Genomic DNA, 72,089 nt, shown 5'->3' with positions numbered 1-72,089 from the left:
GCAGCTTTGATTGTACGGTTATTATTCGAAGACTGCAGATGTGACCTTGACGCCGCTTCCCAGCCAATAGAGCACAGCCATTATCCATAGGCCAACCAATCACACACAGCACGCTCACCAGACCCTCTGACTCACACTCATGTACAAATCCGTGTATGTCTGGAATGAGTGTTGTTTAAAGCCTTCGACTCAATAGTGCATTCTGACCACTGTGTTGGGCAGTGACTCAGACCAGAGAGAGGAGAGACTGAAGGACAGAAGGGGAGGCCCACTGGGCACATACATCGGTTTAATGTCTTGTTTTGATTTACATTTGGTTGAGTTGTCAACTATTGTGAATGAAATCAACACAAAATTGCCATGTCATTTGATCTAGGTAAAATGTTAGGTAAAGAAAAGACAAAATGCCCTCCTTACGTTGGAAGCTTTTAGCAAATCCCATGAGTTTTCCACTTTGACTCAGTCATCACATAGAAATTACGTGGGGAAAACGTTGATTCAACCAGTTTTTGCCCAGGGGGTAGTGACATATAGAGAGACAGAGAGAGGAAGAGAGAGAGTGAGTCAGTTTATGCTGAACTGTAATCTGGCTCCACAGATCAGAGTTTTTCTTCAGAGTATCTGCTCACCAACCATAACATAACCTTCAATTATGTTATGGTTAGCTTGTTCCGTTCAAATTACATGAGCTAATTCTGTCGTGTTCTTTTTATCCCAATCCCTAACCCCGCTCTAGGTGAGCCGGCCACACCCCAGCGACCACGGCCTGCTTTTTCTCTTCCTGGTGGGAGGAGTCACTCCCTCTGAGCTCCGCCTGATCCGCGAGGTAGTCTCCGCCCACAAGCCGGGCACACAGGTGAGAGACCCCGGCCTGCTGCTCTTAACTTATCTGGGAGAGCTTGGGTCGAACAAACAACACAGAGAGAGAGGGGTTGGAGAGAGAGAGGGAGGGATTGGAGAGAGAGAGGAAGGGATTTGAGAGAGGGGGGAGGGATTGGAGAGAGAGAGGGAGGGATTTGAGAGAGGGGGGAGGGATTGGAGAGAGGGAGGGAGGGATTTGAGAGAGGGAGGGGGAGGGATTGGAGAGAGGGAGGGAGGGATTGGAGAGAGGGAGGGAGGGATTGGAGAGAGAGAGGAAGGGATTTGAGAGAGGGGGGAGGGATTGGAGAGAGGGAGGGAGGGATTGGAGAGAGGGAGGGGGAGGGATTGGAGAGAGGGAGGGAGGGATTGGAGAGAGGGAGGGAGGGATTGGAGAGAGGGGGGGGATTGGAGAGAGGGAGGGAGGGATTGGAGAGAGGGAGGGAGGGATTGGAGAGAGGGAGTGAGGGATTGGAGAGAGGGAGTGAGGGATTGGAGAGAGGGGGGAGGGATTGGAGAGAGGGAGTGAGGGATTGGAGAGAGGGGGGGGATTGGAGAGAGGGAGTGAGGGATTGGAGAGAGGGAGGGAGGGATTGGAGAGAGGGAGGGAGGGATTGGAGAGAGGGAGGGAGGGATTGGAGAGAGGGAGTGAGGGATTGGAGAGAGGGGGGAGGGATTGGAGAGAGGGAGTGAGGGATTGGAGAGAGGGGGGGATTGGAGAGAGGGAGTGGGGGATTGGAGAGAGGGAGGGAGGGATTGGAGAGAGGGAATGAGGGATTGGAGAGAGGGGGGGTGAATTGGAGAGAGGGAGGGAGGGATTGGAGAGAGTGAGCGAGGGATTGGAGAGAGAGGGAGGGATTGGAGTGAGGGATTGGAGAGGGGGGGGATTGGAGAGAGGGGGCTAGGGATTGGAGAGAGGGAGTGAGGGATTGGAGAGAGGGGGAGGGATTGGAGAGAGGGAGTGAGGGATTGGAGAGAGGGGGGAGGGATTGGAGAGAGGGAGGGAGGGATTGGAGAGAGGGAGTGAGGGATTGGAGAGAGGGAGTGAGGGATTGGAGAGAGGGGGGAGGGATTGGAGAGAGGGAGTGAGGGATTGGAGAGAGGGAGGAAGGGATTGGAGTGAGGGATTGGAGAGAGGGAGGGAGGAATTGGAGAGAGAGAGAGAGGGAGGGATTGGAGAGAGGGAGGGAGGGATTGGAGAGAGGGAGTGAGGGATTGGAGAGAGAGAGAGGGAGGGAATGGAGAGAGAGGGGGTGGGATTGGAGGGAGGGATTGGAGAGAGGGAGGGAGGGATTGGAGAGAGGGAGTGAGGGATTGGAGAGAGGGGGGAGGGATTGGAGAGAGGGAGTGAGGGATTGGAGAGAGGGGGGGGATTGGAGAGAGGGAGTGAGGGATTGGAGAGAGGGGGGGGATTGGAGAGAGGGAGGGAGGGATTGGAGAGAGGGAGTGAGGGATTGGAGAGAGGGAGTGAGGGTTTGGAGAGAGGGGGGAGGGATTGGAGAGAGGGAATGAGGGATTGGAGAGAGGGGGGGTGAATTGGAGAGAGGGAGGGAGGGATTGGAGAGAGTGAGCGAGGGATTGGAGAGAGAGGGAGGGATTGGAGTGAGGGATTGGAGAGGGGGGAGAGGGATTGGAGAGAGGGGGCTAGGGATTGGAGAGAGGGAGTGAGGGATTGGAGAGGGGGAGGGATTGGAGAGAGGGAGTGAGGGATTGGAGAGAGGGGGGGAGGGATTGGAGAGAGGGATTGGAGAGAGGGAGGGAGGATTGGAGAGAGGGAGGAAGGGATTGGAGTGAGGGATTGGAGAGAGGGAGGGAGGGATTGGAGAGAGAGAGAGAGGGAGGGATTGGAGAGAGGGAGGGAGGGATTGGAGAGAGGGAGTGAGGGATTGGAGAGAGAGAGGGAGGGATTGGAGAGAGAGGGGGTGGGATTGGAGGGAGGGATTGGAGAGAGGGAGGGAGGGAGGGATTGGAGAGAGGGAGTGAGGGATTGGAGAGAGGGAGTGAGGGATTGGAGGGAGGGAGGGATTGGAGAGAGAGAGGGAGGGATTGGAGAGAGGGAGGGAGGGATTGGAGAGAGGGAGTGAGGGATTGGAGAGAGGGAGTGAGGGATTGGAGAGAGGGAGTGAGGAATTGGAGAGAGGGGGGAGGGATTGGAGAGAGGGAGTGAGGGATTGGAGAGAGGGATGAAGGGATTGGAGTGAGGGATTGGAGAGAGAGAGAGGGAGGGATTGGAGAGAGGGAGGGAGGGATTGGAGAGAGGGAGTGAGGGATTGGAGAGAGAGAGGGAGGGATTGGAGAGAGAGAGGGAGGGATTGGAGAGAGAGGGGGTGGGATTGGAGGGAGGGATTGGAGAGAGGGAGGGAGGGAGGGATTGGAGAGAGGGAGTGAGGGATTGGAGAGAGGGAGGGAGGGATTGGAGAGAGAGAGGGAGGGATTGGAGAGAGGGAGGGAGGGATTGGAGAGAGGGAGCGAGGGATTGGAGAGAAAGAGGGAGAGGTTGGAGAGAGGGAGGGGAGGGGTTGGGGAGAGGGAGGGGTTGGAGGGGGGGTTGGAGAGAGAGAGGAAGGGATTGGAGAGAGGGAGGGAGGGAGGGAGGGATTGGAGAGAGAGAGGGAGAGGTTAGAGAGAGGGAGGGGGGAGGGGTTGGAGAGAGGGGAGGGGTTGAAGAAAGGGAGGGAGGGATTGGAGAGAGAGAGGGAGGGTGATGTAAATGGATCAAAGGAGAGGAGATGTGAGAGGCCAGGTGCAGACTACGCTGCTGTGGTATTGATGTGTTGTTTAGGCTACAGCTCTCCAGGTTGTGGCTCAGTGTCGTTACATAACACTCTGTGATGGGTTTGTCATCAGAGTCTGAGGGACATATCAAAAGAGGAACCTGAGCAGAAAATGCAGCGAGAAGCAGGGAGGAGGCGACCACAAAAATCTGGGTGCTGAGTTGACGATGTTCCTTCATCTGCCCTGGAAGAAAGTCAAGAGTAGCTAGATATTATATAACCTGACAAACACACACACACACACACACACACACACACACACACACACACACACACACACACACTGACCCATATCCTCAGGTGACAGACAATGGATAGTGCAGCGGTAAAAGGAACTCATGTTATATAGACACGTACAGTAAGTGCCAAGCCATTGTGTGTGTTTGGCTGTTCTGAGTGTGGTAATGCATCTCAACCACATGCTAAACATCAGTGTGTATTGTACATTGTGTGTACATGCTTAGTGAACTGTGTGCCAGTGTGGTGCAGTACAGTCTAATCCGTGGCTAGCTGTGCTAATGAAAGGGATGTATAATGGAGTTCAGAGGGGATGAAAGGCCTGAGCAGCATCAAAGCCTGATGAATAAATGAATACATCTCGAATCAGAACAACAGAAGAGACGCTCGTACTGTACTGTAGGACCCTCATCCTGAAGCCAGCAGCCCACACACAGTCTGACCTCAGCCCACATACTCTGACCCCAACCCATTCAGGCTGCTCCGTCTGTCTGCCTTTAGTAGTGTTCTGATCAAGGCTGGCTTCCAGGAACATAGAGGTCATCTAAGGACTTGGTCATGAAATAACCCAGATTTAAATGCAGTCAGACAATAGTTTTGTTTGGATTAACGATACAGATATCTTTTTTCAAATCCAGTTCAAAATGAATAGCCTGGATTTGCTTAGTGTCTAAACTGAGTCATTGGGTCATATACTGAATGTGGACAGAAGGTGCAATAAACGTAATCTCTATGTAAATCCATTTGCATTATTTTAATTGAGAGATTGTTGCGCCTTCCATGTACATTCAGCATCTGCTTATTTTAAGTAGGACGTTTTCTCCAGTTGTCTGAACCAATGGTCTGAACACACAGCAACTGTTGTTTTTCTCCTTTGCTGATGTAGCCACTGGCCAGTCTGACTCTCCCTGTCTGTCTGCGCTTGTTCCCAGGTGCTGGTCCTCTCCACCAGACTGTTGAGACCCACAGACGTCCCCGAGCTGCTCTTCACCACCCAAAGACTGGTGCCAGATATTGGTGTGTGAGCACGGAACAAGGATCACACACACACTCCACCAACACCTACCGCTCTTACGGTGTGGAGAGGAGAAATGAGAGGCTCCAGTGAGATTGTGTGGTTTGGTAATGGAGTCGTGGGTGTGGTGAGCAGAGGTGGAGGTTTATGAATTCGACTACAGGAAAAAACAGATGATCTACTTAGGCTTTTTTCAAAGGCATTCCCAAATGTTTACTTCAGTTGTGTTACGTTAGAGTCCTCTCCCTTCCCTTGTACTCCCCAAATCACGTTGTAAGGCAACACTTAGGTACTTATGGATTCTCTTATTCCAAACTGTACAGAATGTAAACGTGATCCAATCTGGTGTAATCTGGTCTCGAAGCTCAACGCCAAACAGACAGATGACATTCAAATCAAGTTACTTCAATACATGTTTTGTTTTACATTCCATCTGAATACGTTGAATAAATCTTGTATATTTGTGAAACTCATCCATGTGAAATGGAAAGTTCTTGAATGCTGGTTGGTTAGTGTATGTGTGTGTTGTAGGGTTGTTCTGGCTGTGGCACTAACTGAAGTGCGAACAGTCCTATAGTATGTGTGAGCTCATTAGAGGTGAGAGTGTGAAGTAACGTGAGGCGTCCTGGTGTTGGTGTGTCAACAACTAGCCGTTCAGAATGCAGAGAGGAGAGCAGCGAGAATTAGAGCCATGTCTCTATGCACATTACAACCCTGACACCACAAACATACATCACCCCCTCTGTGACATCACAATAATACTGTTGTGTGGTGGCTGTGATATTTGTTGCCCTGACAATGACATGATCAGTCATGTTGTAATCCTGACGTTCACACAACCATCTCAATGCTGTCCTGTCAGTCACACTGCCCACCTTCCTGTGACATCATAGTAAGACAATGGTGGTGCTCGGTTGTAGCAGTCATGTTAGAGGACAATTAGGCTACTTTTGAACCTTATATTCATTATCTGCAGCACCAAACCAGTGTATGTGTGTGACAACAGCTGGTTTCTATTAAAAAAACGCTTCTGACAGGAGGATTGAAAGTTGTGATTTTCAAAACCTGCAAAAAGTTTAGCCAGAGTGCTCCCCACAAATCGGTGTTTGAAAGTAATCCGTTAGAAAGAAATATATAGATTTAAAGTTCTACGAAATTTAGAAATGCGCTGTTTTCACTGAGATGGTGTAATTGCCCTTTAAAGATCTGTATCTATGGATGAGTCAAACAGCCGTCACACTGTTTTTGTGCATTCTACACCCACTGCTGTGGTAGAATAGAACATGTCATGGATTATACTTTAAAAGCCTTCCTCCCACTTAGATAGTATATGCTAATTTTGTGGAGCCAGTCATTGATCAACCAGTCTTCTCACAAGTTTCAGAATTCTCTGTGGAGTTAAGAGATGGGGCGTGATTGAGTCTTAGGCCAGGCTGTTCCTAAACCTGGGACATGTTATTGTTAAAAAATGGCTTCATTGTAAATAGTGTATGCACACAGACCCTCCCCTATAATCCAAGTCTGTGTGTACCTGGTTCAAACCTGGCCTGTATAAAAGTATGTCCGTGTATTTTACTCAAGAGGTTATAGTCAGAAGACAAGAGTCGTCATGAATTCTATCATTTTATTTTCAGAAGTATAACAAATAAATATAAGTAAGCCATTTGGCTTTCTTAAAGTGCATCACAGAAACCCAACACCCCAGTGTCCAATCTATGCTGCCCCGCAGTGATCCTGCCTTCCTCTCATAGTTCACGACCGTGATGTGCAAAATGATGGTTGCCTGCTGTACAAGCAATGCACTGGGGAACTGGAGATAATGACAGACGAGAAATGGACCAGTGGAAACAGCGCGCTGACTCAAGTGCTTGGCGTGTCTGACAATGAGTGTTCTCTCAGCATTGCCAAGCAGAGTGGCAGCCTGAACAAAAAAAAAGTCACAATAACAGCTTTAAAAAATAAAAACAATTCTGTGCAGTGTCCTTCATGGCTTTTGTTGCCAGGAGAAGATATGAGATAGTGTTCACGCGTGGAGTATCTGGGCTTCATTCAGCTCAAGGACAGCTTTCCTCTTTGTCCCTTCTGGTGGGCTGACATACCAACACCTCCCAGCTGCTGTCTCATAGCAGACGTCAGTGAACAGTCTCAGACAGGACAGGAGTGACGGTGGCAAACAGGCTGACACCTGTCCACCCCACTGGTCATTTCCGCTGTCAGAGTGAACATGGGTCAGAGTTGAGCCTCCATTTTGTCTCTGCTGCGCATCGCAAGTCAGGCTGCTCCAGCCATATTGAGAAGTCACAAACAAGGCACAGGAATCTTCTCTGCCCTCTTTTCTCCTCACTTTATTTCCAGTAGCCACTCTGGACCACGTTGTGTAGTAGACGAACCCAAGTCCTTCTCACACAGAGGTGACAGTCCTGACTTTAGCCGACAGGGCCTGCTTGAAGCGCCTCTTCAGGTCCTGCATGTTGGGGGACTTGGGCCTGGGGATAAGGGGTGAGCGTCCCTTCTTCTCAGCCGCGCCGCTGGAGGTGGTGTGGGAGGACAGAGAGGCTGTGGGCTGCTGTTTGGCCATGTGGCAGCACAGCCTGTGGAAGGCACCATGTACCTGGCTGTAGTCTTCGCTGGCTGACACCTCGTAGAAGGAGCAGCCCAGCGCTGCCGCCAGCAGAGGGCCCTGCTCGGCATCCACCCGCCTCATATGCAGCAGGTCCGCCTTATTGGCCAGAAGGATGACAGGTGGCACGTTGGCCCCACCCGCTCGGGTCACCAGCTGGTGCAACTGGCCAATCAGATCAAAGCTATGGCGGTCGGTCACAGAGTAGACCAGCACCACGGCATCGGCCCATTGGATAGAGCAGGTCACATGATCAGGGATGCTGAGGCCGTTACCCGTCAGCTGAGGAGACAAGAGGAGGAGATCATGGTTAGAGAACTGCTGCATTGGAACCCATTTGATGAACATTATATAATCCACCCTGGACAGCTATGGGATTTAAATTGAGACCAGATCAAATATTCCCATCATTATGCAACAGGTCTGTTCTACTGAATGGAGAGCTGTAGTCTAGTCAGCCAGTGGGAGTAACTTAACTCCTCTCCTGCCCCTGGCCTACTCTCTCCTGTGGCTGCTGAGTGAGTGAAGGGGAACTAGGTGAGGTTGATTGAGGAGCCAGGAGTGGGGTATCATTTACCCCTGGCTCAGACATCCACTGAATAGAAATGGGAAATTAGATGGCTAGACTACAAGTCTATGTACTTCAGTAATAAAAAACCTGCGGGTTTGGACCAAAGCCCAGACCAGGGAGGGAGGAACTCTACACAGAAATCTCAGAGACTTCTCATAGCCTACTATAGTAATAGAACGACTGTAGATACTGATTGATGGTAGGATTAAATAACGATCTATTCCTAAAACAACCCTATACTGATCAGAAGCTAGCCTAAATGAAAGACTAGCCTAAATGGTGTTGATTTGTAGGCACGCACAAGCAGACGTCTCGAGCGTTCAATTCAAGCTGAGTGAGCCGATTTTGGAAGAGTTTGTGTCGCAAAAGGCAGATGGTGAACTTACATCAACACCCGGCGTGTCCTGGACTTGGATGGCTACTTGCTCTCCTCCGTCCACCTGGACCTCTCTTGAATAAAGGTTTCCTGCGTTTCTCTCGTAGTCGCCGATGAAGCGCCTTGTTAGAAATCTTACTACCAGAGCTGGAAGAGAAGACGACCATAACATTAATCAAATGGTCTATGAATTTATAAATACATGTCTGAAATGCAGTTAACATAAACGAACAAGTTCAAACAGTAAAACAAAAAACTGTAGATAAGTCCAATTGATTTTTCAATGTACCTGTTTTTCCAACTCCGCTGCCCCCGATCACCGCTATTTTGATGTTCCCGTTGGACGGGCACTCTGGGGTCGCAAACTCCGCGATGGTTGACATGTTCTGGATCAGACGCATTTTTACTAAATCCTCGTTCAGTTTTCAAGATGATGCAAAAAATCTATTCAGCTCTGTCAAATTATGTTTCGTAAAATTGTTTGTAAATACCTAAAGTAAGCCCTTATAGCAGCTTCAGAAAACCACTCTCTTGTCCGCGGTTCCTTCCAAACTGGAGCTGACTTTGTGAATACTGCAAGATGTGAAAGCCCGTTGGATTTATAGTGCCAAAGAAATGGTCAATGCTGATTGGCTAGTGGCAACAGCAGGCTCTCTCGGCACCCTGCCTCCTTTCACGTGGATCCGGGAGCCAAACACAAGGAGAAAAAGACTGTAACTACCAATTGGATACCACGAAATTGTGGAGAAAAAGTGGCAAAATAAATAAATAAAAAGAATGCCCCGTGCAACAAACAGGTGGGTCAGTTCTTAACAAAACATAATTTCGTATACAGAATAAGCCTTAATAGCTACTGTAGAGGGACTGGGGCGCTGGGAATTGACCAGATATATGACATTTTATAATACCCAAAACACGTGAAAAAATGGTGAATGAGATTATAGTATAATTATTGATCCTCAATAGAAACCAAACCTATCGAAAAAGTTATTTGGGCCTAAGTATAAGAAAAAAATAAGAATATAATGACCACGTGCACACAGATGCACATTGCACATCTGCAAGGAGAATCTAAAACATCACAGGTAAAGTGTGATCAAACGCACATCCTATAGTGGGGTGCAGGGCCGGAAAAATTTGTTATAAAAGTAATACAGCCCGCACACTCGTAAACTCCACCACGTACCCTTATGAATAAACCCACAACATTTTGATCCTTCAAGCAGTGGCGGATTTAGGTATAGGCGACATGGGCAGTCAACCAAGGCGACATCTTTTGGGGGCTGCACGAGGCGCCGCACAAAAAAAAATCGGAATGGTGACATTGGCACTATCGGTTTTCTATCGCTCATTTGCACATCACGTCAATGATATCATGTCACCGTGTGGGACTGAAGGTCAATTAACCTTGTCGGAGTGGGCGCCCTGATTCTAGTTGCCTGGGAAGGTCTCCCACTCAGAAATACGAGATGGGGAGGGGGGCGGGAGTAGGTTGACCTCAGGGCTCCCCACTGGAAGCCCGAGGTAGGGGAAGCGGGGAATCTATCAAATAGCGCACCTCTAACGTTGTACAGTTCTAATGCAATTAGTACAATTAGTCACACTACGAAATGCTACCAAATAAACTACAATTCATTCATAATACTGTGAATATATAGTTTCACAGACACATTGTTGCATTTTTTTCTGGTTTGTTCGAAATCGGGTCGCCCAGGGAGCCATACAAGCTAGAACTGCCTGCAAGGATCTTCATGTTTATTAATAAAGGCGCGTGGTGGAGTTAATGAGTGTGCAGGCCTCTGTTTCTAAAATATCACAGTACATAGGCTACACAGGAAAGTAGAAAGGTATTTGTTTTACAGTTGTCCTATTTAGAGACTCATTGACTGTACTTGTCTGTATAAAACATGCACACAAACATCCCGGTCTTTTGTGTCTGACAGTGTGCTTGTGCAAAAGTACTGAGAAGATAGCTGTCGTTTCAGTGGCAGCCATCCCTAGTTGTGTGAATGGAATATAACCAGACCCTTTGTAGGCTACTCCATGGAGTATTGTTGTGAAATAGATCCATGCTGGTGGTGGTAGGTAATGGAAGCAGTCAGACATGCTCTTACATGTCCTCAGCCCTCTGCACAGGGGGTTGATGTTCTCTAAACGGAACCCCACACACGCCTATCAGACCCCATGCAAACACACAGAGGTGTGAAAGTTGTCTGGCTGACACCTAACTCGAAGTCTTCCTGACTTCAGAGTCTGGAAAGGCTCCGTGATGTTGTAGGCAAGATGCGTCTATAATGATGGGGGCTGTGGTTTTTAACTGATTGGTTCTTCGGTGTCTTTCTCACTCAAATACTAACCTAAGGTAGAAGGCTCAAACACCCACATGGACAGCCACACAAAGGCCCGAGCGCCGCCCCCTTCCAATACAACTGTTGGATTTTCAAATCCTAACAACGAGATGCCGCAATCCCCTAGGGAGAAAAAAAAAAGTTTGACAGAACCAATCAAAGCTCAAGCCGACTTCTGTGCGAATACTGCACTAACAACGGACTCCTGTCCAGACCAGTGTGTCACAGCTCTCCCTCACTGTGTACCACGTGAGTCGTGGCAGCCCCCTACCTCCTCCATTATTTACAACCCTCAATTCACAGCAGAGCACTTAAATATTTCCAGAAACAAAGTATACCGAACAAAAATATAAACGCAACATGTAAAGTGTTGGTCCTATGTTTCATGAGCTGAAATAAAAGATCCCAGAAATGTTCCATTTGCTTATGTCTGCAGCCTGTGCAGCAGCAGGAGTGTAGGTGCCTGTGGTGACAGAGCAGTGATTCAAAAGAAAGCATTTTGTCGGTCTTTATTGTTTCTACTACAATTACTGCTGTTGAATAACCTACTTCTCTTTTTTAACCTATTCCTTTTCTTTGCCCCACTTTAATATGTATCCCTCTCTCCCTTCACCCACAAGCCCCCCCCCCCCCCATCTTTCATCCGCTTTCATGCGTCTGCCTCTTGAGGTATGTTGGCAGCCGGTCGTAGACTGATTATGGCCTGGTATGTCTTTTTTATAAGAGCCCTGATGACAGGCGAGGGCACTCATATATAAAATGAATGCCTAGGATTCATCAGCAGACAGGTCCCTGCTAGCTGCACAGCACAGCATGTCACCAGCCCTCCCACAGCCCAGCTCACCACATCACAAACACCCAGCCCCCAGTGCCTCATAGGATGGGCGTGTGTTTACCATGCCCATAACCAGCTTGTTCAGGGGTGTCCTTTGTACTGGTGAGTGATCTGCAACTTAGCACTGTCACAATAACGGCTTCGTAATTGTAGCTGCAGTATTTATGCTGGTGATATAGAAATCTCTGCACCCAGAACCAAATTGTTTAAGAACGCTGGCCACTGGTCAGCTAATGTTAAGGCAGTCACGAGAGACAGAGGTTGATTGTACTTTTGTACTTTTATGACTGTGCCATGGCTACAGCTACTTTATTATGCCATGATGGTGACACACTCCTCAGCTTCTATCCCCCTCTAACCTCCCCCCATACCGAGCTCATTCTACAAATGAGCTTGGTGTTCACCGCCATGTCCAAGGTGTTGCGTTAGCAGCTCTAGGTGCCTGTTAGCCTATTGAAGGGCCGGTGATATTCACTCTTTAGCTCCATAAAGACAGATGTCCGATACGCTGTGAGCTTGTCATTCACATAGAAGTTTTAAGGTGTCGGGTCATCCATCCATATAACATCTCACTGACGGCGTACAGCACGTGTCCTATTATGATATTCTGTGCATTGTTGATTGACAAAGGTAATTGATTGTGTTTTTCTGAATGTGGGTCATAAACCTTCCCATTATTGAGTGTAGGATATTGTGATACATACAACCTGGCAGTAAATCAATTGCTCCTCATTCTGATAGTTGTTGTTACTGCGACAATGCATTTCAGTTTATGGTATTGTGTTAAGATCATGCGTGTGAATGAGCTCCCTCAGGTACATAGTGCTGCGTAGTTGTGCATTGGGTTGAAAGTTCCTTTTCACTGAGAGAGTGAAAGAGAAACACATACAAATAAATGTGAATATAAAGAGCAGACAATTAGCCAGAGAGAATAAACAAAGCGTGAGTAGAACAAGGAATCAACTAGGGATAGGGGTGTCACTCACACAGTGGTGACAACGGAAGGCTAGAGGGGACAGAATGGGGGTGGTCTCTAGTTGGGGTGTGGACCCTCGAGGGGACAGGGGGCTTCCATGGAGCAGCAGGGGAGTGGCAGGGTAATTGGGCTTGTGGAGGGGACAGGGGGAGGGAGTGATGTGGGGGGTATTCTCAGAAGGATGTTTGTTGACACAGAGGTGAAGACTGATTTCCCGTGGTGGGGAATGGAAGTAGCCCGCCTTTTACACTCTCCCCAAAGAGGAGAGGCATTCATTAAGGCCATAGACTGGGTCTCAGTACACAAATGCAGTGATCTGGTGGACGGGGACAGTCTGACATGATGTCATGCTTTGGGTCACACCTGTTAAATCGCTCCGCCATTTCCTGGTTCCTAAAATTCTAATAGTTTGCCTAATTTCTGTTTAAAACAAGCAAGTACAGTGTAGATAATCATTGTACCATGTACACTGCTGTGAAATATATTTTCCATAACCAAAAATATTGTATTTTCAGCTGTTTGAAGCTGGTGTACAAAACCGAAAGTAAAATACGCAAAAAAAAACGTAAGAACAGGAAGCGTAGAAATGGCGCACATAGAACAGGTATACCGCTTCTTAGACCTGCTTTCAATGAGAATGACAGATCTATAACTTACATTGCTATATTAATTTGGTCGGGTCGCACAAAACGTTACATATTGCAGCTTTAAGTCTGGGTTAGGTATGATTTGTGTATCACAATATGGATGTTGGTGATATGCAAATCATCCGATTTCATCCCTCTCATGACAAAACAGAACATTTTCAAAATGGAAGCTGTGCCACATAAACTTAGCACTAGCAACACTCATATAGTAATTTTGTTAATTGTTGAAACTATTGAAGTATACGAAATGCTTCAGTCTGGTTTTAGACCCCATCATAGCACTGAGACTGCACGTAAGCTGGTAAATTACCTTTTAATGGCATCAGACCAAGGCTCTGCATCTGTCCTCGTGCTCCTAGACCTTAGTGCTGCTTTTGATACTATCGATCACCACACTCTTTTGGAGAGATTGGAAACCCAAATTGGTCTACACGGACAAGTTCTGGCCTGGTTTAGATCTTATCTGTCGGAAAGATATCAGTTTGTCTCTGTGGATGGTTTGTCCTCTGACAAATCAACTGTAAATTTCGGTGTTCCTCAAGGTTCCGTTTTAGGACCACTATTGTTTTCACTATTTATTTTACCTCTTGGTGATGTCATTCGGAAATATAATGTTAACTTTCACTGCTATACGGATGACACACAGCTGTACATTTCGATGAAACATGGTGAAGCCTCAAAATTTCCCTCCCTGGAAGCTTGTGTTTCACACATAAGGAAGTGGATGGCTGCAAATGTTGTACTTTTAAACTTTTAAACAGAGATGCTTGTTCAAGGTCCCAAGAAACAAAGAAATCTTCTTTTGAATCTGACAATTAATCTTACAGTCGTCTCAAATAAAACTGTGAAGGACCTCGGCATTACTATGGACCCGGATCTCTCTTTTGGCGAACATATCAAGACTGATTCAAGGACAGCTTTTTTCCATCTACGTAACATTGCAAAAATCTGAAACTTTCTGTCCGAAAATGATGCAGAAAAATGTATCCATGCTTTTGTCACTTCTAGGTTAGACTACTGCAATGCTCTACTTTCCGACTACCCGGATAAAGCACTAAATAAACTTCAGTTAGTGCTAAACATGGCTTCTAGAATGTTGACTAGAACCCCCAAAAATTATTATATTACTCCAGTGCTAGCCTCCCTACACTGGCTTCCTGTTAAGTCAAAGGCTGATTTCAAGGTTTTACTGCTCACTTACAAAGCATTACATGGGCTCACTCCCACCTATCTTTCCGATTTGGTCCTGCCGTACATACCTACACGTACGCTACGATCACAAAACGCAGGCCTCCTTACTGTCCCTAGAATTTCTAAGTCAACAGCTGGAGGCAGGGATTTCTCCTATAGAGCTCCATTTTTATGGAATGGTCTGCCTACCCATGTGAGAGACGCAGACTCGGTCTCAACCTTTAAGTCTTTATTGAAGACTCATCTCTTCAGTAGGTCCTATGATTGAGTGTAGTCTGGCCCAGGAGTGTGAAGGTGAACAGAAAGGCACTGGAGCAATGAACCGCCCTTGCTGTCTCTGCCTGGCCGGTTCCCATCTCTCCACTGAGATTCTCTGCCTCTAACCCAATTACAGGGGCTGAGTCACTGGCTTACTGGTGCTCTTCCATGCCGTCCCTAGGAAGTGTGTTGAGTGTGTTGAGTCAATGACGTGATCTTCCTGTCCGGGTTGGCGCACCCCCCCCCCCCCCCCCCCCCCTTGGATTGTGCCGTGGCGGAGATCTTTGTGGGCTATACTCGCCCTTGTCCCAGGATGGTAAGTTGGTGGTTGAAGACATCCCTCTAGTGGTGTGGGGGCTGTGCTTTGGCAAAGTGGTTGAGGTAATATCCTGCCTGTTTGGCCCTGTCCGGGGGTATCGTCGGATGGGGCCACAGTGTCCCCGACCCCTCCTGTCTCAGCCTCCAGTATTTATGCTGCAGTAGTTTATGTGTCGGGGGGCTAGGGTCAGTCTGTTATATCTGGAGTATTTCTCCTGTCTTATCCGGTGTCCAGTGTGAATTTAAGCATGCTCTCTCTAATTCTCTCTCTCTTTCTCTCTCTTTCTTTCTCTCTCTTTCTTTCTCTCTCTCTCTCTTTCTTTCTTTCTTTCTCTCGGGGGACCTGAGCCCTAGGACCATGCCTCAGGACTAACTGGCCTGATGACTCCTTGCTGTCCCCAGTCCACCTGGCCGTGCTGCTGCTCCAATTTCAACTGTTCTGCCTGCGGCTATGGAACCCTGACCTGTTCACCGGACGTGCTACCTGTCCCAGACCTGCTGTTTTCAACTCTCTAGAGACAGCAGGATCGGTAGAGATACTCTGAATGATCGGCTATGAAAAGCCAATTGACATTTACTCCTGAGGTGCTGACGTGTTGCACCCTCGACAACCACTGTGATTATTATTATTTGACCCTGCTGGTCATCTATGAACATCTTGACCACGTTCTGCTATAATCTCCACCCGGCACAGCCAGAAGAGGACTGGCCACCCCGCATAGCCTGGTTCCTCTCTAGGTTTCTTCCTAGGTTCTGGCCTTTCTAGGGGGTTTTTCCTAGCCATCGTGCTTCTACACCTGCATTGCTTGCTGTTTGCGGTTCTAGGCTGGGTTTCTATACGGCACTTTGTGGCATCAGCTGATGTAAGAAGGGCTTTATAAATACATTTGATTTGATTTGATATTGTGATATGGATGCCTATACTTCCCAGGCCCTAGACCTAATACATGTAACACGGTCAGTGCCAATGTTTAGGGTAATACCTGTAACCCTGCCAACGCCTGATATCTGATATCAGTAGGATGTGTGCCATCCTTAATGTTTTTCCCACAAGATTCCTAAGCAAATGCAAAAAGCGGGGGGTATTTGGAAAACAGAAAAAGAAGGGGTAGCTCTATTCACTTATTTGTTTATATCTCTCACAAGTGTGTTAGCATTTGCAATGACCAATAGAAATTCTATTGAGCTATTTGTCACAGCAGCTCTTCGCCCGGACAAAGGAAGAGAGGTTGTTTATTCTTATTGAAATGTGAAGATTCTAACATGTTGACAATTTGCATAGTCCTGCATGTCAACAAAGAGGCTGGGGGGGATGAGGGTGGTGGTGGGGGGATGTGTGCTGCTATGCTGCTAGTCTGAATTACAATAGCCCCCTACTCTCAGGAATGTGCCCAAGGCTCTTACAGTGTAAAGTCTTTTTATATATATGTTTTTTTTGTTTGTTTTATTTGCCCACCTCTTTGGAGGACAATAAATATCTTTGTTTTTACAGCTTTTCAGTTTTTGTTACATTTAGATTCTACACATATTTTACATACATGCCACTTTTTTTACACAGTAGTTGACAAAATATAGTTATTTGATATACAGTGCACTCCGTAATGATAGGGACAGGGAAGCATATGTGTATTAAAGTAGTCAAATGTTAAGTATTTGGTCCCATATTCATAGCATTCAATGACTACATCAAGCTTGTGACTCTACACATTTTTTGGATGCATTTGCTGTTCGTTTTGGTTGTGTTTCAGATGATTTTGTGCCCAATAGAAATGAATGATAAATAATGTATTGTGTCATTTTGGAGCCACTTTTATTGTAAATAAGAATATAATATGTTTCTAAACACTTCTATATTAATGTGGATGCTACCATGATTATTGATAATCCTGAATGAATCGTGAATAATAATGAGTGAGAAAGTTAGAGGCACAGATGTCATTCCCCCCCCCCCCCAAATGCTAACCTCCCCATTATTGTAATGGTGAGAGGTTAGCATGTCTTGGTGAAGAAAAAAAAATATATATATATATATATGATATTTGTGGGTCTGTAACTTTCTCACTCATCATTACTCACGATTAATTCAGGATTATCCGTAATCATAGTAGCATCCACATTCATGTAGAAATGTCAAACTCTATTGGAGAGATGCGACACCATTCTTCCATGAGAAATTCCATAATTTGATGTTTTGTTGATGGAAAACGCTGACTCATTCACCACTCGAGAATCTCCCATAAGTGTTCAATTGGGTTGAGATCTGGTGATTTAGACACACACGAACACACACACACTTTAAACCCCCTATGCTCCTTTGAGACGTGGCATTTATTCATGGATGCCAGGGGAAACCAGGCTTCCCCTAAAAATACACCAAGAAAATAAGAAAAAGGCGTATTGTTTTTTCAAATCTTTTGTCTTTCTTGTTTTTCAGTTTCCTTCAATTTGGAAGTGGCTGAATGTACAGTTGAAGTCGGAAGTTTGCATACACTTAGGTTGGAGTCATTAAAACTTGTTTTTCAACCACTCCACAAATTTCTTGCGAGCATTTGGCCTTATTTGATTTAAAAAAGATAAAACAATGGCCAATCAGCATTGAGCTAAACTGAGTGTGCTCAACTGTGAATGGTCCTGGGTCACCAAAAAAAGTGTCATGGGATGCCAGTTTGTATTTGGCTTCACACCATACACATCACATCAAAAGCAGAATGTCAATGACAGAAAAAACGTGAATTGTTTCATGTCGTTGTCCTCCGGTGGCTAGCTAGCTAAAATCATCCCTTTCCTAAATTAGAGTCATAGACCGTTTCATCAACATGAAAGAGAGGAGGATGGCCTTGGCTTTCCTCTAAAACATGTTTTTGCACACACACACACACACACACACACACACACACACACACACACACACACACACACATACACACAAATCATATTTTGCTTACATTGATTGGACTAAATCATTTTTGGTACCTTTTATAGTCACTATTAGACTAAGCATAGGTGATTTGATGATGTTGAAATAGAAGTTGGTACTGGAATAGTGGAGGCAGCTCCTGTTTTTTTTGCAACTTGTGGTAACTCTCTGTGGTTCTAAATAAATAGTTGTTTAGTAGTCCATGACAATGCTCTTTCCATGACATAGACTGACCAGGTGAATGCAGGTGGAAGCTATGAAAGTCACTTGTTAAATCCCCTTCAATCAGTGTAGATGAATGGGAGAAGACAGGTTAAACGATTTTTAAACCTTGAGACAATTAAGACATGGATTGTCTGTGTGCCATTCAGATGGTGAATGGGCAAGACAAAAGATTTAAGTGCCTTTGAACGGGGTATGGTAGTAGGTGCCAGGCACACCATTTTGTGTCAAGAACTATAACGCTCAACAGTTTCCAATTGTGTACCATGGTCCACCAATCAAAGGACATCCAGCCAACTTTACACAACTGTGGGAAGCATTGGAGTCAACATGGGCCATCCTCCCTGTGGAAGGCTTTCGACACCATGCAGAGTCCATACCCCAACGAATTGAGGCTGTTCTGAGGGCAAGGGGGGGGGGGGGATTATGACGTTGAACTGAGCAGACATGTTTTTAGTGCTCTCCTGACAATTTCGGCTAAACTTCTTTTTAATTATTTTAATAATTATAGGCGTATCTACATCCATTATGAATCAACTTAAACATAGTCCTCCTAAAACAAGAAGAACATCTCACACTGACAACGTGGTCCAGGCTAGGCCTGTTAGCCCTGCTAATTCAGCCAGCTCTACTAACCCAGTTAGCCCTGCAAGCTCCTCACACCACAAGTCCGACATGACTACCATCGATGTCGATGTTCTAAACCAGAACTAAGGGGTTTTGGAAGCAATCTCTGCCATGAGGGCGGACTTTTCCATCAAACCCGAAAGTGTCCTAACAGGGATTAGTGAGGTTAAACTTGACCTTAAAGCCTAATCCAAGCGCTTGGACGAAGCAGAGGAATGCATTAGCATGGTGGAAGATACTGTCATCACTATCAAAACAAGTTGGAAAAACAGGTGGCGGACCTTACTTCAAACCTAACTCGCTCGAGAACCACCACAGGAGGACACATTTCAGACTGGTTAATCTACACGAACAAGTAGAAAATGGTGACCCATTTGCATTAATCGATAGATTGCTTTCCGAGGCATTGGTCCCAGACAACTTTCCGGATCCCCTGCGCATTGAAAGAGCCCATCGGCTTCCGGCTCCTACAAGCCCAAGAAATCACCCCTCCCCTCGAGCCCTTATCATGAAGTTTCTCAACTTTCAAGACAAAATCCGAGTGATGTGGAAAGCCAGGGCTAAGGTGGAGGTGATATACGGGGACAAAAAAAACATGTTCTTCCTTGACCTATCCGCGGAATGGCACCGAAAAAGAAAAGTCTACGACAGGGTCAAACGCCAGCTCAGGTCCCTCGACATTGCCTATGGAATAGCCTTCCCAGCTAAACTACATCTGACTTAAAATGGACGGTCACACAAGTTTAAATCTCCCTCTCAAGCTGAGGCGTTCATCTGTGGCATACAACGTAAATCTTCTTCCTAGTCATGTTGCTGCTGTGAGTTTACCACCACTCTGGACTGCAGAGAACTAAACCACCTTGGATTATATGACTTTTGGAAAGCTAACTAACATTAGCTAATTTATTAGCTGCTACTGTAGTACTGTAGCTAGCATAACAGTTAAGTGAATAACATGGCAAGCTATCCCACTCAAAGTTTCCTTACATTATTTGTAGCCTGTATGTGCTCATCAGTTAGCTCAGTTTCTTCTATATGACAGGTGAGATAGCTGTCCATTGAATGTTGGACGTCATGTTTAAGTTTATTTTGCTATGTTGATAATTCTCTTCCATTGGATTACATAAAACACTGTCAACGGACTCTAAATGGCTAACGTTACCTCACTTATTTAGCCAGTGAGCCAGCCTTAACACAGCGGGTGTCACGATCGTATGGGAGTGAGACGGACCAAAACGCAGCATGTGGAAAATAAGCCATCTTCTTTTATTATAGAGAAGGCAAAACGAAAAAAAACACTTACAAACTAACAAAACAACAAACGACCGTGAAGCTATAAACATAGTACACACATGCTACAAACGTTCAACATAGACAATTCCCCACAACAAACTAAAACCTATGGCTACCCTAAATATGGCTCCCAATCAGAGACAACAGAAACCAGCTGTCTCTAATTGGGAACCCATTCAGGCACCCATAGACTTTCCTAGACAACTACACACAACATAGACACAGCTAGACAACTATACTAAACATAAACCCAACTACTCTAAATAAACCCCCTAAACCTTACAATCACCCTGGACACTACAAAACCCACATAAATACCCATGTCACACCCTGACCTAACTAAAATAATAAAGAAAACAAAGAATACTAAGGCCAGGGCGTGACAGCGGGACTTTATTAATTCATCCTGCACCACCGAGAAGCATCAGGACTACTTTATATGAAGACTTAAGTTTCGATCATATCCTTAGACTAAAATGATTGACACTCTCGTGCAAGCCTGACATCAACATCATGTGCAAAGGGCCTTTGCGTAACGACGTAGCACATATTCAATGGTATCTCTTTTTCTCACAAAGCCTGTTCATTTATGATCATTGATACTTTTTTTGGTTTATAAACTTACCATGGTATACTACGTTAGCGCTATATGTATGAGCCATTTTGTTACTTGGTAGCTACTAGCAGCAGACCCTATGTTGTGGATCATCTACAATTATTTTGGACTGTCCATACTGTAACGTTAGCCAGGCTTCACTAACTAGCGTTACTGTTTTAGGTGGAGCTATTCTTTGCTACTTTTCAAATGAATACTGTGTGATATTTCACATATCATCTTGCTAGATATGCCTTTTGTTGTGATATTTCACATAACATCTTGCAAGATAAGCCTTTTGTTTTTTTCGTGAGGAGTAATGGCCGAGAGAAGGCAGGAGACACTTTGTTTTGTTTAGCATCACTTAGGTTAGACTGCTCCCTCTTTGGGATCGGTGTTCCTTCCACGGGATAGTTGAGCTAACGTAGGCTAATGCGATTAGCATGAGGTTGTAAGTCACAAGAACATTTCCCAGGACATAGACATATCTGATATTGGCAGAAAGCTTAAATTCTTGTTAATCTAACTGCACTGTCCAATTTACAGTAGCTATTACAGTGAAAGAATACCATGCTATTGTTTGAGGAGAGTGCACAATTTTGAACATGAAACATTATTAATAAACAAATTAGGCACATTTGGCCAGCCTTGATACAACATTTTGAACAGAAATGCAAGGGTTCATTGGATCAGTCTAAAACTTTTAAAATACACTGCTGCCATCTAGAGGCCAAAATCTAAATTGCACCTGGGCTGGAATAATACATTATGGCCTTTCTCTTGCATTTCAAAGATGATGGTACAAAAAATACAAAGAACTTTTTTTTTTTTCTTTGTATTATCTTTTACCAGATCTATTGTGTTATATTTTCATACATTCGTTTCACAATTCCATAAACTTCAAAGTGTTTCCATTCAAATGGTACCAAGAATATGCATATCCTTGCTTCAGGGCCTGAGTTACAGGCAGTTAGATTTGGGTATGTCATTTTAGGCGAAAATTTAAAAAAGGGGGCAGATCCTTAAAAAGGTGCGAATCCTTAATGGATCAGTCGTCCACGCGGCTACACTCTACGATTAAGGGGAGGTGGGAGAGGAAGCGCTGGGTGTCTCGGATAGGGAGACAAGGGAATGGGGTTCAGTGTTTTACTGTTAGGATAGATTTATGTTTGTTTGTTCCAACAGATCTTTATATATTTTCCTCACTACAAAATATTAATGCGGTCCTTGTGGTTACTAAACATATTTTAGATATGCCTTTATGATATAGCTTATTCCATGTTTCAATCTTTGTTTAAATTACTTAAAATGTAAAACTGAAATTTACTTTGTGGAATGTCCGTGGAGTTTGTAAACTATCCAAGCTTAAACAGGTTATTACTAGGGTTAAACAACTTCATTAATCTATTGTGTTCCTACAAGAAACTTACTTGTTGAAGGATGAGCTACTTAAAGTATGCAGGAGATGGCAATGGCAAGTAATAGCATCCAGTTTCTCCTCTCATTCTCGTGGTGTTATGGTTCGAATTGACAAATCTGTTCTGTTTGAAGTGGATAATATTATAACTGATACAGCTGGTAGATACATTTTGATACAGGGAACTCTTTTGAATTAGTGTATTAATCTGGTTAATGTTTATGGTCCTAATGATGATAATCCCAAAATCTTTGAGAATTTATTTTAATTGATAGCCTCCCTTCCTGGTAAAGTCTTAATGGCAGGGGATTTTAATTGCACTCTTGATCCTCATCTAGATCGCTCCTCTGGTATAGACACTTTACACTCACAGAGTAGAATGAAATTACAGCATTTTATTAAGGACTTAAATCGATGTGAACCTTGGAGGACTCAGAACCCGAGTAAAAGGGAGTATTCATGTTAGTCGTCAACATTTAAATCATATTCTCGTATAGACTGCTTTTTAGTTTCTTGCTCATTGCTTCCCAATGTAGCAGGACGTGTAAATGATAGTATTGTTCTAAGTGACCATTCCCTTGTCATTATTCTATTAGGATACAAAACTAGTAAAAGGATCCTCTAGATGGTGTTTGCATCCCAGATGGTTACAGGACCCAGACTTCTTACATTACTTTGGAGTCCATTTAGATGTTGATTTCACATTGAACACTGACCAAACGTCAGCGAGTACCCAAATTATACGTTTTACCAGTTTCAAATCAAATCAATTAAATCTGAAAATGAGAGAGATGGGCAGAAAAATCTGAGAATTGGAGAGGGAAGCTTTTTTGGAAAACTCAGTAGAAGTAAACAAAGAATCATTTGTTCTTAAAGCTCAGTATGAAGAACTTTCCACCTCAAAGGCTGCAAACAGCTTAACGAGGCTGAAACAGTCCTTCTATGATCAAGGTGAAAACCTGGTAAATTGCTGGCCTGGCGCATTAAGAAGTTCAATTCAGACAGAGCCATTAATGCTCTTCATAATTTACAAGAACAATTATCAGAGGATCCTGTAGAAATAAACCAAACATTTGCTTCCTACAACACGCTTTCTCTCATGAGAACTTAACTAATCAGACATCATTTTGGGATAGTCTGGATTTCCCCTCTATTTCAGAAGACACAACGTTTGATCTGGAAAAGGAATTGGATGGTATTGAAAGCGGCAGATCCAGATGGGCTCCCAATAGATATTTCTAAGATATTTAAGGACAAACTTCTAGGTCCACTTTTGGATGTGTATTCTGAATCCTTTCAGCAAGGTTATTTCACCCCTCTCTAAGGAATTCTTTAGTCACTCTTATTCTGAAGCCTTTTAAATCCCCACAAAAATGTGAAAGTTACAGACCAATTTCTCTTCTGAACTCTGACTCAAAAATTATTACAAAAGCTTTAGCCAGGAGATTGGATCGAGTGCTCCCAAATCTAATACACAAAGACCAAATAGGCTTCGTGAAAAACCGTCAAGGTTTTCACAATGTGAGGAGAGTACTAAACATAGTGCACATTTGTGGAGGGTCCCCTGATAGTGCCATACTCTCACTTGATGCAGTGAAGGCATTCGATAGAGTTAAGTGGTCTTATTTATTTTTATATTTGAAGCGCTAAAGAGATTTGGGTTTGGGAACTACTTCTGTAAATGGATTAAGATATTATATACCGACCCCACTGCAGAAGTTGCCCCTAACAACTTGATTTCACAACCGTTTAAGCTTTTTCGGGGCACGAGACAAGGATGTCCGGGCAGTCCAGGACTCTTTCTTTTAGCGATAGAACCCTTTTCTATTGCAGTAAGGGCCCACCCATCAATTAGTGGAATTAAACCATGAGATTTTGAACATTGAGTGGCCCTGTATGCCAATGACACCCTCTTATTACTAACAGATCTAAAGAATTCTAGCTCTTCCCTCTCCAATTGAATTAATAACTTTGATCCGTTTTCTGGATTTAAAGTTAATAAAACCAAATATTCTACCCTTTTCCTGAAAACAAGCAAGAGAGACTGAATCCATTGGTACAATCCATTGGTTTTTTCCAGTCTAAAACAATCTGCCCTACAACCTCCCTTGACCACTTTAGAAAGGCTGTCTGTTAATATGTGCTATGGGAGAGGTCATATTACGTCATTATATGGGAAAATGGTAGCTACTCATAAAGACAACTCTGATAGTAAGAGACTTCAGTGGATACAAGTTATGCAGGAAGATATTTCAGCAGAGGACTGGGGTATGATATGCTCTAGAGCTCAGATACAGACAAGAAACACCCGCCTGAGATTGTTGCAATACAGTTGGATAATGAGAACATAAATCACCCCTGTTAAACTCCACAAATTTGACCCTAATATCCCAGACCTGTGTGTTAAATGTAACATGCATTTAGGCACCTTGTATCATTGCCGGTCGAATGTGCTGAGACAAGCTAGACGTTCAATTGCTCTCCACTGGAAGTATGTCAGTTCCCCCTCACTTGGTCATTGGTTAAAATAATGAACATTAAGCCTGGCTCTTGAAAAATGTACTTGTATAGTGAAATAGAAAGCCCCAGAGTTTCATGATATTTGGAATCTGTTTTGTGAGTTTTTGCAAACCAATACTGTAGAAACATTGGATTTGTAAATCTGTATATTCTCTATTCTTTCGGTGAATATTGGCTATAGTTGATGCATATCTGCATTATCTGTGGCTGCATATTCTACTTTTTATGTATTATAATTATTGGAAGTATGAGGACTTTATTTTTTTTTAATTCTGTGAATGTTTGGTTGTTATGTTTTTGTCTCTTTGAGTTGGGGAGGTATGTGTTATTTTGAATGTTTTATGTATTTCTGTAATGTTGATTGTCCTATTTGGAACAAATAAAATTATGTGTAAAAAAAAGGGGGTGCAGCTTAATATTATGAAGGTGTTCCTAATGTTTTGTACACTCAGTGTAGGTTGTAATTTGGCTTTTTTTTCCTTGCTTGACTCCCCCAGTGATTTTACCCACGTATCGCTCACTGAGATCTCTTCTAGCCATGGTAGCCAAAATAATGGTTAACTGTTTATTTTTATATATGACCCTAAGCATGATAGGATGTTAATTACTTCATTAACTCAGGAACCACACGTGTGTAAGCATCTTGGCGCCGTACTATATGGCTGCCGCTTTGCCAGCTCTGAGCCTACTTTGCTATTTTGTGATTATTTTGGCATTGAGTTTTACTTTATCTTCACAAGGTATAATTTCTTATAACCGACAATAACTTTTGGACATCAGATCGACAGTTACTAATCTCAATTCCGGCTTAAACTTCGACTTCGACTCGTCTGCCCTGGGCTCTTTATGTAATTCTGATCCAATTTTCAGGGTATTCAAGAGGAAATGCTGGCGTTACAGAGACAAGAGAGGGGGAATCCTGGCGAGATTAAGGTGAAGGGAAAACGGCCCACCTTTTCTGTTCATTCTATTGGCCAGTCACTTTATAATAAGATAGATAACCAAAGCATGCGCAGAACAGCTGGTAGGCATATTCACGGTCATTTTCAACCTCTCCTTGTCCCAGTCTGTAATCTCCACATTTCTTAGGCTGACCACCATCATTGCTGTTCCTAAGAACACTAAGGCTTCATGCCACAATGACTACCACCCTGTAGCACTCACATCTGTAATCATGGAGTGCTTTGAAAGGCTGGTTATGGCACACATTATCTCCATCATCCCAGACCCACTCCAATTTGCATACCTCCCCAACAGATCCATTAACAGATCCACTCCACACTGCCCTCACCCACCTAGATAAGAGGAATACCTATGTGAGAATGCTGTTCATTGACTACAGCTCAGTGTTCAACACCATAGTGCCCACAAAGCTCATCACTAAGCTAAGGACCCTGGGACTAAACACCTCCCCCTGCAGCTGGATCCTGGACTTCGTGGCGGGCTGCCCCCAGGTGGTAAGGGTAGGTAACAACACATCTGCCACGCTGATCCTCAACACCGGGGCCCCTCAGGGGTGCGTGTTTAGTCTTCTCCTGTACACCCTGTTCACCCACAACTGTGTAGCCAGGCACGACTCCAACACCATCATCAAGTTTGCTGACAACACGACAGTGGTATGTCTGATCACTGGCGACGATGAGACAGCCTACAGGGAGGAGGTTAGTGACCTGGCCGTGTGGTGCCGGGACAAAAAGAAGCACGATCGAGAGCTTCAAGTTCCTCAGTGTCTAAATCACTAAGGACTTAAAATGATCCACACGCACGCACACAGCCTAGAAGAAGGCGCGACAGTGCTTCTTCCCCCTCAGGAGGTTGAAAAGTTTTGGCATGGTTAATTACTTACTTACTGACTTTATTGTCCCCATGGGGAAATGTTGCTGCAGTGTCATGTACACGTTTAAAGTGACGGTTAAATACCATCGAATCCTCAAAAAGTTCTACAGCTGCATGACTGAGAGCATCTTAACTGTCTGCATCACTGTTGGTATGGCAACAGCACCTCCCTCGATTGCATGGCACTACAGAGGGGGGTGCTGACAGCCCAGTACATCACTAAGGCCCGAGTTCCCTACCATCCAGGACCTCTACATCACAATTCCTGACATTTAAATCACAATTCCTGACATTTAATCCTAGTACAAAGTCCCTATCTTAGGTCAGTAAGGATCACCACTTTATTTTAAGAATGTGAAATGTCAGAATAATAGTAGAGTGATTTTCTTTCATATTTTCTTTCTTTCATCACATTCCCAGTGGGTCAGAAGTGTACCAACACTCAATTAGTATTTGGTAGCATTGCCTTTAAATTGTTTAACTTGGGTCAAACGTTTTGGGTAGCCTTCCACAAGCTTCCCACAATAAGTTGGGTGAATTTTGGCCCGTTCCTCCTGACAGAGCTGGTGTAACTGAGTCAGGTTTGTAGGCCTCCTTGCTCGCACACACTTTTTCACTTCTGCCCACAAATTTTCTATAGGATTGAGGTCAGGGCTTTGTGATGGCCACTCCAATACCTTGACATTGTTGTCCTTAAGCCATTTTGCCACAACTTTGGAAGTATGCTTGGGGTCATTGTCCATTTGGAAGACCCGTTTGTGACCAAGCTTTAACTTCCTGACTGATGTCTTGAGATGTTGCTTCAATATATCCACATAATTTTCCTTTCCTCATGATGCCATCTATTTGTGAAGTGCACCAGTCCCTCCTGCAGCAAAGCACCCCCACAACATGATGCTGCCACACCCGCGCTTCATGTTGGGATGGTGTTCTTCGGCTTGCAAGCCTCCCCCTTTTTCCTCCAAACATAACGATGGTCATTATGGCCAAACTGTTCTAATTTTGTTTCATCAAACCAGAGGACATTTCTCCAAAAAATACGATCTTTGTCCCCATGTGCAGTTGAAAACCGTAGTCTGGCTTTTTTATGGTGGTTTTGGAGCAGTGGCTTCTTCCTTGCTGAGCGGCCTTTCAGGTTATGTCGATATAGGACTTGTTTTGCTGTGGATATAGATACTTTTGTACCTGTTTCCTCCAGCATCTACACAAGGTCCTTTGCTGTTGTTCTGGGATTGATTTGCACTTTTCGCACCAAAGTATGCTCATCTCTAGGAGACAGAACGCGTCTCCTTCCTGAGTGGTATGACGGCAGTGTGGTCCCATGGTGTTTATACTTGTGTACTATTGTTTGTACATGTGAACGTGGTACCTTCAGGCATTTGGAAATTGTTCCCAAGGATTAACCACAATTTATTTCTGAGGTCTTGGTAGATTTCTTTTGATTTTCCCATGATGTCAAGCAAAGAAGTACTGAGTTTGAAGGTAGGCTTTGAAATACATGCACAGGTACACCTCCAATTGACTCAAATTATGTCAATTAGCCTATCAGAAGCTTCTAAAGCCATGACATCATTTTCTGGAATTTTCCAAGCTGTTTAAGGCATAGTCAACTTAGTATATGTAAACTTCTGACCCACTGGAATTGTGACACATAAGTGAAATAATCTGTCTGTAAACAATTGTTGGATTCTGTTGGAGTATGACAGTTAAACTAAGCTCATGAGGCATTTATAAGTGATATTCTTCAAGAATCAATAGATATATAGAATAAATATATACGTTTTTTAAAAATTAAGAAAGCTGTAATTCATTTTGAGGCGTCTGCATACTACGTTTGGTTTGCTCCTAGCCGAACTCAGCTAAGCAAAGTGAATGTCTGTCCCTCGGTTACTCCCTTAAAAGACCCTAGCTTGAAAAATGAGAATAAAAAGCGGCAATAGTACTGTTTCTCCATCTTGAGACGCCATAGCCAGTATGCACTTCCTCAAAATAGTCTGAATTAATCTAAGATAAGTCAAGAAATCTATCACTAATTTTGACGATTTTGCAGAAGAGATCTTAGTCGCATAATTTAAATCTAGCGAAGACGTTTGATGCAGTATTTCTCAAGTGAATAAATGTGCATGAAAATGAGTCGTCTCTTGTTGAATGACAACAAACACTTCATTGAAGAATCCCTACTGTTGACCAATCACCGACGAAGGGTCGTAGACTTCAGCTACTGAACTTCGGCTTGCCTCAAGAAATGTTTTTGTACGTACAAACAGCCGAAAAAACCCATGCCAAAGACCAAAATGAACAAAACCGTCACAAAATGTCGCCATAATATATGCACTAACTGTTTCAGATGGGAAGTATCCAGACGCCTTTAGTTGCACAATTTTACATCTAGTTAATGTGTTTGGTGCAGTATTTCTCAAGTTGGCTGTGTTTATGACTCCTTCACACAGACACCAGAATCTACAGTAGCTATATCAAACATAGGAGTTGGAAAGTGATTACAGCTGCACAGGGAATGTAAGGAAACACAGACAACAGTAGATACTCTCTATACACACATAGTCCTACAGATCATGTCGGGACGCAGGGGTAAGGGACTGAGATTTATGGGTTTAGGCGACTGTCGAAGGACCTCGTTTAGCTGGTAATTTAGCTGTGCCCCTGGGGCCATGTCCGTCTAGCCTGCTTTACATCCGTGGCCTGGCCTGGTCTGCTTCTGGAGGGGTACAACAAGGACTTCTGTTTTCAGACACAGAGCTTCCCTATGGGCTGCCTCTGGGCCAGCTCTTCTCTGTTCTGTAGAGGATGGTGTTTACAGTCCGGAGAAGAGAGGGTGGAAGCAGACCCTGGACCAGCACTTTTTTGGCAGATCTTCCTTTGGGCTCCAGTTTAGGCTTTATGCATTATATTCATATGGGTTATACATCTCCATCACACAGACAGACAGGCAGAGTGGGTTATAAATCTCCATCACACAGACAGACAGGCAGAGTGGGTTATACATCTCCATCACACAGACAGACAGGCAGAGTGGGTTATACATCTCCATTACACAGACAGACAGGCAGAGTGGGTTATAAATCTCCATCAGACAGACAGACAGGCAGAGTGGGTTATAAATCTCCATCAGACAGACAGGCAGAGTGGGTTATACATCTCCATCACACAGACAGACAGGCAGAGTGGGTTATAAATCTCCATCAGACAGACAGGCAGAGTGGGTTATAAATATCCATCAGACAGACAGACAGGCAGAGTGGGTTGTAAATCTCCATCAGACAGACAGGCAGAGTGGGTTATACATCTCCATCAGACAGACAGGCAGAGTGGGTTATAAATCTCCATCAGACAGACAGGCAGAGTGGGTTATAAATCTCCATTAGACAGACAGACAGGCAGAGTGGGGTATGAATCTCCATTAGACAGACAGGCAGGCAGAGTGGGTTATAACTCTCCATCAGACAGACAGGCAGAGTGGGTTATAAATCTCCATCAGACAGACAGGCAGAGTGGGTTATAAATCTCCATTAGACAGACAGACAGGCAAAGTGGGTTATAAATCTCCATCAGACAGACAGGCAGAGTGGGTTATACATCTCCATCAGACAGACAGACAGGCAGAGTGGGGTGTAAATATCCATCAGACAGACAGGCAGAGTGGGTTAGAAATGTCCATCAGACAGGCAAAGTGGGTTATACACTTCAATCAGACAGACAGGCAGAGTGAGTTATAAATCTCCATCAGACAGACAGGCAGGCAGAGTGGGTTATAAATCTCCACCAGACAGGCAGAGTGGGTAAAACATTTGAGTCAGACAGACAGGCAGGCAGAGTGGGTTATAAATCTCCATCAGACAGGCAGAGTGGGTAAAACATTTGAGTCAGACAGACAGGCAGGCAGAGTGGGTAAAACATTTGAGTCAGACAGACAGGCAGGCAGAGTGGGTAAAACACTTGAGTCAGACAGACAGGCAGGCAGAGTGGGTAAAACATTTGAGTCAGACAGACAGGCAGGCAGAGTGGGTTATAAATCTCCACCAGACAGGCAGAGTGGGTAAAACATTTGAGTCAGACAGACATGCAGGCAGAGTGGGTTATAAATCTCCATCAGACAGGCAGAGTGGGTAAAACATTTGAGTCAGACAGACAGGCAGGCAGAGTGGGTAAAACATTTGAGTCAGACAGACAGGCAGGCAGAGTGGGTTATAAATCTCCACCAGACAGGCAGAGTGGGTAAAACATTTGAGTCAGACAGACAGGCAGGCAGAGTGGGTAAAACATTTCAGTCAGACAGACAGGCAGGCAGAGTGGGTTATAAATCTCCATCAGACAGACAGGCAGGCAGAGTGGGTTATAAATCTCCATCAGACAGGCAGAGTGGGTAAAACATTTGAGTCAGACAGACAGGCAGGCAGAGTGGGTTATAAATCTCCACCAGACAGGCAGAGTGGGTAAAACATTTGAGTCAGACAGACAGGCAGGCAGAGTGGGTTATAAATCTCCATCAGACAGGCAGAGTGGGTAAAACATTTGAGTCAGACAGACAGGCAGGCAGAGTGGGTAAAACATTTGAGTCAGACAGACAGGCAGGCAGAGTGGGTAAAACACTTGAGTCAGACAGACAGGCAGGCAGAGTGGGTAAAACATTTGAGTCAGACAGACAGGCAGGCAGAGTGGGTTATAAATCTCCATCAGACCGGCAGAGTGGGTTATAAATCTCCATCAGACAGACAGAGTGGGTTATAAATCTCCATCAGACAGACAGAGTGGGTAATACATCTCCATCAGACAGACAGAGTGGGGTATAAATCTCCATCAGACAGACAGAGGGACAGAGTGGGTTATAAATCTCCATCAGACAGGCAGAGTGGGTTATAAATCTCCATCACACAGACAGACAGGCAGAGTGGGTTATAAATCTCCATCAGACAGACAGGCAGGCAGAGTGGGTTATAAATCTCCATCAGACAGGCAGAGTGGGTAAAACATTTGAGTCAGACAGACAGGCAGGCAGAGTGGGTTATAAATCTCCATCAGACAGGCAGGCAGAGTGGGTAAAACATTTCAGTCAGACAGACAGGCAGGCAGAGTGGGTTTTAAATCTCCATCAGACAGACAGAGTGGGTTTTAAATCTCCATCAGACAGACAGAGTGGGTTATAAATCTCCATCAGACAGGCAGAGTGGGTAATACATCTCCATCAGACAGACAGAGTGGGTTATAAATCTCCATCAGACAGGCAGAGTGGGTTATAAATCTCCATCAGACAGGCAGAGTGGGTTTTAAATCTCCATCAGACAGACAGAGTGGGTTATAAATCTCCATCAGACAGGCAGAGTGGGTAATACATCTCCATCAGACAGACAGAGTGGGTTATAAATCTCCATCAGACAGGCAGAGTGGGTAATACATCTCCATCAGACAGACAGAGTGGGTAATACATCTCCATCAGACAGACAGAGTGGGTAATACATCTCCATCAGACAGACAGAGTGGGTAATACATCTCCATCAGACAGACAGAGTGGGTAATACATCTCCATCAGACAGACAGAGTGGGTAATACATCTCCATCAGACAGACAGAGTGGGTAATACATCTCCATCAGACAGAAAGAGTGGGTAATACATCTCCATCAGACAGACAGAGTGGGTAATACATCTCCATCAGACAGACAGAGTGGGTAATACATCTCCATCAGACAGACAGAGTGGGTAATACATCTCCATCAGACAGAAAGAGTGGGTAATACATCTCCATCAGACAGACAGAGTGGGTAATACATCTCCATTAGACAGACAGAGTGGGTAATACATCTCCATCAGACAGAAAGAGTGGGTTACACATTTCAGTCAGACAGACAGGCAGGCAGAGTGTGTTATAATCTCTGTCAGACAGGCAGAGTGGGTAATACATCTCCATCAGACAGACAGACAGAGTGGGTTATAAATCTCCATCAGACAGACAGAGTGGGTTATAAATGTCCATCAGACAGACAGACAGGCAAAGTGGGTTATAAATCTCCATCAGACAGACAGACAGGCAGAGTGGGTTATAAATCTGCATCAGACAGACAGGCAGAGTGGGGTATAAATCTCCATCAGACATACAGACAGAGTGGGGTATAAATCTCCATCAGACAGACAGAGGGACAGACTGGGTTATAAATCTCCATCAGACAGACAGACAGGCAGAGTGGGTTATAAATCTCCATCAGACAGACAGGCAAAGTGGGTTATAGATCTCCATCAGACAGACAGACAGGCAGAGTGAGTTATACATCTCCATCAGACAGACAGACAGGCAGAGTGGGTTATAAATGTCCATCAGACTGGCAGAGTGGGTTATAAATGTCCATCAGACTGGCACAGTGGGAGAATCAGACAGACAGGCAGGCAGAGGAGAAATCGGACATTCTGTTATAAGAGGCATCAGGGAATAACGTTATTTTGGGTAACTTTGCTGCATGTCTTTTTTGTCTGATTAAACCAGAGTTGCATCACCCAACCTCTGGTCATCTCTCTGTGTGTAACTCTATGTAGTACTGTGTCATTACTCTGTCACATCAGCCCCCCTCCCACCCCCATCACTGTCCTACTCACAGGAAACAGGTGACCTAGCTAAACAGCACACTGCTGCTACGAGCCAAAATATCCCCATCACCAGTCCTTTTCTATATCCTATTTGGACAAGTTCTCATTTCTATTTATTTACGTCATTATTTAGTCGCAGCATTTACATGCTCACTGTTGTTACAAGCAGATGCCACAGTTTATAGCCAAGAACGGCTAAGGCAGGTTTGTCTGTCCAGTGTCTAATCACAGGCTAAAGGTTAATGTGTTAACACACAGACAGAGGCTCACCCTTGGGTCCTGTCAGTACCTTCTGTTACTTAATGAATGGAGCAGATTTACGATGGATTTCACGCCTCTTGAACAGAGGACTGATCTCACATGAACTTGCACCAACACATATGCCAAAACATTTCTAGTTAAGTATGGATTTAACTCATGTTCGAGAAAATATGAACTTGTCTTGAGGGCTCTACATCAACGTTTCCCAGACATGAAAGCGGGACGTTTAAGGACACAGAGCAGTAGATCGTGCTATGAGGTGACTGACACGTTTTAAACAAGAGTGGGTTGAAAAATGAAATGGGAAAAGTTTGTTTATCGCATCGGTCTGTTGAGCTCACTGAATCGAGACCAGACACAAACAATGGTACTCATGAACGTGGTGCAGCATGCTGCGGGGCTCTGCAGGTTTTCCGTTTAGTTTTGGTTAAGTTTTATTGAGTTCAGCACGGTCAATAGTCATGTTAGTTTTCCGATATCTGCAGCCCAACTACGAAATCAATAATATTGTTTGCTACATTGTGTGATCATTTTTCCCCTCTGTCCCTCCCCTGTCCTGTGTTTGCTTAGCTGTAGAACCAGAGCTCAGTGAATAGGGTTGATGAATCTCCTTTGGGAAGGAAGGCCGTGTGGTTCCACTTCACAGGTCAGGCCACGGTGCTCGTCTCCTCTTAAAGTGATGAGTTACTTCTCATTTCTCTTCTTTATCCTGGGCGAGGTCTCTGAGTCCTCAACTTGCACCAATCATTGTGTGGAGAAGAGAAAAGAGAATAATTGCCTGTGAAGTGAAGCTTTAGTCTCAGTCAGCCTTCACCCAGAGGAAAGGAGAGGCGTCATGTGGAGCAAATTCTTTCTAATTCACTGATAGATAGTTTCATCTGTGCCTCTGGCCTAGTTTTAATGGAATCCATTTAGGAATTATATATTTTTTTTGGGGGGGGGGGTATATTTATACAAATACTGACACATCCAATAAACACACATACGCACAGAAGGTGTAAACCAGGGGTGTCAAACTCATTCCACGGAGGGCCTAGTGTCTGCAGGTTTTTGGTTTTTCCTTTCAATAAAGCCCTAGACAACCAGGTGTGGGGAGTTCCTAACTAATTAGTGATGTTAATTCATCAATCAAGTACAAGGGAGGAGCGAAAACCCGCAGACACTCGGCCCCCCGTGGAATGAGTTTGACACCTGTGGTGTAAACACTCAGTCAAACGGATACTGTGTAGGCTACACACACCCCCCTACACCTCCCCCTAGTCTGTGTGTAGTGTTGGCGAGGCTGATTCAGAGAGAGACTCATCTCTCTGTGTAGATTCCCAAGGTCATTCTCTGACGCTTCCTGTGTGCGTTTGTGTGCGTGTGCACATGCGCGTGTGTGTGTGTGTCAGTAGAAGCACACCACTCGTAGGAGGTCAATGAAAATCTCTACGTCTGAGTTTCAAATGCTCACCTACAACGGTTGCTTCTGCGTAAATTGATATACATGACATTTTGGTCTGCTTTAGAGGAATTGTAAAGTAGAAATAAAGTATTTTTCCTTACAAAAAAAAGTATATGGGTGTTGCTCACAGTCAGCTTTTACGAATAAGCCCAAATGACATGTACAGTGGGGCAAAAAAGTATTTAGTCAGCCACCAATTGTGCAAGTTCTCCCACTTAAAAAGATGAGAGAGGCCTGTAATTTTCATCATAGGTACACTTCAACTATGACAGACAAAATGAGAAGAAAAACCCCCAGAAAATCACATTGTAGGATTTTTAATGAATTTATTTGCAAATTATAGTGGAAAATAAGTATTTGATCAATAACAAAAGTTTATCTCAATACTTTGTTATATACCCTTTGTTGGCAATGACAGAGGTCAAACGTTTTCTGTAAGTCTTCACAAGGTTTTCACACACTGTTGCTGGTATTTTGGCCCCTTCCTCCATGCAGATCTCCTCTAGAGCAGTGATGTTTTGGGGCTGTTGCTGGGCAACACGGACTTTCATCTCCCTCCAAAGATTTTCTATGGGGTTGAGATCTGGAGACTGGCTAGGCCACTCCAGGACCTTGAAATGCTTCTTACGAAGCCACTCCTTCATTGCCCGAGCGGTGTGTTTGGGATCATTGTCATGCTGAAAGACCCAGCCACGTTTCATCTTCAATGCCCTTGCTGATGGAAGGAGGTTTTCACTCAAAATCTCACGATACATGGCCCCATTCATTCTTTCCTTTACACGGATCAGTCGTCCTGGTCCCTTTGCAGAAAAACAGCCCCAAGCATGTTTCCACCCCCATGCTTCACAGTAGGTATGGTGTTCTTTGGATGCAACTCAGCATTCTTTGTCCTCCAAACACGACGAGTTGAGTTTTTACCAAAAAGTTCTATTTTCGTTTCATCTGACCATATGACATTCTCCCAATCTTCTTCTGGATCATCCAAATGCTCTCTAGCAAGCTTTAGACGGGCCTGGACATGTACTGGCTTAAGCAGGGGGACACGTCTGGCACTGCAGGATTTGAGTCCCTGGCGGCGTAGTGTGTTACTGATGGTAGGCTTTGTTACTTTGGTCCCAGCTCTCTGCAGGTCATTCACTAGGTCCCCCCGTGTGGTTCTGGGATTTTTGCTCACCGTTCTTGTGATCATTTTGACCCCACGGTGTGAGATCTTGCGTGGAGCCCCAGATCAAGGGAGAATATCAGTGGTCTTGTTTGTCTTCCATTTCCTAATAATTGCTCCCACAGTTTATTTCTTCAAACCAAGCTGCTTACCTATTGCAGATTCAGTCTTCCCAGCCTGGTGCAGGTCTACAATTTTGTTTCTGGTGTCCTTTGACAGCTCTTTGGTCTTGGCCATAGTGGAGTTTGGAGTGTGACTGTTTGAGGTTGTGGACAGGTGTCTTTTATACTGATAACAAGTTCAAACAGGTGCCATTAATACAGGCAACGAGTGGAGGACAGAGGAGCCTCTTAAAGAAGAAGTTACAGGTCTGTGAGAGCCAGAAATCTTGCTTGTTTGTAGGTGACCAAATACTTATTTTCCACCATAATTTGCAAATAAATTCATTAAAAATCCTACAATGTGATTTTCTGGGGTTTTTTCTTCTCATTTTGTCTGTCATAGTTGTAGTGTATGAAAATTACAGGCCTCTCTCATCTTTTTAAGTGGGAGAACTTGCACAATTGGTGGCTGACTAAATACTTTTTTGCCCCACTGTATATGCAGTTGTTTCCAAGAATGTGTGTGGTTGTGTGTGTGGTTGTGTGTCTTGTTGTGTGTGTGGTTGTGTGTCTTGATGTGTGTGTGGTTGTGTGTCTTGATGTGTACGGTTGCGTGTCTTGATGTGTGTGGTTGTGTGTCTTGATGTGTGTGTGGTTGTGTGTCTTGATGTGTGTGTAGTTGTGTGTCTTGATGTGTGCGGTTGTGTGTCTTGATGTGTGTGCGGTTGCGTGTCTTGATGTGTGTGCGGTTGTGTGTCTTGTTGTGTGTGTGGTTGTGTGTGTGGTTGTGTGTCTTGTTGTGTGTGTGGTTGTGTGTCTTGATGTGTGTGTAGTTGTGTGTCTTGATGTGTGTGCGGTTGTGTGTCTTGATGTGTGTGCGGTTGCGTGTCTTGATGTGTGTGCGGTTGTGTGTCTTGATGTGTGTGCGGTTGCGTGTCTTGATGTGTGTGTAGTTGTGTGTCTTGATGTGTGTGTGGTTGTGTGTCTTGATGTGTGTGCGGTTGCGTGTCTTGATGTGTGTGCGGTTGTGTGTCTTGATGTGTGTGCGGTTGCGTGTCTTGATGTGTGTGCGGTTGTGTGTCTTGATGTGTGTGGTTGTGTGACTTGATGTGTGTTTAGTTGTGTGTTTGGTTATTTGGCTGTTCCACTTCCACTTTGCTGAGTGGACAGCGGGTAACACCGCAGGTTCATGCCTCTGCTTCTCTTTAGCCTCTTAAGCCCACCACAGGCGGTACCTGGAGGCCAGTAAGTGGGCCCTCTTTCTCCTGACCTGGCCGGGCCCAGCTCTCACTAACACATTCTCAGCAGCACCAATTTCATCTGAGGCGGAGACGAGGTGCGGCCAGGCCAATAACACACCGCAGAGCGAGAGTAGGAAAATAGCATGTTGCGAGGCGCCTCAGGTAGTAAAGGGTGGACTGGATTCAATGTTCTGGGTGGATACACCATGTAGAATTGGCAGCTGGTACCAGCGGAGAGAAGATGAGATGTGCGTCAGATATGCCCCTCAGAGTTGAACCACTCAGCACATGACATTTAATTTCCCCTCGTCCTTACCAAAACACGCCTGGCATCTGAGAGGGACGCGCTGTGCCTGCAAAATGGATTCACATGTTGCTGCATTTTACCCCTGGGGAGAGAGAGCAGGACCAGACATTTGATTATCCTAACTTTAGTGTGTAAGACAAGAAATCATGGATTTTGGGTGTCGACTCGGGTCACTGAGGACAAAAGGAAGCAGACAGACAGACTTATTAACAAGATGAACAAGGTAATAGAGTATTTGAGAACCCTGAAATCATATTCCCTCTGCCACACAGAACTATCTATGAAATGGAAGGCTCACCCAGAGAAACCTTTCCCCAAACCTCTATATTCCTCTAGATTACATTAGAGCCATTTAAGAATAATGTTAATGGGGGACGTCCTCTCCACCTGGCACAGTAACAGAATTAAGGCAGTTCAAGGCGGTAGAAATTGGGTCAGAGCTGCCATGTGCACTGTAAACTGACGCATCCTGATCTGTTGGACTCATGACAATAGAGGAGAGGAAACACCGTAGATGTCCAAGCTTTATGCAGCTGATCAGTCTCTCTCCCTCAGTACTACTCCATGGAAACTCTGCTTCAGGTGCTTTTGGCACTGTGTCACTCTCTCACAATACCTCCTGAAAGGTGAGTCACCCACTGCTCCCTGCAGGGCTCTCTTAAGAGTGGATCCCCAGGCACACACAGACTATGAGTATGCCTGTCTCAGATAGAATATGACTGAAGAATATTTTCACTGTCATTGTCCTTGGTGGCTGTGGTATTCTGGGGGGAACTTGGGAAGTGCTCTATTTAGTCTGGCACCCAGTGATGGAAGGCTTCTAGAGTGATAGAGAGAACATGGAGGTAAGGGACAAACAGTGATGGAAGGCTTCTAGAGTGATGGAGAGAACACAGAGGTAAGAGACAAACAGTGATGGAAGGCTTCTAGAGTGATGGAGAGAACACAGAGGTAAGGGACAAACAGTGATGGAAGGCTTCTAGAGTGATAGAGAGAACACGGAGGTAAGGGACAAACAGTGATGGAAGGCTTCTAGAGTGATAGAGAGAACACGGAGGTAAGGGACAAACAGTGATGGAAGGCTTCTAGAGTGATGGAGAGAACACGGAGGTAAGGGACAAACAGTGATGGAAGGCTTCTAGAGTGATAGAGAGAACACGGAGGTAAGAGACAAACAGTGATGGAAGGCTTCTAGAGTGATAGAGAGAACACGGAGGTAAGGGACAAACAGTGATGGAAGGCTTCTAGAGTGATAGAGAGAACACGGAGGTAAGGGACAAACAGTGATGGAAGGCTTCTAGAGTGATAGAGAGAACACGGAGGTAAGGGACAAACAGTGATGGAAGGCTTCTAGAGTGATAGAGAGAACACGGAGGTAAGAGACAAACAGTGATGGAAGGCTTCTAGAGTGATAGAGAGAACACGGAGGTAAGAGACAAACAGTGATGGAAGGCTTCTAGAGTGATAGAGAGAACACGGAGGTAAGGGACAAACAGTGATGGAAGGCTTCTAGAGTGATTGAGAGAACACGGAGGCAAGAGACAAACAGTGATGGAAGGCTTCTAGAGTGATGGAGAGAACACGGAGGTAAGGGACAAACAGTGATGGAAGGCTTCTAGAGTGATAGAGAGAACACGGAGGTAAGGGACAAACAGTGATGGAAGGCTTCTAGAGTGATTGAGAGAACACGGAGGTAAGGGACAAACAGTGATGGAAGGCTTCTAGAGTGATAGAGAGAACACGGAGGTAAGGGACAAACAGTGATGGAAGGCTTCTAGAGTGATAGAGAGAACACGGAGGTAAGGGACAAACAGTGATGGAAGGCTTCTAGAGTGATAGAGAGAACACGGAGGTAAGGGACAAACAGTGATGGAAGGCTTCTAGAGTGATAGAGAGAACACGGAGGTAAGGGACAAACAGTGATGGAAGGCTTCTAGAGTGATAGAGAGAACATGGAGGTAAGGGACAAACACTACTCTCTCCTTCTGATATCCCCACCAACACACTCGGCTGTTTTTGCACGACAGAGAAAGAATGACTAGGTATCCCCCCCCTCGGTCACATATGTGTGCATACACTGTACATGTCATGCGCACACATGCACTCACACATCATCACACTGAACTCTGCTGCTCCCAGCTGCTCTCTGTTATAACGAGCACAGAGTGTCTATTGTTCTGCTGTTGCTATGGCAGCGCTGTTGGTCTCTCAGGTGACTGGGGCTGAATATGTGGCAGCAGCACAGGTGCATTGTGGAGGAGTTCTGACTGACTACGAAGGCATCTGTGGAGGAGGCTGTAACAATGGGCCTTACCCTTGCTTTCCTGTGTGTGCCCATGTGCGTGTGCATGTCACTGGATTACATATCGTTCTGTAACTTTACTGCGGTTTGGCTTGATACCAGTTCAGTATGTCCCCTGATCTCTCCTAAATGATAACTCAGGATGGTAACACAGAGACACATTTTACAGTACATACCAAGAGGAGGGTCGGCCCCACAGTGTCAGTAGCTCTGGGTCTATAAACACACAGCTGGTCCAGGGTCTTCCACCACCACCACACTGCCTGCCCTGCTCTGCTCTGTTTATAGAATCAGCTGGGAAGTACATGTTTGGAATAGATTCCAGATGGGGCTGGTGGAACACTGTACCCAAGGCAATAAATCCCACATAGAGTTTGTTTGGAACATACACCTCTCTGCCTCGTCGTTCCATTCTCTCCGTACTATCACTTCCCATATTTTTTCTTCCCCTCTTCCTCTCTTCCCTCTCTCTCTCTCTCGCTCGCTCTCTCTCTCTCTCTCTCTATATAAGTGTACTGTTCATCCATTTACTGGCATCAGGCTGATGTTTTCTGAGCCCCCCCATAAGTAGGCTACAACTTGGGTGCCAGAGAGAGGACTAGACAATGATCTTGCTCATGACTGGAAAACAGTCTGTCTGCCTCTGAGCTAGTCTGAGTGGAGTGGAATGGGTGACCTATGAGAGAGACTCTTAACTAGTCGATCCGTCTGAACAACGGTCCTCTGTGAGAAGGGTACAGGACATATTATCAAAACCATATGGAGATCAGACACAGGGAAAACACACATACTATCCCTTTGGAATTTCCTGTGGTTAAGGAGAGAGACCAACCTGCTGTATTCCACTGTAATACAGAAGAACTGTCACAACTTCCGCCGAAGTCGGTTCCTCTCCTTGTTCGGGCGGCGGTCGGCGTCGCCAGTCTTCTAGCCATCATCGATCCACTTTTCATTTTACATTTGTTTTGTCTTGTCTTCTCACACACAACATGACATGTTTTGTATTTAACCCTCTGTTCCCCCCATGTCTTTGTGCGGAATTGTTTCTTGTAAGTGCATGTGCACGTTTCCTCTGGTACGCGACGGGTTTTGTACCCATTTGTTTGTGGTTTTGGTTACCGGTGGTTTTATGAATAAAACTGCTCCGTTGTTTACCAAGATTTGCTCTCCTGCGATTGACTTCATTGCCGCCAGTTACGCACTCCCTTACAAGAACACTATTGAACACCAGGCAGACAGAGGCACTATTGACATTCCAGCCACAACATATCAAACAAGATGCATTGCTATTACTGTAACCAATACATCCCATCAATTACCAGAAACGCACACCAGCTTTCAAAGGAAAAATAGTTGTTTCCCTTGTTCACATTAAACAAAACCCAACCACTGTTAAAGAGTTTCCGCTCCATAATACTGTCTCAGTGAAGAGGCCGGTGCCAAGGATAAACAGTCTGCACTGCATCACTGTTTCTAATGAATTTCTCATAAGGGGGGTGGGGAGGTTATGTCTCAACTTTTAGGAAATGATACATAACTCAGCTCCTTTTTATGTCTGTAGCAGCCCACAACAGCAAAGTCCTCACCGAAAGTCTCAGCTGACTGAAACCCTTTAAAGACCTGGAGGATGTGTGTGTGTGTGTTGTGCATGCTTGCAATATGTGCATGCTTGCTTCCTTCTGTGCGCGTGCATGTGTGTATCTGTGACCCAAACATGTGGGCCTGCCTGTCCCAGTAATGAGCAGACAAAAAAAAGTCCAGCAGCGGGTATAACAGTCCTGTCAAATGGCAGAGCCACATCTGAGACAGATTAAAGCCCTGAAAACAAAGGCAGCAAACAGCTGTAATAACATTATGCGTTTTCAGGACTATTGTTGGTATAGCAGAGTGAAAATGAATTTCGACTGATCTTTTGTGGATAATAATGTTCTTTTTTCTAAGCAGGCAGCCAGACATGAGTAAAGGACACAGTCTACTGCCCTTTGAGAGGCATTTTACAGCCTTTCTGAGATTAAACTATTCAACACATTTCTCTACGGGCTATTCCAAAGATGTTATTCCATTGCAATATCGTTTATTTGACTAACCTTTCAGTCAGTAGTGACTGGAAATAGTAATAACTGTAATAACCATGTCAATAAAGCTTTCAAACACTCTATCAATGTATTGAGTGCCAGGGAAATCAAAACATGTGTGATGCTAAGATTCAAAGTCCATTAAGAGTGACTTGACTAAAATCTGTCCAAATGAAAAAGAACCAGTCAAGTCCCCTGATTGAAAAAGTAGCTGTGGAATTTAGCAGCCTGTTTTAACATTGGACAATAAAAACAGCTAAACTGTTGTGAGAACATTCTGTTCAGACACAGTGGGGTTAAGAGAACCCAGCAGCTATCCATTCTTAATTGTTCCCCTAATTCATAAATAAACCTTGGTACGTACAAGAACCTATCAATCAACATGTTCTCAAATAAACCCCTGGAACATTCCAGAGCTCAGGCCAACAATGAGGCTTGACGACTTCATCTAATCTTGGTCATTCCCAGCTCCTCATACCACGCAAACTGACAGCACACAATGGTGTTGTGTCATTCAATTATTTTCTATTATTTTCAATTTTTTCCCCCAGATTTCTCTTGAAGTCTGTTATTTATCAAATTAAATTAAATCAAGCTTTATTTACACAGCACATTTCAGACATGGAAAGCAACACAATGTGCTTTACAGGAAAAAACAAATGAATAAAAACTTAAATATTTACTAAACCAAAAGGATAAAAAAACTAAAGAATAACAATAAAAACTGAATGATTAAAAAGTACCCTAAGGAAAAGCAAAACTCAAAAGGTGTTTTAAGATCTCTTTTAATGTTCACAGTTTCGGCCCATCTCAGGTTCTCTGGCAGGCTATTCCAGAGGCTGGGGGCATAATAACAAAAGGCTGCCTCTCCATGCCTCTTGGTCCTAGGCTTTAGGATAGTTAAAAGGCCAGTGCCAGAGGACCTGAGGGTCCTACTGGGTACATAAGTTAAAAGCATGTCTGACATTTGTTCTTAGCTGTTCTTGTTCCTTATTTTTGTTCACATGTAAATGGTATGGAGATAATTGCTGTCAGTGTTGTGAAAGCCCAGAAAAAGCCCATGTTAAAGAAGAGAGACCTAGGGGCCTGGGGCCCTGTGGAGCCTCAGAGAGAACAGTCACTCCTTCCCTCCTCTTTATTATTGACATATAATTGGTGTTTAGGGTGCATGCTAAAGACCCATTACCCTTACTCCCTCCGAAGATACAGATACTGTGCCACAAGGCATGGCTGTCCTGTGAGAATACTGAAAATACTGAATATTTTCTTTTTCAGTCAGTCTTCAAAGTGAAACTAGGTGAGATCATATCCACCCTGCGTCAAACACTAGTTTTTCTAATTAGGCCGTCCCTCTATGACAGGCCATCCCTCTATGACCCTACTCTGCCAGTGCTGTTCAGTGTAACTTTGATAATCTTCCATGATTCTATGTGTAGCCTGTTCACATCCTTCCCCAAAATGCATGCGTTTACACAGGCAGCCCATGTCTGATCTTTTGACCAATTATTGGCAAAAGAACTGATCTGATTAGTCAAAAGACTAATTTCTGGAAATGATCAGAATTAAGCTGCCTGTGCAAATGCAGCCTTAGTGTCATGTAGTTTTCTACGCAATTAAGGGGTTTTCGCAATACCGCTCAGAAGTGAAAATTACTTAATTGGTAATGAATGGACTGAGGTCATGGGATAATGAAAGTGCCACACATCTCAATGGAGCTCAGATTTTTATTTTTAACTAGGCAAGTCAGTTAAGAACAAATTCCTATTTACAATGACGGCCTCCGAGGAACAATGGGTTAACTGCCTTGTTCAGGGGCAGAACGACAGATTTTGACCTTGTCAGCTCGGGGATTCAATCCAGCAACCATTCGGTTACTGGCACAAAACTCTAACCACTAGCCTACCTGCCGCCCCAGATAGGGAGAGGATATCAGATCTTCATATCAGGTGATTAGACAGGCCTGATTAAGTGTAAAGCCTCAGCCTCTGTGTTGTAATGCACCAGAAATAATCACTGAAGTCACAACAGATATTTCAAGTGTACAGTACAGTATGTGACAGATAGCCTTTTGTTGTGCAGTGCTTGAGAGGACCTGGGCAATCACAGTGGGTGAAGCTCTTGTCTGTGTTGACAATAAACAGCAGTGGCTGTCAGCCTTTGAAGGGTGATTGTTGTGTCCACACTGATTTCACCACTAGGCGAGGCTGGTACTGTTCAAATACCTTTGCAATGCATCCTTTACTTCCCTACAACGTTATCACTGATCTTAAATAGGCAAAGGAACAATCTACCCTTTCACTTCATACATGATTACACGAGAAGAAGGAAAGAGTGATGCATTAAATAGTATTCATCCTCTAGTCTAGTTAGTGGTTTTCAGTATGACTGATAACTGGCTCCGTAAAGCAGTCACATGCGCCGAATACAACAGGTGAATTTTATTTATTTATTTATTTATTTTATTTTACCGTTATTTTACCAGGTAAGTTGACTGAGAACACGTTCTCATTTGCAGCAACGACCTGGGGAATAGTTACAGGGGAGAGGAGGGGGATGAATGAGCCAATTGTAAACTGAATACAACACCTCACAGTGAAATGCTTACTTACGAGCCCCTAACCAACAGTGCAGTTTCAAAAAAATAAGGATAAGAATAAGAGATAAAACTAATAAGTCATTAAAGAGCAGCACTAAAAAATTATAATATATACAGGGGGGTGCCGGTACAGAGTCAATGTGTGGGGGCACCGGTTAGTTGAGGTAATATGTACATGTAGGTAGAGTTATTAAAGTGACTATGGATAGATGACAACAGAGAGTGGCAGTGGTGTGGAGAGGGGAGGGGGGGCAATGCAAATAGTCTGGGTAGCCATTTGACTAGATGTTCAGGAGTCTTATGGCTTGGGGGTAAAAACTGTTGAGAAGCCTTTTTGTCCTAGACATGGCACTCCGGTACCACTTGCCGTGTGGTAGCAAAGAGAACAGTCTATGACTAGGGTGGCTGGAGTCTTTGACTATTTTTAGGGCCTTCCTCTGTCACCGCCTGGTATAGAGGTCCTGGATGGCAGAAGGCTTGGCCCCAGTGAAGTACTGGGCTGTACGCACTACCCTCTGTAGTGCCTTGCGGTCAGAGGCCGAGCAGTTGCCATACCAGGCTGTAGAACCTTTTGAGGATCTGAAGACCCATGCCAAATCTTTTCAGTCTCCTGAGGGGGAATAGGTTTTGTCGTGCCCGCTTCACGACTGTCTTGGTGTGCTTGGACCACGTTAGTTTGTTGGTGATGTGGACACCAAGGAACTTGAAGCTCTCAACCTGCTCCACTGCAGCCCCGTCGATGAGAATGTGGGCGTGCTCGGTCCTCTTTTTCCTGTAGTACACAATGATCTCCTTTGTCTTGATCATGAGGAGCCGTGAAAGCTGTTAGAACACATCTTGAACTTTTAAACACCCCACAGGAGCCTGTCAAAGTTTAGTTTCCCCTTCCATCATCTGCAAACTTGTCCTGTCAAACCCGTCCAAACATGAGGACTGAGACATAAAGCACTGAAAAAAGGCATAAAACAGCCGACTGGCCTTCATTAACAGCCTTTCTGTTAATCTGGCATACTGTTACTGGTCAGGCTTGATGCCAGTTAATGTTAATGTACTTTGGTGCAAAAAGTGCAAATCAATCCCAGAACAACAGCAAAGGGCCTTGTGAAGATGCTGGAGGAAACAGGTACAAAAGTATCTATATCCACAGTAAAACGAGTCTTATATCGACATAACCTGAAAGGCTGCTCAGCAAGGAAGAAGCCACTGCTCCAAAACCACCATAAAAAGCCAGACTACGGTTTGCAACTGCACATAGGGACAAAGATCATACTTTTCGGAGAAATGTCCTCTGGTCTGATGAAACAAAAATAGAACTGCTTGGCCATAATGACCATTGTTATGTTTGGAGGAAAAAGGGGGATGCTTGCAAGCCGAAGAACACCATCCCAACCGTGAAGCACGGGTTTGGCAGCATTATGTTGTGGGGGTGCTTTGCTGCAGGAGGGACTGGTGCACTTCACAAAATAGATGGTACCATGAGGAAAGAAAATTATGTGGATATTTTGAAGCAACATCTCAAGACATCAGTCAGTTAAAGTTAAAGTTAAAGCTTGGTTGCAAATGGGTCTTCCAAATGGACATTGACCCCAAGTATACTTCCAAAGTTGTGGCAAAATGGCTTAAGGACAACAAAGTCAAGGTATTGGAGTGGCCATCACAAATTCTGACCTCAATCCTATAGAACATTTGTAGGAAGAACTGAAAAAGCACGTGCGAGCAAGGAGGCCTACAAACCTGACTCAGTTATACCAGCTCTGTCAGGAGGAATGGGCCAAAATACACCCAACTTATTGTGGGAATTTTGTAGAAGGCTACCTGGAACGTTTGACCCAAGTTAAACAATTTAAAGGCAATGCTGACAAATACTAATTGAGTGTATGTAAACTTCTGACCCACTGGGAATGTGATGAAAGAAATAAAAGCTGAAATAAATCATTGTCTCGACTATTATTCTGACAATTCACATTCTTAAAATAAAGTGGTGATCCTAACTGACCTAAAACAGGGAGTTTTTACTAGGATTAAATGTCAGGAATTGTGAAAAACTGAGATTAAATGTATTTGGCTAAGGTGTATGTAAACTTCCGACTTCCATTGAACATCTGTGAGTAGAGACAGAAAGCTGTTAGAACACATCTTGAACTTTTAAACACCCCTAATGAAGATGTCCAGCTGCATGGCAGAGATCCAGGTGTGTTTCTCCCGACAGGATCCACAGAGGAAGTGGCTTCACTACAGGTTTATGAGAGAACTGCTCCACCCCCGTGTTCATCACTTAGAGAATTCATTTTTTACAACCAAATCTCGCTTTTTTTAAAAATGTAAATGGCATGTTATAAAAGGGTCCAGAAACTTTTTTTGGTTATTTAATTTGTTTTTGAAAAACGCACCTCAACTTCATCCACAACATTATATTCCATTTTGTGCGACTCGAGCTGTTTCCCTTATCCAGCTGTTCCATTCTCCACGTAGCCTGCTACTAGAATGGACAGAGAGTTATCGCTCGAGTCTGTAAGGACCGACGCTGGAGATGAGAAGCAGGTAGGGGGAGTTGACATTTAATACGGAACAGACAGGTAATAAAACAGGAACAGCGTCAGCACACAGATAAACATGAACATATGACAATTAATGCTGCAGTAGGGAATGGAGCGGGGAACCAGAAAGATATAGGGCAGGTAATGACAGAGGTGATTGAGTCCAGGCGAGTCCAATAGTCGCTGATGCGTGTGACAGGGAAGGCAGGTGTGCGTACTGATGGTGACAGGAGTGCGTAATGCTGGAAAGCGGGAGCAGGTGTGACAGTACCCCCTGGTGAGCCGGCTGAGGCATAGGAGCCTGAAGATCCCGACGAGCCTTCTGGGCATAAAAATCTGACCGGCTGAGGCCCGAAGTGGGATGGGCGCCTTCCGAGCCAACTGGGGCAAGAACCTCTCGAGCCAGCTAGGGCGTGACAGCCTCATGAGCTGGCTTAGGCACCCCTGGTTCCATCAACCGGAATGCCAGCACTCCCCGATGCTTCATTAGATGGCTGCAGCATTCTGTAAGGACCGACACTGGAGATGAGAAGCAAGTACGGGGAGTTGACATTTAATACAAAACAGGAACAGCGTCAGCACACAGATAAACATGAACATATGACAATTAATGCTGCAGCAGGGAATAGAGCGGGGAACCAGACAGATATAGAGAAGGTAATGACAGAGGTGATTGAGTCCAGGTGAGTCCAATAATCGCTGATGCGCATGACAGGGAAAGGCAGGTGGGTGTACTGATGGTGGCAGGAGTGCGTAATGCTGGGGAGCCTGGCACCTTCACACGCCAGGGAGGGAGAGCGGGAGCAGGCGCAACAAAAGTCAATGGTACCTATATTATCATTTTCCAAACCATGTCCAAATTCTCTATAAGTAACTTAATTGAGTTACACAATCGATTTTGAGATACTTTGGGATATTAATAGTGAAATGTACAATGTAATTTTGTTTTGATATTTGATTTGTTTAATTAAAATAAGATACCTCGAGCTTTTAAGAGTCAACTGCTCAAAAATGTCAAAATAAAATGTATAAAATATATTTTAACACACTAATCTTCAAGAGGCATTTTGCCACATAGAGGGCAAAATGTCCCCTTTCTAGCAGCTTTTTTGTTTAAAAACATTTTCCTTAAAGCTGGAATCCTTCATTGTGAAACTGCCACGTCCGTTTGCGATATTACAACTACAAAGAAGTTACTCCAAATAACAAACCGATTTTTTCTCCTCGGATATCTTAGTACGGTAGAATATGTAATCTTTTTACAAACTCCTCGCTTATACTTTGTCAACAAAACAAAAACCATAACAAAGTCCGTGGGTCGGACAGTGGCACTGTTGCCCCTACAGGGGATTCTATCTTTGTGGGTGTGGGTGCGTTTTCACCAAACGTACCCTACTGTCTATTGAATGGGCTGGTTTTGATGGCAAAGGACGATGGAAACATTTGCTATGCAAATATGTCTATAAATTAAGTTTCAAACCAATATAACGCGAGCAGCATGACACTTGAGTATCACCATACGTCTGCAAGTTGGTGTGAAATGTGATGTGATTATTCGATGTATGTAAATTATGATCAGTGACAATCCACTAGTACTACTAGCCAAATTCACCACAACTCCCAAAATCCATTGCATCATTCAAACCCTGATCCTAGGCTCTGATTAGTCTGTCTGCTCTGTCAATCAAACATCAGAGCGCTGATTCGACACAAATGCGGTAGCTTTTTGTGGTGGGCGGGATGTACATTTCCTTACGTAGCTTGTTGTCCGTTGCTATCAACCTGCCGCAACTTCATGTGTGTTTAGTCACTCATGCATATGTCATTTTTAGATAAATTATACGTTAGCAGTCTGCGACAATTAAGTAATCAAAGCGTTAAAATTAAGCTGCATTTTTTTTTGTGTGTGTTAACTGCATGCGGGTTGGTCTCTAGTCGAGACAGTCATTGCCCGTTTTTTACCCCTGTGGTTGCGGTCTGGCCTTAGCCGCTGCTGCGAATCAGCTTAATCTTTTCTCAATATCGTCCTGCATTGAAACATGTTTATTTTATAAATATGACGGTGAGAGGGACCCTGTAAACTAAATGACTGTCAGAAATATCGCCTCCATTTGTAATATGGTAAGTAGCCATAGCGCCTTCGAGTGTCTGCTGCAGTCACCGTTGGCCACCTTGTCTGTGTAATGATGATGAGAGAGGTTCATGGTCGAATTGCTCCTGGGAGCTCGAGCTGATCGGCTGTAGTATCAAGCCACCAGTCCTTGTTTGACAGGGATGCATGGTGGGGTCCATCATTTCGGAAGGGTAGCTTGATCTTGAATGATGAGTATGAGCCCTACATGTTTAGCACTCTAGCCAAATAAACACATGCAATGTCAATTGGCGACGTCAGGAAAATTGGTATCAGACAGCAACGTTGTCACACAAAGCTTGCTGTGCACACTTTACAAACACCTCTTAGTACGGTGAGTGACGTTGTTTGACACCTTTTGACAGGTTGATTTCTAGTGTCAGGCTCGTGTAAATTTAAAGATTTCTAAGCTTAACTTGGAAGTGAAGAACGGGAATATGACAGATCCTCTCATATGTCCATGAAACTATGCCAATCTATATTTAAAGGACCCATGTGCTGTGTGAAAGTGGTTTTCAGGTCAGCTTCCTCAAGTACATGTTTAGTGACAGTCAGAGAGTATCCTGTCTCATGACATGGTTCCATCCCCACTGCTGCACCTGTATACACATGTGTGCACCTGCTGCAGAGCCACGGCAGTGTAATAAGCTGTTAGTGGTGGGAGACTTCATGAAATTTCAATTATTCTATGATTGCAATGCTATTTATTATTTTAAATGTTTTGGGTTCATTGTCTCACATGGAGGTGATGACTTGCCAAGGGCATTACTGATGGGCATGATGAGCATCTGACTGACTCAACGTGTAGAGGAGGTCCTTCGGTGTAACATTTTACATTGCAGTGTCCTTATGACTGTGTAATTACTCCAAACAGGAATAAGTACACTAGGCTAATGTAGGGTTACCTTTCTTTACCAGAACAGTGTTTAGGCTACTGAATCCTGCTGTTGATAAGGATTCAAAAGTTCAGGAAGATGTCAAGTTTGGAAGTACAAAATGTTATGTGACACAGAGCATTTGATTGGTGTTGAATGGGACTGTTATCATCATCTGGTCTTTGTTTACTTTCCTTTGTGCCATTGTTCGTAAGCTTTGATGGGACATTATTGTTTAGATGAGACAAGAAAGTGTGCGTTGTCTAGTTTGATTAAACACTTCATGTGTGTTTGGCACACGAGCGCAGGCTCAGCGGTGTGTGCATGCGTCTGTATGAGAAATTCAACATTGAGAACTCTGTCAAAACGGAAATCAGAGACAACAAAGCAATGTGTTCTGCTTTGAATGAGAGAAAATTACCGCAATTTGAAGACTTAAGCAACGCTAGCAGAAATCTCTATGTTCTGTCAACAAAGACATGGCTTCATCTAGAAGCTTTCTGAGCTCTGGTTAGTCAATGGGCTCTGTCAAGAGATAAGTGCCCTGTCACTACATTACGGAATGTTAAATGCTCTTGAATATTTACATTGTGATGCTTATCCCCCTGAGGGAAGAGGTTGGTAGTGAGTTTGTCAGATGATGAAACCAAAGGATTACTGATTTCCAGTAGCATGAATAAGCAGGGTTTGGGATGGGAAACAGCAAGCTACATGAAAGCTATAATAGGCTGGAGTGGACTGCCAGTCTTTGTCAGAAAAAATCCAGGCATTCACATATATCTGAAGCAAAGGTTAGACTTATGTGAGACAGAGACATGTGCAGCATGTGACCTCTCTATAAAGAGGCTTTGGTCCGTCAGTTCCCTGCGATATACTGTACTTACCTAGATGACTATTAGACCAGAGAGCTCTTGACCAGATTCACTAGCTGCAGTAATCTTGTGCCTATGAACCAGAGTGATAGTGTTAGCACTGAGGCGGTGTGCCCTAGTAGGAAGTCCAATGTGTGCAGCTCACCCGGCACTAACATAAAAAACATGAGCATGTCTACCTCTGATAAGCTTCCCAGGAAAGCAATAAAAACAAATCAAGTGTTCCAGAAAAGTTGTAAAAATAGCCCACGTTAACATATGCAGCTTAAGAAACAGGGTTCATGAAATCAATAATTTGCTAGTAACAGATGACATTCATATTCTGACAATCTCTGAAACTCACTTAGATAATATATTTGTTGATACAGTGGTAGCAATACATGGTTATAAGATCTACAGAAATACCAAAGGTGGAGGTGTGGCCGTTTAAATTCAGAAACACATTATTGTAAAGCTTAGAGAGGATCTCATGTTAAATACTGTTGAAGTAATATGACTACAGGTTCATCTGCCTCACCTAAAGCCCGTTCTGGTGGGAAGCTGCTATGGACCACCAAGTGCTAACAATCAGTATCAGGATAACGTGTGAAATGCTTGATAATGTATGTGATATCAACAGAGAGGTATATTTTTGGGGTGATTTAAATATTGACTGGCTTTCATCAGGCTGCCCACTCAAGAGAAAGCTTCAAACTGTAACTAGTGCCTGCAACCTGGTTCAGGTTATCAGTCAATCTACCAGGGTAGTTACAAACAGCACAGGAATGAAATCATCATGTATTGATCATATCTTTACTAATGCTGCAGAATTTTGCTTTAAAGCAGTATCTAAATTCATCAGATGTAGTGATCACAATATAGTAGCCATAGCTAGGAAAACCAAAGTGCCAAAGGCTGTGCCTAATATAGTTTATAAGAGGTCATACAATAAGGTTTGTAGTGATTCCTATGTTGTTGATGTAAAGAATATTTGTTGGTCCGTGGTGTGAAATGACAAGCAATCAGACGCTGCACTTGACACAATAATGAAATTGCTTATCCCAGTAACTAATAAGCATGCACCCATTTAGAAAATGACTGTAAAATGGTTAAATCCCTGTGGATTGATGAGGAATAGATCATTTGTATGGTTGAGAGGGATGATTCAAAAGGAATGGCAAATAAGTCTGGCTGCACAACCGATTGGCAAACGTACTGCAAATTGAGAAATTGTGACTAAACTGAATGAAAAGAAGAAGAAGCTACACTATGAAACAAAGATAAATGACATAAAGAATGATTGTAAAAAGCTTTGGAGCACCTTTAAATGAAATTTTGGACAAAATGGCAAACTCAACACCATCATTCATTGAGTCAGATGGCTCATTCATCACAAAGCCCACTGATATTGCCAACTACTTTAATTACATTTTTCATTGGCAAGATAAGCAAACTTAAGCATGACAGCAACAAACGCTGACACTACACATCCAAGTATATCTGACCAAGTTATGGAAGACAAGCCTTGTAATTTTGTGAGTGTGGAAGAGGTTAAATAAGTATTGTTGTCTATCAACAATGATAAACCACTGGGGTCTGACAACTTGGATGGAAAATTACTGAGGATAATAGTGTCCTATTTGCTATATCTTCAATTTAAGCCTACTAGAAAGTGTGTGCCCTCAGGCCTGGAGGGGAGCAAAAGTCATTCTGCTACCTAAGAATAGTAAAGCCCCCTTTACTGGCTCAAATAGCTGACCAATCAGCCTGTTATGAACCCTTAGTAAACCTTAGGGGAAAATTGTGTTTGACCAGATACAATGCTATTTTACAGTAAACAAATTGAGAACAGACTTTCAGCATGCTTATAGGGAAGGACATTCAACAAGCACAGCACTTACACAAATGACTGATGATTGGCTGAGAGAAATTGATGATACAAAAGATTGAGGGGGCTGTTTCGTTAGACTTCAGTTCGGCTTTTGACATTATCGATCATACTGCTGCTGGAAAAACATTAGGTGTTATGGCTTTACTATATTGTGGATAAAAACTTACCTGTCTAATAGAAAACAGAGTGTGTTCTTTAATGGAAGCCTCCAACATAATCCAGGTAGAATCAAGAATTCCCCAGGGCAGCTGTCTAGGCCCCTTACTTTAAAAAATCTTTAATGACATGCCACTGGATTTGAGTATAGCCAGTGTGTCTGTATGCGGATGACTCAACACTATACACGTCAGCTACTACAGCGACTGAAATGACTGCAACACTTAACAAAGAGCTGCAGTTAGTTTCACAATATATATATTTCTAGAAGTTAAAGCATTTTATTTTGGACAAATCATTCACTAAACCCTAAACCTCAACTAAATATTGTAAGAAATAATGTGGAAATTGAGCAAGATGAGGTGACTAAACTGCTTGGAGTAACCCTGGATTGTAAACTGTCATGGTCAAAACATATTTATACAACAGTAGCTAAGATGGGGAGAAGTCTGTCCATAATAAAGCGCTGCTCTGCCTTCTTAACAGCACTATCAACAAGGCAGGTGCTACAGGCCCTAGTTTTGTCAGACCTGGACTACTGTTCAGTTGTGTGGTCAGGTGCCACAAAGAGGGGCTTAGGAAAGTTGCAATTGGCTCAGAACAGGGCAACAAGGCTGGCCCTTGGATGTACACAGAGAGCTAACATTAATAATATGCATGTCAATCTCTCCTGGCTCAAAGTGGAGGAGAGATTGACTTCATCACTACGTGTATTTGTGAGAGGTGTTGAATGCACCGAGCTATCTGTTTGTACTACTGGCACACAGCTCGGACACCCATGCATACCCCACAAGACATGCCACCAGAGGCCTCTTCACAGTCCCCAAGTTCAGAACAGACTATGGGAGGTGCACAGTACTACATAGAGCCATGACTACATGGAACTCTATTCCACATCAAGTAGCTCATGCAAGCAGTACAAGTAGATTTAAAAAACAATGATAAAAATACACCTTATGGTACAGCGGTGACTGTGAAGCAGCAATCATAGGCATAGATAGACACATGCATACATACACGATAACATACGCACTATACACACACACCTACTGTAGACATGGATTTTGTGTTGTAGATATGTGGTAGTAGAGTAGGAGCCTGACAGTGTTGTGAAATCTGTTGGGAATGTATTGTAATGTTTTTAAAATTGTATAACTAACTTAATTTTGCCCGACCCCAGGAAGAGTAGCTGCTGCATTTGGCAGCAGCTAATGGGGATCCATAGTAACATAGTAAGTAACACAGAACTGAAGAAGATAGAACAGACATGTGTGAGTAAGGCACTCCAGATGATGTGTCGCCTATTTCATGCATAATAAGGATGTTTAGACAGTGCACATTTGAGCTCATGTTCTCTTTCTCTGGTCTCCCTCAGGGCACCAATGCCTCTGCTCTGGAGAAAGACATTGGTCCGGAGCAGTTCCCAATCAACGAACACTACTTTGGATTGGTCAACGTAAGTGTCATTCACTCTGTCCACTAGGTCACTACTGAGTCATGTTTTCCATCGGACAGGTGCTTGGTGTTGACACTTTTCATGAGAAACGGGTTGTTTTGTTTGTTGACTTGTCAGTAATGCTACCATTGTTTGTGAATTATGTCTTTACACAGTTTTGATGTCTATGACTGTCCCAGTTTCCCTGCTATTCTATTTCTGTTGGCTAAACAAAACAAATCTTTGAGGGCCTTATGTTACCCAACTACTCTGTTAGCCAACCCTTCAGATGGCTTCTTTTTAATGGCTGGAATCTAAATTAAATGTTGAGCGGTTCACCGGTGGATTGTATGCATAAAAAACATTTAATTAAATAAAACTTCAGATGGAGATTGATGATTCTCAAAGCAGAGTTTAGCTAGCCTGGTTGCCGTCTCTGTTCAGCCATTACATTCCACTCCTTGCCACTCCTGTCATTTGCAAAAGAGACTGGCCTTTCTGCAATCTTCAAATATGAACATTCTATCATTAATGAGCTCGAGGAGATTAGAGGATTTGATCCCGATTTGATAACCCTCACATCTTTCGTCCAATCACAATGTTTATGCAAATTAGACTGATAGAACATTTTCCTAATTCATTCATACATTTGATTGGAAGCATTCTAACATTGGGCATTCTGACGTAATACATTTAGTTGTAAACATAAACATTGCACGTGGGGAGAACAGAGGACTCCTGTTTATTGCATTTTTACCAGAAGCCAATATGATCACAATATACCAGAGAAGCTCTTGCCATTCAAAGTTCCCCACCATTTCATTGTGAATGCTGAAGCCTGAAATGAACTGAAATAAAAGATCCCAGAAATGTTCCATACACACAACAAGTTTATTTAGCTCAAATTTTGTGCAGAAATTTGGTTATATCGCTGTTTGTGAGCATTTCTCCTTTGCCAAGATAATCCATCTTCCTGGCAGGTGTGGCATATCAAGAAGCTGATTAAACAGCATGATTACTACACAGGTTCACCTTGTGCTGGGGACAATAAAATGTCACTCTAAAATTTGCAGTTTTGTCACACAACACAATGTCACAGATGTCTCAAGTTTTGAGGGAGTGTGCAATAGGCATGCTGATTGCAGGAATGTCCACCACAGCTGTTGCCATAGAAGTAAATGTTAATTTGTCTACCATGAGCCACCTCCAACGTCGTTTTAGAGAATTTGGCAGTACGTCCACCTGGCCTCACAACCGCAGACCATGTGTATGTGTAACAGTCCTGACCTGTTTTATGTTGTTTTTATGTGTTTATGGTCAGGGCATGTGTTTTGGGTGGGCAGTCTGTTATCTGTTTCTATGTTGGTTTCGGTGTGCCTGGTATGGCTCTTGATTAGAGGCAGGTGGTTTGCATTTTCCTCTAATCAAGAGTCATATTTAGGTAGGGCATTATCACTGTGTGTTTGTGGGTGATTGTCTCTTGTGATGTCTCCTGTGTCTGTGTGATGTTACGCCACATGGGACTGTAGCGTTTGTTTGTAGTCGTGTGCCTGTTCGTGCGTTCTTCAAGTTATATGTAAGTTCGTGTCCAGGTCTGTTTTCATCGTTTATTTGTTTTGTAGTTTATTCAAGTATAGTTCGTTTTCTGTCTACGTCGTCTTTGTCTATTTTGTTTATTTAATAAATCATTATGTGTTCAACCTTCGCTGCGCCTTGGTTCCCTCAATACTCCTCCTTCTCCGAAAATGGAGAGGAGGAGGAAAATCGTTACAGAACCACCCACCTCTCCAGAGCCAAGCAGCGGAGTCAAAGGAGAAAGGGACAGGAAAAGAAGGAGCAATGGACATGGGACGATGTTCTGGATGGAAAGGGTGTCTACACATGGGAGGAGATCCTAGCTGGTAGAGATCGCCTCCCATGGGAACAGCTGGAGGCACTGCGGAGAGCAGAGGCTACCGGAGAGAGGAACCGGAGCTATGAGGGAACGCGTCTGGCACGGAAGCCGAAAAAGCCCGTGAGTAACTCCCAAAAATTTCTTGGGGGGGGGCTAAAGGGTAGTGGGCCAAGGGCAGGTAGGAGACCTGCGCCCACTTCCCGGGCTTACCGTGGAGAGCGGGAGTACGGGCAGGCGCCGTGTTACGCAGTAGAGCGCACGGTGTCTCCTGTACGAGTGCATAGCCCGGTGCGGGTTATTCCACCTCCCCGCACTGGGAGGGCTAGATTGGGCATTGAGCCAGGTGTCATGAGGCCGGCTCAACGCGTCTGGTCTCCAGTGCGTCTCCTCGGGCCGGCATACATGGCACCTGCCTTACGCATGGTTTCCCCGGTTCGCCTACATAGGCCGGTGCGGGTTATTCCACCTCCCCGCACTGGTCGGGCAACCGGGAGCATTCAACCAGGTAAGGTTGGGCAGGTTCAATGCTCAAGAGTGCCAGTACGCCTCCACGGTCCGGTATTTCCGGCACCACCTCCCCGCCCCAGCCTAGTACCTACAGTGTCTACACTATGCACTAGGCTACCAGTGCGTATCCTGAGCCCTGTTCCTCCTCCACGCACTCTCCCTGTGGTGCGTGTATTTAGCCCGGTGCCTCCAGTTCCGGGCCCACGCACTAAGCTACCAGTGCGTCTCCAGAGCCCTGTACACACTGTATATTCTCCCCCTACTAATCCTGATGTGCTTGTCCTCAGCCCGGCGTCACCAGTGCCGGTACCACGCATCAGGGATAGAGTAGGCTTTGAGAATACAGTGTGCCCTGTCCCTGCTCCCCGCACTAGTAGGAAGGTGCTTGTCATTAGCACGGTGCCTCCAGTTCCGGCACCACGCACCAGGTCTACAGTGCGCCATATCCGGCCAGAGCCATCCGTCTCCCCAGCGCCATCTGAGCCATCCGTCTCCCCAGCGCCATCTGAGCCATCCGTCTCCCCAGCGCCATTTGAGCCATCTGTCTTCCCAGCGCCATCTGAGCCATCCGTCTTCCCAGCGCCATCTGAGCCATCCGTCTGCCAGGAGCCTGCAAAGCCGCCCGTCTGCCATGAGCCTGCAAAGCCGCCCGTCTGCCATGAGCCTACAGAGCCGTCAGCCAGACAGGAGCCGCTAGAGCCATCAGCCAGACAGGAGCCGCTAGAGCCGTCAGCCAGACAGGATCTGCCAGAGCCGCCAACCAGACAGGATCTGCCAGAGCCGCCAACCAGACAGGATCTGCCAGAGCCGCCAACCAGACAGGATCTGCCAGAGCCGCCAACCAGACAGGATCTGCCAGAGCCGCCAACCAGACAGGATCTGCCAGAGCCGCCAACCAGACAGGATCTGCCAGAGCCGCTAACCAGACAGGATCTGCCAGAGCCGTCAGTGAGCCATGAGCAGCCAGAGCCGTCAGTGAGCCATGAGCAGCCAGAGCCGTCAGTGAGCCATGAGCAGCCAGAGCCGTCAAAGAGCCATGAGCAGCCAGAGCCGTCAGAGAGCCATGAGCAGCCAGAGCCGTCAGAGAGCCATGAGCAGCCAGAGCCGTCAGAGCGCCATGAGCGTCGTGAGCCGTCAGCCTGCCATGAGCGTCGTGAGCCGTCAGCCTGCCATGAGCGTCGAGAGCCGTCAGCCTGCCATGAGCGTCGAGAGCCGTCAGCCTGCCATGAGCGTCGAGAGCCGTCAGCCTGCCATGAGCGTCGAGAGCCGTCAGCCTGCCATGAGCGTAGAGAGCCGTCAGTCTGCCATGAGCGTCGAGAGCCGTCAGCCAGCATGGACCTGCCAGAGCCGTCCAAACAGGACCTGCCAGAGTCCTTCAGCCGGGATCTGCCCCTTGTCCCGGTGCTGCCCCTTGTCCCGGTGCTGCCCCTTGTCCCGGTGCTGCCCCTTGTCCCGGTGCTGCCCCTTGTCCCGGTGCTGCCCCTTGTCCCGGTGCTGCCCCTTGTCCCGGTGCTGCCCCTTATCCCGGTGCTGCCCCTTGTTCCGGTGCTGCCCCTTGTCCCGGTGCTGCCCCTTGTCCCGGTGCTGCCCCTTGTTCCGGTGTTGGCCGTTTATTTAGGGGAAAGTGGTTTTAGGGTGGTCATTAGAAGGGGTAGACAGAAGAGGGGAGTGACTAAGGTGGTAAGGGGACAGCGTCCTGAGCCGGAACCACCACCGTGGTCAACTGCCCACCCGGACCCTCCCCTGGACTTTGTGCTTGTGCGCCCGGCGTGCGCATCTTGAGGGGGGGGTACTGTAACAGTCCTGACCTGTTTTATGTTGTTTTTATGTGTTTATGGTCAGGGCATGTGTTTTGGGTGGGCAGTCTGTTATCTGTTTCTATGTTGGTTTCGGTGTGCCTGGTATGGCTCTTGATTAGAGGCAGGTGGTTTGCATTTTCCTCTAATCAAGAGTCATATTTAGGTAGGGCATTATCACTGTGTGTTTGTGGGTGATTGTCTCTTGTGATGTCTCCTGTGTCTGTGTGATGTTACGCCACATGGGACTGTAGCGTTTGTTTGTAGTCGTGTGCCTGTTCGTGCGTTCTTCAAGTTATATGTAAGTTCGTGTCCAGGTCTGTTTTCATCGTTTATTTGTTTTGTAGTTTATTCAAGTATAGTTCGTTTTCTGTCTACGTCGTCTTTGTCTATTTTGTTTATTTAATAAATCATTATGTGTTCAACCTTCGCTGCGCCTTGGTTCCCTCAATACTCCTCCTTCTCCGAAAATGGAGAGGAGGAGGAAAATCGTTACAGTATGGGGTCGTGTGGGCGAGCGGTTTGCTGATGTCAACGTTGTGAACAGAGTGCCTCATGTTGGCGGTGGGTTTATGGTATGGGCAGGCATACGCTACGGACAACGAAAACAATTGTTTCATCGATGGCAATTTGAATACACAAAAATACCGTGACGAGATCATGAGACCCGTTTTTGTAAGGCATATGTGAGCAACAGATGCATATCTGTATTCCCAGTCATGTGAAATCCATAGGGCCTAATCAATTTATTGAAATTGACTGATGTCCTCATATTAACTGTAAAATCAATGAAACTGTTGAATATTGCTTTTATATTTTTGTTGTATATATGTGTATATATTGCTACTTCTGGGTAACACATTGGGCAAGGCTACTGGTTCAAGAGCTATAAGAGGCATACAGAGAGGATGGAAGAGAGAGATGCCAGTGGAGATGCATGAATTGCGCAAGAAGGGAACAATGAGTGACAGAGATGTGTAAGTCAGTTCATTCATAGGCTGGGCTATTAATCCACCACTTGTATGCTAGCCTGTATATTAGGCTTAGCTTACTATAATTAATTTACAGTGGGGCAAAAAAGTATTTAGTCAGCCACCAATTGTGCAAGTTCTCCCACTTAAAAAGATGAGGCCTGTAATTTTCATCATAGGTACACTTCAACTATGACAGACAAAATGAGGGGGGAAAATCCAGAAAATCACATTGTAGGATTTTTTATGAATTTATTAGCAAATTATGGTGGAAAATAAGTATTGTGAATTGTAACCTTGTGAAGACTTACAGAAAAGTTTCCTAAAGTAACCTGTCTGAATAATATTTTTCGTATCATTATTTCTCTCTCATTACGGAGTCCTATATAGCCACTTTTAACAACATCATCTTGCATTGACACTGTCTTCTCACAAGGGAATGACCGTAGCAGGTGATAATAGTATTGTTTGTTTTTCTTCAAATCCTCATTCTATATTGCACCAAATTTGCACGCACCCCATGTACCATAACGTTGTCATGGAAAATATTAATGTTTCCAACTACCAATCAGCAACTTGCGCCGTAAATCTGGCTGCATATTGAACGCTAAGATTGCCCGAAAGACCAGTCTCTGGCAAATGACAGGAGTGGAATGTTAGCTAAAAAAGACTGGTACGAAGACTAGTTTGGCTACATTAAGTTACAATTCATACATTTATCTGATGGCAGCTGTGCAGTCTGGCTCTCACATCCCTTTTTAGATGTGAGAACACTCATCTCACCTTGCACCAAGTCTCTGTTGGAGGTGACGGTCATGAATCTTCTCTCCGTGTTTTCAATGTTATGTTTTTTGGTCCTCGGTGATAAAAATCTCACCCTCTCTTTTTCTATTTGTCCCTGCCGGGTTGGCCCCCTCAGTTTGGCAACACGTGTTACTGTAACTCGGTGCTTCAGGCCCTGTACTTCTGCCGGCCCTTCCGGGAGAACGTACTGGCCTACAAGGCCCAGCAGAAGAAGAAGGAGAACCTGCTCACGTGTCTGGCAGACCTCTTCCACAGCATCGCTACCCAGAAGAAAAAGGTGGGAGTCATCCCGCCCAAGAAGTTCATCTCACGCCTGCGCAAGGAGAATGGTGAGAGAGACTACACCAAACCCAAATACAATCACTGTCTGTCTGGGAGAGGGCTGAGGCTGGGGACAAATACACTAGAGGACCATGGTGTAATACCCTCATAGCTACCGTTTTGTATAGGTTGTCATATGAATGTTGTTGGTTGACAAACTGACTGTGTGTTGATTGGTTTCAGACCAGCGTTTAGAGGTTTCAAACTGCTGAGACCAGTTATCTTGAATCAACCGTATTCAGGAATGATACAGTAGGCATGTTTTGAGCCGGGGATTGAGATAGGGCTAGAGGGGAAGTGGAAGTGCTTTTGTCAGGTGATTGTCACTGTGGGGTGAAGGGCAGGTGCATGTTGTGGTGGCGGTGTGGACATTCAGAGCATGGACCTGGAATAGAAGCAGGATGTTGTTGTCTGAATCCAGGCAGCTCTCTCTATGAATGAACATCTATGTGTGGACTAGGGCCTGGTCAGCTGCTTTCTCTCACACTCTCTCTCCTGCTCTCCAATTTCACTTTTCGCATATATCGGATTTGTGTATGCATGCATGTGCGTTGACCTGCCTTGATTCACCTTGATCAGGACTGTTGACTGACCTTTTTGATCACCTTTCTACACAGTTTCCCTAAAAGCCCCTGTCCTCTGTGTCTCCCCCTACAGACCTGTTTGACAACTACATGCAGCAGGACGCCCATGAGTTCCTCAACTACCTGCTGAACACAGTGGCAGACATCCTGCAGGAGGAGAAGAAGCAGGAGAAGCAGAACGGCCGCCTCAAGAACAACGGCACGGCCGTCACCACGGAGACGGAGCCCGAGAACAAGCCCACGGAGCCCACCTGGGTGCATGACATCTTCCAGGGAACTTTGACCAATGAGACGCGCTGCCTCAACTGTGAGACGGTGAGTCAGAGCTGGTAGACCCTATATAGTGATTTCTGGGGTAGTGGGTTTTATGGAGCCTCGCAAGCCGCCTGATCTCATGAGCTTACATCCGTGCAGCGAACCATTCATGTAATCTCGCGAGATCAGGCAGCTTGCGAGGCAAGGTTTTATGTTCTCTGGCAGTGATTGAAATGGGTAGTACTAATTCAACCAAGTTATGTAGGACATAAATGCTTATGTAAGAATACTTTATTGATTGGAAATGTGTCTCTTGTTTATTTTTAACTCAACCCCCTTCCTCAGCAGTGTTGGTAATGCTTTGCCAATCGACTACCAGGGCATGGCTAAATGACTATCTCCCACAGAGGGATTAGCTCTGTCTGTAATAGTAAGCTCTCAGCTCTGACGGATATCCTCCAGCCCCCACAGGCTGTGGCATCGGCCTACCACTCTGCCACTCTCTCCTTCTGTATCTGCGACGCAGGAGGCATTGATGCTCAGAGAGGAAGAGCAGAGGGAGGGAGGGAGGTAGAGAATGGCCTTGAACAACCCTCTTCACCACGCTACAGGCACTGTGCTTCTCAATGACACATACTATCAATACATCAAATAGACCCGCTCTCTCATCTTGTGTGCCAGTGTGTGGTCAGGTCACAGAGCAGGAGCAGCATCAGTGCCTTTCAGCACGTAAAGAGGCAAGTACACCGACTCACCTCATCTGTGTGTTTCTCCTTCCCTCCCTCTCTCTCTCTCGGACAGGTGAGCAGCAAAGATGAGGACTTCCTGGATCTGTCTGTGGACGTAGAGCAGAATACATCAATAACACACTGTCTTAGGTAATATTGACCTGGTACCTTTCTGTACCATAACTACTCCCTGTATCAAGCTTTCTGACACAATCCCCTCTGTGTGTGTTGTTTTCCCCAGGGACTTCAGTAACACAGAGACCTTGTGCAGTGAATACAAATACTACTGTGAGGCATGCTGCAGCAAGCAGGAGGCCCAGAAACGGTCAGTACACAACACGTTGCCACTCAGATTGGGTGTGTATGACTGCGGTATCTGTCTGTCTATGTACAGTACCAGTCAAAAGTTTGGACACACCTACTCATTCAAGGGTTTTTATTAATTTTTACATTGTAGAATAGTAGTGAATATGTCATGAAATAACACATATGGAATCATGTAGAAACCAAAAAAGTGTTTAATAAAATCTAAATATTTTTCAAAGTAGCCATCCTTTGCCTTGGCTATCTTCTGTATACCACCCCTACCTTGTCACAGCACAACTGATTGGCTCAAACGCATTAAGAAGGAAAGAAATTCCACAAATTAACTTTTAACAAGGCAAAACTGTTAATTGAAATGCATTCCAGGTGACTACCTCATGAAGCTGGTTGAGAGAATGCCAAGAGTGTGCAAAGTTGTCATCTAGGCAAAAGGGTGGTTGCTTTGACACTTAACACTTTGTTGGTTAATACAAGATTCCATATGTGTTATTTCATAGTTTTGATGTCTTCACTATTATTCTACAATGTAGAAAATAGTCAGAATAAAGAAAAACCCTGGAATGAGTAGGTGTGTCCAAACTTTTGACTGGTACTGTATTTCTGTGTGTTTTTACTCTTTGTCAGACTCTTGTCTGTGTCTGTATATAACTCATGTGTGTCCCTGTAGGATGCGGGTTAAGAAGTTGCCTATGATCCTGGCCCTGCACCTGAAACGGTTTAAGTACATGGAGCAGCTGCACCGATACACCAAGCTGTCGTATCGCGTCGTCTTCCCTCTGGAGCTCCGCCTCTTCAACACCTCTGGAGACGCTACCAACCTCGATCGCATGTATGACCTGGTCGCTGTGGTCGTCCACTGTGGCAGGTAGGGGGCACAAATACATACACACACGTTTATTCTATACCGAACAAGAATATAAACGCTACATGCAGCAATTTCAAAGATTTTACGGAGTTACAGTTCATAGAAGGAAATCGGTCAATTTAAATAAATAAATTAAACCCTGATCTATGGATTTCACATGACTGGGCAGGGGCGCCAGCCAATCAGAATGAGTTTTTCCCCACAAAAGGGCATTATTACAGACAGAAATACTCCTCAGCACCCCCACTTCCCGCAAGTGAAGAAGCCGGATGTGGAGGTCCTGGGCTGGCGTGGTTACACGTGGTTTGTGGTTGTGTGGCCAGTTGAATGTACTGCCAAATTCTCTAAAACAACGTTGGAGGCAGCTTAGGGTTGAGAAATGAACATTCAATTCTCTGGCAAATCAATTTCTGCTCAAAATTTGAGAGAAATAAGCTTTTTGTTCGTATGGAACATTTCTGGGATCTTTTATTTCAGCTCATGAAAAATGGGACCAACACTTCACACTTTACGTTCATATTTTTGTTCAGTATACGTTCAGCACCTTTGGACATACATTCTTATGCAAACACACTTACTCGTATCCAAACAAACTTGTACCTTGTACTTTGCAGAGACTTTGTCATATCACCGCTTTCCCCTTCTTTCTTCCTCAGTGGACCCAACAGAGGACACTACATCACCATAGTGAAGAGTCATGGCTTCTGGCTGCTGTTTGATGATGATATCGTGGAGGTGTGTGTCACAGTCATGCTCTTCTGTAATACTGTTCTTTTTAGTTGGCCAGCACACCTGTTTTATATGTCTCATACAGCATGTTTCATCATTTTGTTGTGTCCCTCTCTGGTTTGTTCAGAAAATCGATGCCCAGGCCATCGAGGAGTTCTATGGGCTGACGTCGGACATCTCCAAGAACTCTGAGTCTGGATACATCCTCTTCTACCAGTCCAGGGAGTAAATGGATTAAACACCCAGCCAACCAGAGACCGATAGAGACAACGATGGGAACTTTGACCCTGACCCCTGAACCCTGTCTGAGATGTGTGCCAACACCATTCCCTATCCCACGGCCTGCCCTGGGTCTGCCTGCACTTCATTTCCCGTAATCCCCTTCCGACTCTGCCAACTGCGTTTTGCCCTTCAGCCACACGCAAAAAAAAAAAAAGTCACAGCAACAAGAACGAGGGGGAAAAGGAAGATACAACAGGCTGGTGTGTGATGCCTGTTTGCCTCCACATGGGGCCAGCTCTTGAGGTCTGGAGTCCCAGCACGGGTCACTCTCCCTGGCTCTGCCTGGCATACAGAGCTGGCTGGACTGGTACAGATACAGACTACTGTTGGAAAGAAGATTGTATCCTTTCTATATCTGTATAGTATGTCTATTTTCACGTAATGTCACACTCTCATAAGTCCTTTTAGTAGGGTTATCCTGTGACCTTATATTTGTCCTGCCCATAGAAGTCTTCTACCTGGGGTGTGGCTAGAGCTGGGATGGAAGTTCAAGTGAAAGATATAAACTAGGTGAGAGAGGGTCTATGCATATGGTGTAGCTGAAATGCATATTTCAGTGTTCACAGTTTAAGCTGGTGTGGATTAGAGTTGACTTGAGTTGTGACCAAGCCAAACCTATTCATTGCGGTGCTGAGAAAAAGTAGTCCTACAGAAGACCAGGCTGCATGTACAAACTACAGCTCTACTAGTCTCTAGAATAGTCTGGTTTAGTTCATGCCCAGTTCATTCTCTGTCTAGTCCTTGTTGTGTAAAACGCTATTTATTGCTCTAATTTTATTCACGTTGGGGAGTTGTAATGTTGAGTGTGCTGGTAGGCGGAGGATATTGTGTGTCAGACTCCATCTTGTCTTGTGTATGTGACGTCTCCCCCTTACAGAGTCCCGTAGGTAATACACACAGAGCTCTCTGGGGTTTGAACTCTCACAACGTCTTTCTTTTTTAGCTCTAGTTTGAAGTACGTGGACAGCTGAGCTCTGTCAAAACAACCACATGAGGTAAGACGGAGGGATCAAAATCCACAGTTGCAACTGGCAAGGCGTCCTTGAACTGTACTGTTTTTCACAGCGAGATTGGTGCAATAGGAGGAGGTGAAATGAGCTGATAAGATGTTGACTTCCCTGTTGAAGCGAATATAGATATTAAAGGTGGAACTCCTTTGCTAGGTGCAATATGGGGCTGCGGTTCACACACTGCAAACGTTGGTCGGATGTTACTTAGAACCTTTTAGTTCTTCTGCAGTGACACCATAGTCTGAATATTGATATTGGTCATTCCTATGTTGAAGTCTTTACATGTGTTCTATCACTGTTTTGTTTTGCCTCGTTGTCCCTTCCATTGTTAGGCACTTGACTTGGAACCAATGGTCTTTACTCAGAAGCTGTGCCTGGCAGATTCTTATATTAAGTTGGGTTCAGTGTAAAGGCGACCAGTGGTCTATATAGACTGATGATTTACCATCCCATGGTTAGGGCCACGTACTGTAGAGTAGAACTATATCAAAGGCCATATAGAGGTATTTGAAGAATCAGTGCTGCTCAGACTGTCCTATGGCACTCTAATTCACTGTAATACTGAAAGAATAATGACCCATTAAAGTGCATCTCGCTTTAAAGAGATGCTCCGGAACTTTGGCGACTGCTAAGTATTCTTTAAACCTCCCGCTTTGGGCTAGATGTATCAGTGTAGTTTATACATGCAGAATTACTATTTTACCTAAATTAGCCACAAAATCCCTAGTTTGAAAGCGACTATTTCTGGAATTTGTGCTGCGCCATTTTACTACAGCCCCCTAGCAATTCGAGTTCTGGCCAATGAGCTTCAGACCCTCGCCATTTGAGTAAAATCTGCACATATGTGATGTAGTACAGCATTTTCACGGAACACTTTTGTCTCGTGAGAGCTACTTTCAGAATTACTGGATAAAAAGTATACAAATGTACCGGAGAATCTCTTTAAATTAGAAGTAGAGATGATTTGGGTTATGTGTGAGGTTGAGTGTGCCTCCTTTTTTATGTGAGGTAGCATGTAATGTGTGAGAGTGTGTTGAGGCATCTAGATGGTTAACTGAGTCTTTCCTTCTGTTTAGTATAACTGAGTAAAGTCAATGATGAATATGTGCCAATCTGGAGTCACTAATGACCTTGCAAAACTGGACAGGAACTCTTACAGAACACTATTTTCTCTGCTAAGATACAAGTGTACATACATTATGTAGGAAATATATTTTTTAAAACCTAGAAGCTAAAACACTAAGAGAAAGAGGAGTTAACTAGAAAATAAAAACAAACCCTGTAAAGAAATATGGAGCTGCTTTACAATCAGTCAATCACATAATCAATTCATCCCACAATAGTTAAACAATCGAGGAATGTCACAATCAGTCACATTGGGGCTCAAGAGAACTAGCCAGAGCTGTGTAAGGCATTTTAAACGTTATGATGGGAAGAGATACTGTGTGTGCTAATCTTCCAATTACTCTTCTGCACACACCCTCGCTCAGATGCTGTCTTATTGCAGTCCTAACGTGGTCTCAACAGTCTAGAAATGTGAAGTGTTCTACCTATGGGACTCTGGTGCAGTGTCTAGAGATGAATACGTACTGTACTAGCATGTCTATGTTGGTAAGAGGAGAAGTTGAAGGGAGATCCAGGCACTAGCTAACTCTCAATTCCAATGAGTTGTTTGTAAACTGAAAGTGCACTTTACTAGTGATGAGCTTAAATGCTTTAATGAGAGCCACAGTCTGAGTACTTTTTGGATTTCCTTGTCCTCTGTTCAATAAAAGGACTGTATCAACTAAGGCACTGGGATTTGTGAAGAATTAATTTGTCATGTTCTTTGGATTTTCAAAGATTTCTTAACCCCCTCACCATCGATTCGTTCTCCTCTTATCCTCTTCACCCCCAGGCCAGTCCTTCACATCCCCACAATCGTTTTCCTTTACCCGTTAGTTACACACACAGTTCATTCCTGTGTTGTCAACCTGGTCACTTCCTCTGTCACATCATGTTTACCAGGCAGTGCGCACGTGTTGCTGTGGTGACAGCCAGCCACAGGAACACAGCATCACAGAACACAATGTACAACAGCCTGTGAGGGGAGACTCCAACAGAGAATGTTCCAGAACTATTAGACATCTTGCGTTCTCCTTCCTTCATCTACTATATATTACAGCCATCTGTGACGGTGAGGAAATGAGGAAAGAATGCCTTTTATGTTTTATTGGAATGTGTTTAGTGAAGCTCTGACCCTTGAGAGCCCATCTTGTAGAAGCCAACGCATCATCAGTTTTGGCAGATCGTTTTTTTTGTTGCATTTTGGTAGACCGCTCTTATCCAGCACAACTAGGTTTAAGTGCCTTGTTCAAGGGCACATTGACCGATTTTTCACAAATTTGGGATTCGAACGAGCAATCTTTTGGTTACTGGCCCAACACGCTTAACCACTAAGCTACCTACCGCTCTGCAGGCTAACAGTCCCATAGGTCTGCATTTTGGGGTGGCATCTGCCTCAGAAAAATATATTTAATGTCTGCCATTGTGATGATTTTAAGGGTTACTGTATGTTGTGTGTGTACACGCCTGGCTGTGTGTGTGGAAAATCACATTTGTTGTACTTGTCTGTGGGTATCAGAGTTAGTCAACTCTGTGACTCTGTCCTTCCCCAGCTCTGAGGACATTTAGTTTCCCTCTTAATCATCCCCAGCTCTAAAGATTTCCTGCAGTCAGAAATAAAGAATGTTTTTCTCTCTTCACTCTTCCTCACCCTCTCTGTTCTCCCTTTACCCCTGTCTCCTCCCCCTCTCCCTCCAGTCTCTCTCTATCCCCTTGTCCCTTTCTACCTCCCTCCCTGCAGATCAAGTGAATGTACTCTGACAGCTGACTGTGCACCAAACATTGTAGTGTAGAGGACTAGTACACAAACCAAGGCTCCTCTAGCTCGACACATACACACACACACAATGTGGGTACAGTATGTGTGTATAGTTCTGTGGAATGATTGTGTGAGAGTCTGTCCGTCTGTCCAGCCTCAAGTCTGTCGGTCTCTGTAAACATAAGTGTCAGTAGGCCACGGTAGTGCAAGTTGTCTGGCATAAGTGAAGACAGCTAGAACAGGGGGCCTAACCAAGCCAGGTCTGATCTGGGATTAGTCAAAAGTCAAGAGGTCAAAAGTCCTGCCTCATCATGATTACAGCACTGAGTGTCTCTGCATCTGCCACATTATTGTAATTACACATCATTATAATAATTATCTGCTTAATTAACTCTGATGTAGCAGCAGAGTTCTGCTAATGATGAATGCTAGAAGGGCAGGAAATATGTCACTGATTAAATAAATCAATGAAATAACTTATTTAAATAATTGCATAAATCCCTGTCATAATTCCATGAATCCCTGCTATCTGGTAGGTGATGTTTCTGTACTATACCCTCCTAGTGTATAAACATGTAACTTATTGACCTGGGAACAGTTTTTTGTGCTTGCTTGTGTGTGTGTGTGTGTGTGTGTGTGTGTGTGTGTGCATTTCTGAGGAAAGCAAATGAGGGGTGGGGGGAGCGGAAGGTGGGTGCTTATGTCTGGTCATACATATCAACAATCAGAGAGGAACTACCCACAATGGAACACCATAAGAGGAATGTGATGCTGCTTCTTCGTCCTGTTTTCTATGGAAAGCCTCACACCGACCCTGGACCATTCTCAGTAATGCTCCTCTTCCCACATACAAATATATATATATATATATATATACACAAGGACAAATATCAAACCATAAAAAGAGAATAATGAGTGCAACTTCTTGGAACAAACTAATCACAGCAACAAAATCTTCCCAGAACACATTATAGAAAAAACCCAGAGGTTACAAGGAGTTGGAACTTGTGATAAGTATGCTATTATGCATCATCTAAAAAATCATTTTTAATTAAGAGAACAGAACAGAAACTGTAATGCTGCAGATAAGGTGTAACCGGTGATGACAGTGTATCTATCTGCATTTATATTCCAATACCAAGGAGCACTGAACAACATTACACTGCCTGATATTACACAGGAGACATGCTATTTGTCCCAGTGGGGACCACCACCCAAACACCAGAGAAATACTTGAGTTGTAAAGTAGACATATGAAAGTGGAAGTTTACAGTCATTTCATCTGGCCAAATAAAGGAATGTTTTTGTTAATGCTTGTAAAATGTCCATTAGTAATGTTCCTTGGAAATGGACCGGCTGGATGACTTAATGCAGTTATTATACTACAAAATTCTGAGCCACTACGGTCTTTGGTGCTTAGTCACTTCTATTTTGGGTACCCACCCCGAGAGAGGTGGGTACTTCCAGTCCAAGCTTGACGTGCATCCCATCAATCAATCATTCAAATGTATTTATAAAGCCCTTTTTACATCAGCCGATGTCACAAAGTGCTGTACAGAAACCCAGCCTAAAACCCCAAACAGCAAGCAATGCAGATGTAGAAGCACGGTGGCTAGGAAAAACTCCCTAGAAAGGCAGGAACCTAGGAAGAAAACTAGAGGAACCAGGCTCTGAGGGGTGGCCAGTCCTCTTCTGGCTGTGCTGGGTGGAGATTATAACAGTAAACAAGCTTCTGCCAGACCCGCTGTGACGGTGAACTTTTACTATGCAGGCCTAATTCAAGAGAAGGGTGGCTGAATCACTGCAAACAGAGGTATCACCCTATCTGACGTGAGACAATAACATGCACTGCTTTTTGGTGCAGTTGAATTCGTCACTGACAATTCAAGGCGAAGACGGTCCATTCACTCACAGGATGTTTCATTTTTAGGTTTTATTGCCCTCCAATGGCCATTTACTGTCATTACAACTGCAAGCCGAGGAAGCCGTTCAGTACCTTCCATTCTTATAGCTTCCCTAACCATCATGCTGAGCCTTGTTAACACGGTTGCATTCTAAAACCAGGGTCTGTGTGCCCTTCAGAGGCCTTCTAGACTAGATTTATAATCTCAGTTAGTTTTGCGACCCTTCATGAGCAGGGAATAGGTCTGGAGCTAAACCATGCTGAATAGTCTGCTGCGGGTGGATGCAGTGTGTCTCTTCCCAGTGTGAAACCCTATACTGCCACCATGAGAACAGCTAGACAGGCTTTGGCTCAGGCATTTTCATCTTTCACCAGCAGGACATAAATGTGGTCTCAGAGGCAGCTCAGCAGAATATATAGCAATAAAAGTGCAAGAGGTATTAAAGATTGAGACTCACTTATTATTGATATAATCGTGTGTGTGTGTGTGTGTGTGTGTGTGTGTGTGTGTGTGTGTGTGTGTGTGTGTGTGTGTGTGTGTGTGTGTGTGTGTGTGTGTGTGAGGAAGAACAGGGACTCCACTGTGCCATTCAGGAAATGAACGATTCAGAGGGGGGAAAACACTTTGTAAAATGGATTTATTCATTTTGGGCTCCCGAGTAGGGCAGCGGGCTAAGGCACTGCATTACAGTGAAAGAGGCATCACTGCAGTCCCTGGTTTGAATCCAGGCTGTATCACATCCGGCCGTGATTGGGAGTCTCATAGGGCGGCGCACAATTGGCCCAGTGTTGTCCGGGGTAGGCCGTCATTGTAAATAAGAATTTGTTCTTAACTGATTTGCCTAGTTAAATAAAGATAAAATAAAACATTTCAGAGGATTGTAACCGTTCAGTAGTTGTTATGAAAGGATGGCACGCGGGTTGTTACGGCAACATCGGATCCAGGGGTAAAGGTGTCAATGAATCAAGGTTTTGACATTATATGATCCCAAAGTGTGCCCTATAGAGGTCATACCAATTATGTACAGTATATGTATTCATGTCATTGGACCATACTCTAAGTGATAGACCGCATTGAATCATGTGAATGTTAAGTTAAGAGCACGACACGTTTTAGGCTATGTGCTCTATAAGTGGTTTGGAACAAGCAGCTGTAGACACACTGTGTTGGAGCACTGAACAGGAGGAATACATTCATTGATAAATGGCTATTAAGAATCATGAGTCAGTCATGCATTCCCACAAAGGAAAGCAGAGACATGAACACAGTGGGACTGCACATGTGTGACACACACAGACATGCACAAGCTGTGTTATAAAATGGAGCACATACTCTGACTCAGACTTATCAACAAACAAATTAAAGACCCTGCACACACACACACACACACACACACACACACGAGCACATGTCTGGAAACGTGTTCCTGCTGAGCACATAAACCTACTGGATATTCATTTATCTTAGAGACACAAAGTGGTGAGACTACACACACTGGAACATGGGCTGTTGCAGCTAAGCAAATACAAGAGACATGCTTGCCATGTTATTCTCTCGCCGTTCATTTAAAGCTTTCACATTTCATGATTGCAATTATAATGCATGATGTGGTATTTTACACAAGTTATTATCAGCATCCCTCTTCTTTTAGTCCACCTAATCTACATTTAAAAAGTATCTTAGGAAGTGTGGGTTCTCTCTCTCCCTCAGTGACCTCCCTCCCACTCCCTCCACCCCAGAGAGACCATGTCCTCCCATCCACGCCCCTCCAGGCCACCAGGTCAGGTCAGTACCTTAGTACACTGATCATTCACAAGACTTCATGGACTGTTGACCGTGAAGTC

The 72,089-nt window shown here is 44.5% G+C and overlaps 3 protein-coding genes across 3 annotated transcripts in view; 2 read left to right on the top strand and 1 right to left on the bottom strand.

Moving 5' to 3' along the window:
• Window positions 1–5,357, top strand: part of LOC129855386 (sec1 family domain-containing protein 2-like) — a 180,891-nt gene extending 175,534 nt beyond the window's left edge. The window contains exons 8-9 of the mRNA XM_055923002.1: window positions 737–856; window positions 4,802–5,357. Coding sequence (XP_055778977.1) covers window positions 737–856; window positions 4,802–4,894 — 213 coding nt within the window. The 3' untranslated portion in view covers window positions 4,895–5,357. The remainder of the gene's footprint in view (window positions 1–736; window positions 857–4,801) is intronic.
• A 1,137-nt stretch (window positions 5,358–6,494) lies between these two features.
• On the bottom strand, window positions 6,495–9,039 carry LOC129855385 (ras-like protein family member 11B). The gene is made up of 3 exons (XM_055923001.1): window positions 8,741–9,039; window positions 8,462–8,598; window positions 6,495–7,786 (listed from the first exon to the last, which is right to left on the bottom strand). The coding sequence occupies exons 1-3, from the start codon at window positions 8,850–8,852 to the stop codon at window positions 7,286–7,288; spliced, it is 750 nt and encodes a 249-aa protein (XP_055778976.1). The 5' UTR covers window positions 8,853–9,039; the 3' UTR covers window positions 6,495–7,285.
• A 39,761-nt stretch (window positions 9,040–48,800) lies between these two features.
• Window positions 48,801–67,269, top strand: usp46 (ubiquitin specific peptidase 46). Its single transcript, XM_055923000.1, has 9 exons — window positions 48,801–49,190; window positions 54,349–54,429; window positions 60,496–60,709; window positions 61,359–61,600; window positions 62,342–62,418; window positions 62,510–62,593; window positions 63,260–63,457; window positions 64,114–64,192; window positions 64,314–67,269. Exons 1-9 carry the CDS (start codon window positions 49,155–49,157, stop codon window positions 64,413–64,415), a joined length of 1,113 nt encoding a protein of 370 aa, XP_055778975.1. The 5' UTR covers window positions 48,801–49,154; the 3' UTR covers window positions 64,416–67,269.
• Window positions 67,270–72,089: the final 4,820 nt, after the last annotated feature.

The sequence above is a fragment of the Salvelinus fontinalis genome, chromosome 5 (genome assembly GCF_029448725.1).
Source record: "Salvelinus fontinalis isolate EN_2023a chromosome 5, ASM2944872v1, whole genome shotgun sequence".
Lineage (NCBI taxonomy): Eukaryota > Metazoa > Chordata > Actinopteri > Salmoniformes > Salmonidae > Salvelinus > Salvelinus fontinalis.
The sequence above is the reverse complement of the archived record's forward strand: the minus strand, read 5'-3'. Positions and strand labels throughout refer to the sequence as shown.

Excerpts from the sequence above, each read along its gene's own strand:
- LOC129855385 (XM_055923001.1), bottom strand. The coding sequence starts at position 8,852 with ATGCGTCTGATCCAGAACATGTCAACCATCGCGGAGTTTGCGACCCCA. Across the intron at positions 8,599-8,740 it reads CAGCGGAGTTGGAAAAACAG|CTCTGGTAGTAAGATTTCTA; the intron begins GTACATTGAAAA and ends CTTCTCTTCCAG. Across the intron at positions 7,787-8,461 it reads AGGACACGCCGGGTGTTGAT|CTGACGGGTAACGGCCTCAG; the intron begins GTAAGTTCACCA and ends TTGTCTCCTCAG.
- usp46 (XM_055923000.1), top strand. The coding sequence starts at position 49,155 with ATGACTGTCAGAAATATCGCCTCCATTTGTAATATG. Across the intron at positions 54,430-60,495 it reads ACTACTTTGGATTGGTCAAC|TTTGGCAACACGTGTTACTG; the intron begins GTAAGTGTCATT and ends TGGCCCCCTCAG. Across the intron at positions 61,601-62,341 it reads GCTGCCTCAACTGTGAGACG|GTGAGCAGCAAAGATGAGGA; the intron begins GTGAGTCAGAGC and ends TCTCTCGGACAG.